The sequence below is a fragment of the Meles meles genome, chromosome 8, assembly GCF_922984935.1.
Source record: "Meles meles chromosome 8, mMelMel3.1 paternal haplotype, whole genome shotgun sequence".
Classification (NCBI taxonomy): Eukaryota; Metazoa; Chordata; class Mammalia; order Carnivora; family Mustelidae; genus Meles; species Meles meles.
Window position 1 is genome coordinate 3633394 of NC_060073.1, and position 69908 is coordinate 3703301.

Sequence of the window (69908 nt, forward strand, 5' to 3'; positions counted from 1 at the left end):
TTCCTGGGATGACAGAGCACGTGTGCTGCAGAGGCCTGCCGGCATGCGGGCCCCCAGCACCCCCCAGCACCCCGGGGCACAGGTGTGCCCTCTGGAGCCAGTGCTGCCTTGGCCGCCGCTGGCAGTGGCCCATGGTGGGACACGGTCCTCCCCTGCAAACTGCAGAGCCAAGATGTGCAGGCAGCGAGGCTTCCAGGAGGCCCCTGGGGCCCCGGGCTCAGCCGAGTTCTGGGAGCCTGATGCCGGGGCTGTGGCCATGGCCCCTCGGAGCCTGGCAGCGCCCACCTCCGCAGACCTGACCCGTCTCCCAGCTCAGTGCTGAGTCCTCACGATGCAGGGGTCCGCCCGCCGCCCCCGGGTCAGGCGGTGCTGCCGCCTTGCAGCTCACAAAGCCGGGCCTAGCCCGTGGGCCCCGGCCTACTGCCCCCTCCACTGGGCTCGCGTTCCCGCCTCCGAGCACCCACCAGGCTGGGAATGGGGCCCGCGGAGAAGGAGTAGCGACACCTGTCCTCAAGCAGTGGGGCACACCCAGGGATCAGGATTCCAGAGCCAGGGGTGGGAGCGCCCCCTCAGGGGAGGCAGGAAGTAGTTCGGAGTGTTTGCAGTCCTGTGGGCGGACCCTGGGGGAACATGAGCAAGGGGGGCGGGATGATGGGTGGGGGATAGAGGGGTGAAGGGGAGAGCTGGTTCAGGTCTCAGGACCTTGGATGGAGCTGGAAGGAGCGAGAGGCCCCTCAGGTGGTTGGGAGGTGGGGCCCAGCGAGGACAGGCCTTTGGGCTTGGGAGAGGGGCAGCAGGGGCGACTTGTCTCAGAGGTCCCTCAAAGGCCATCTGGTATCCCGTACAGATTCGAGGGGCAGCCAGACCTCTCACCAGGGGACAGGGTGGGTGGTTTGCCAGGTAAGGCCAGCAGAGTCCTTTCCTAGGGTCTTCCAAGACCCAAGGTGGGGCATGGGGAACCTCCAGAGCCCTTCTCCCCGCTGCCCTCTGCCCTGCACAGGGCTCCGGCTCCCCCGTCCACGCCTCACTGCCCTTCCACTGAGTCCACGGACCAGCTCTGCAGGCCTGGCTCCCCAACTTGGTCGCCCTCATTTCTGCTTGAACCTGATGCAGTGAGATTGTTACCCCTGCTCCCCCAAAACCACTCCTCAGGATACCCTGGCCTGCCCCTGGGGCTAGAGGCCTCCCCCAGCTCTGACAGCCCCTCCGTGCGCTGTGACGGAGGCCCTTTCGGAGCGCCAAGCATGCACCTGCCGCACGTGCAGCTGCGGTAGGGGAGGTGGCAGTCCCAGTGCCACCAGAGCCCCTGCTCCCAGACGTCCATCTGGAGGCTTCCCACTGGGAGCAGGGTCACCCCGTGGGGCAGGGCTGGTATACAGCAGGAGCCTCATAACACCCACAACGAGCTGACCTGCCAAGGAGGGATATCCTTGGCACATGACCCGGCTTCCCTCCTGAGCACTCACCGCCCAACAGCCCCGGGGGTAGGGGGGTGAGGACGCTCTGGGGACCCCCAGACTCTGGGAAGAGGCCCAGGCCCCACGGAGCCGGCCGTGAGGCCTGCTGCTGCCCCTCCTGTGTGCTCCCCACCTCGGGCTGGAAGTGAGGCCGGCCAAGTGCATCTGAAGCGAGGCAAGCGTCACAGGTGTCCACGAGGCCTCCCAGGTCACGGGTCTGTGTGAAAGGCCACCGGACCGAAGCCCAAACATGCACTTTGCTGTCGTCCCCGAGCTGGGTGGGGGTGCCTTGGGACCTGGACCGGGATTCACCAAGAACAAATAGCAAGTTTACGCCAGAGGAAGGTTAGCGAAAGCTGGCTTGTTTATTTCCCCATCTGCAAATATCCTGGGGGTGGGGGGGTGCTGCTGGGGAGACGTGGGCCGGAGCTGGTCCTGATCAGCAGGCAAGGCCTTGCCACTGGGGTCAGAACTCCACTCAGGTGGTGGGAGCTGCCTTGTAGAGGTGTCCTGACCACTTTCCGGCCCCCTCCCCCAACACGTCCTCCCCGCCAAGAGCATCACGGACTCCCTCTGCATCACCAGACCTCTGGCCGTGTCAGGAGTCATTTTGGGCTGTGACAACCAGAGACTGTCCTGTCGTCTGGCGGGTGGGAGCCAGGGGTGCGGCTAAACACAGCACAGTACACAGGATAGCTCCCCGAAACCCAGGAGGATTTGGCTCCAAACATTGGCAGTGCCTGGGCGGGAACCCCTGCCGGCCTGCCCTCCTCCCAGCCCAGGACCCAGCCCCTCGGACCCTGTTCCTCAGCCCCGTGCCCCTAGCTCCCCACTGGCCCCAGGAAACAGGCAGGCCCCGCATTGGGGTTTTAACCAATTTTATTTCTAGACTTTTCATGTTTGTCTTTTGTTTTCTGCTGGAAACGTGCCGGTTACATGTCTGCGCCACAGTGTGCAAGCCGAGCACCCCCCCAGACCAAAAGTGCCCGCCCACCAGAGACCCTCACAGACTTGCTGGTCACAGGACAGACTCCACTGTGCTCCCCAGACCTGCCGCCAGCCTTTGGCCTTTGAGCGCACATAACGTTCAACCCCTCCCCCCCACCACGAGGACAGACCGTCCCTCAAGGACCCCGTTTGGTTCAGACACAGAGATGCCGCAGCCAGAACGGTTGAGGTAAGCAGAGGCAGTGTTCCTGCAGGGGCGGGGTGGGGCGGGGCCAGGGCCTGCCAATGGCCAGGGAGCACCCAAGGCTGACCCAGCTGGAACAGGGGCCACCCTGGGGTGCAAATCCTTTTGGTTCGGCAGCGTGCTAGGCGACTCCGGCACGCAGCAGGGTCAGCCGGCTTCACTGAGATCTGGAGTCTTTTTGTTTTTAAATCAGCATCATGCTGTAATGCAGAGAACACACAGAACACTGGTACTTAACAGACGCGACACCCGGAACGTTCACCAAGTCCAGAAGCGAGTCCGCTCATCCCGAGTGACCGAGTCGTGTCGCACAACCCCGTGGTGGCACGTGACGGCACTTGTTGCCATAATAATAATAGAATAGTGCGACTTCCGTAGCTTCACGGGAAGAACAGTACGGCTGTAGGGACTCGGGTGGTGGCCCGTCCCAGGCCAGGGGTGGGGACAGCCCAGCATTACAGGCGCAGGGAGAAGGAGGCAGTCGCGGCCCCGAGCCCACCCCCGCCAGGCCCATTTTGGGATCCCGGTCCGCATATCTGCCTGCTGGAGCCGGACCGCCGGGTCTACACATGGCTAAGAGAAGCATGAGGTATCGTGAAACAGGAACCTTTTTGGAATAGAGCAGTAATCACATTAAGTCAAAATTGATCACATAAAAAAAAATCTACAAAAAAAAAAGCATCCTTAATACATTTTTCTATGAGAAAATTAAAACTAGAAAATGGCAGTATATGACATTGTAAAACAGAAACAAAAACTGATCTTCCAATAGCAGCAAAACAATGTGAAAGAGATACAGAGAAGCGATGTGAATGGGTTTCCAAACTGTGCTGGGAAGTCATCGGTAGCAGCGAATCGGGAGACCGAGCTGCCGCCCGGCTGCTGCCCGGTTTCGCCGTCGGCCCTCTGCTCGCCCCCCACCCGTGCCCCCTGCGCCCTCGCCGAGCACCAGCCCTGTGCCCTTGCCGCCTTGGACTCTCCCTACGTAGTCATCACGAAAAGGTACATAGCCAAGATGTGCAAATAGTCTATTGGTTGCTAAACTTCTTGTCAAAAGGAGGGGGACAGGGGACAAGAGTATGTTGGGACTGAACGTGTTTTCAAGTACCCTTGTTTTCTGTGGAAGTCCGAGGCCTCTCCAGTGGGGTTCCCATCTGGGGAACCGCCAGGATAGGCCAAATCAGCCAAATCCATGCTTCTCTGTGTTATTCCTCAGGATCTTTTTCTTCTCTCTCCTACGAGAAAGGACCTAACTTGGACAAACTGTACGAAACCTACAACATCAAAGACGTGCACATGCATGTGTGTGTGTGTGTGTGTGAATCAAAGGGAGATTGCATTACTTTATAAATCATACTGGCCTTACGAACATCCTCTGCAATAAATATTCTTTTTAGCCTTAACTATAAATTACATATTTTAGTGTTTAAAAACCTTCCTAAGCCTTAAACTACACGGTCTCTAGGTCAACCTTGAAAGGCCCTCTATGCTTTCAAACACCAGTTGGCACCAAGGACTCCCGAACTTCCACTGCTCTACAGAGAAAGGAACACGTCACCCTGGCAACGTAAGAATGTACTTCTTGACCGGAAGCTCGCCTTCAAGAACATCCCCTCCCGCTAACTCCATAAGTGACCTCACTTGCCTCGCCACCATCCAGTCCGCACACAAGGACGCGAATATTCCCAAACCATTCCATGAAGAAACCGCGCCCCCCCCCCCCTCCACACACAACAGACACGAGAGATTCCCTACAACCACTGGATTGAAAGTGCTTTGAAATGGAATGGTTCTAGAACATGGAGAAGGAAAGAAAAGGAAAAAAAAAAAAGGGAGCTGTGGGTTTCACCTGGATGTGAGCAGGCTTGTGGTCTGGGGGGGTGAAAAACCAGCATCTCATCAACAGGCAACTACAAAAATAGGACGATTATAAAAATAGAATATTTTACGTCGCTAGGGCGGGATCTCTTCTCAGCAGCGTGGGACCGCTCGCCGCTGGCCCCGGGCCCAGCCACCCGCTCCGGGTCAGGCCAGCACGCGACCTTGCCGAGCTCTACGCTATGCTGAGGTTTCATCAGCCACGAACAGGTGAAGCGTTTACACACCTACCTACGGGATAAAATAAAACACGCGCAAAGGGCTTATAAAGTGACTACATGCACGAGCGGGCGAGGGGCGGGGGACCTAGGACCACCACGAAACCACGCTAAGGGACAACACAGGAACGCGTTTGCTACCTAAAAGCCTCTTCTACTCCAAAAACAGCTGGCTGGCTTTCTTCTAGTTTTTTTTTGAAATGTTTTTATGCTTTTTTGTTTTGTTTTGTTTTAAACACAAAAGAATCAAATCTAGTCCTCCCCCTGCAGACTCGGTCCTTGTGTTAATGCCTATCCTTACGACACAGAGACGCGAACACATCCGTATAAGATCTATAGCCGATTAGGGGTGTGAGAGCCTCTGTTTTGTAGCAAACCTCCCCCCACCCCCCAGCTCAGGGTTATGCAAATACTATATTTTTTTTGCCTCTCTTTTTTTTTCTTTTTCTTTTTTTTTTTAAGACAGTATTTTTGGGGTACTTTTTTTCCTTTTGTTTAAGTCAGAGATGGAAAAGAGAAAAAGAGCAAAGGATTAAAAAAAAAAAAAAAAAACAAACGAAAGGAAAGGAGAAGGAAGCTTTTTCCCTTCTGGTGGTAACCGGTCCTGACACGGAGCACGGTCCTGTCAGGGGAGCACCTGGGGCCGGCCCCTCCCGCGCCGCGCGCCCCCTCAAATGTTCACATCTCGCACGTCGGTGGGCGTGCAGGCCAGGTCGGCCTCCTCCTCTTCCTCCTCTTCCTCCGCCGCCTTGGGGTCCAGGCTCTGCTGCTGGGCCTGGCGCAGGCTGGACTCCAACAGAGCTTCGATCTGCTCCTGGCACGCGCGGAGACAGTCCTGGCCAGACGGGAGACAGGGGTCCTCAGATGGAGGCCTGTGGGCCAGTCCCCTCCCAAACGCCACGACTTTGTCCGTTTTGGGGAAAGCACTGCCTCCCCCAAACTGGGTGAAGGAGAACTTGGGGCCATTGCCCAAACCCCAGAACCGACCAGCATGGGTCCCCCGCTTGGCCACAGCGCCACTGGCCATCTTCTGTGCACGAGAATGCCCTTGTCCACCTGCCTGGCGTCTCCCCGGCCAGGCTAAACCCTGCTTGCTGTTCTGCCGGCCCCGTCGCTGCCCTTGCCTGATTCAATGCTGTTCGATCAGGCTGGAGAGGCCCCCTGAACCCTGCTTTTCCGACTTAACCTCTGCCACATCAGCCCTCGCAGTGAACCCAGCCTTCCGTGATGAATGGCCATCAAAAGCGTTAGGCCGTGCATGACTGAGGATGAACACTGGGTGGCCGGGGGGAGGGGGTGTGCCTGGACCCTTTATCTTCCTCCGTCCTTGCCCCCTTGGCCTGCACCCTGGGAGAACGCACTGGTCTGGCCCAGTGCCCTCCCTGAGGTCTCCACGCCCAGGAGGCTCTCCCAGGAGCTCGGAGGTGCAGGGGGCGGGCTGCCGTCCCAAATCCCGGCATGCCGCACCGGGCTTCTATTCTAGAGCGGGAAGTCTCCAGCCCAGCCCGGAAAACAGACCTGCACCTTTCCCCCAGGAACCGGGGAACCATGGACACGCCTGGGGAAGGCGCTGCTGAGCCCCCAACCAGGTGGGGCTGGAAACAGGTGTTCCCTGCCCAAAAACAGTGGCTCCAGGCCAGCAAGGGTTCTGAGTGAACCCCTGGGGCTCGGCCACGCTCATGGAGCGCCACGCTGTCACACGGGGGCTTTCCTACCCCACTCCGCATTTGTCACGGCGGGTGAACAAGGCAGAGTAGGTGCAAACAGCGTTTCACGGATGAGGATTCGGAGGCCCAGAAGGCCTGGCATGGGACGCAGGACTCCTCATAACTTCCTCGGGCTCCGATCCCCACCCCCAGCACAGCCCCCCAGTCCCAGCACCAAGGCCAGATGGCTCCTACCCGCCCGCCTGCAGTGGCTCTCGGCAGGCGGCTCTTAGGGGCAAGTAAGGGCAATGGGTTTACTTGCCGCCAGGGACTCGGGGGACTGTGTGGCAGAGGGGAAGGCGGGGGGTGCAGGAAGGGACTCCCCTTTGCCACATGGCCCTAACTTCCCCCTGGCAGCCAGAGCCCTGCAGCTTCGGCTGGGAAGAGCCACGCCAGAGACCAGGGGCCAGCTCTGGGGAAGGGCGGACGCAGCTCGCAGCCCGAGGACACGTATGGCTCCGCGGGCCAGGCTTCCCGTGCCTGGGCTCCTCTGCGCTGGTCGCCGGGTAACCAGACTAACGAATTTCAGCTGTGATCGCGGTTCTGATCTGCAGCTGTCTGTGCCCGGACTGTCTGCGGTGTCTCCCTCACCGAGGGTGAGCTGCAGGGTGACGCTGGCCCCCAGCAGCCGGCCAGGACACCCCATCCCTCTAGGAGGCCCAGTAAGCACGGAGACTGAGAGGGGAGCCTCTCCAACCCCTCCAGGAACCACCTGCTCCCAGCAAGGACAGAAGCAAGAATGTGGTCCCCTCCAGGCAGCCGGCAGTGCCAGGCAGGGGACGGGCAGGCTTCTCCCCGCAGCCCGGCTTTCCTTCCCTGAATGGTGCGGTGGGGTGGCGGCTGCTAGGGCCCACAGGGCCTCTGGGGCCCTTAAGGGTGGACCCCCAGAAGGCAGCCCAAGCCCGAGCCAGACCTGGACCGGGGTCAGGGCGGTCACTCGCCCCCACTCGGCAGACCAGCAGAGGCTGAGGGCTGACCCGCCAACCTCGCTGCTCTAATCTAGTAAAGGCCACAAACCCCCGTAACTGGGATCTCCATTCTTTCTCTAAGACAAGAAAGGAACCGGCAGTCAAACAATGGCATCTCGAAGAAGGAAGACACAGTCGGCTCCAGCTCGGGGCTCCAATGGCAGCAGGCACTCAAAGGGGGCCACAGAACACGCGGTTGTCTCCACGGGCCATTGTTGCGCCTGCAGACCGCACAGAAGCCCTTTCAAGCTCCCTTTTACGAGCCATCCGCATTGTGGCTCAGACAAAGCCCCGCTGGGCCCCAGCTTCACATGCCATTAGGACACGGCTCGTTGCCGGCCTGCCTTAGTGGCCCCTCTTCCTGGACGGCTCCCCGGGAGGGATGGATGGCTCCCGCCTGCCCCTGGGAGCACCAGAAGCCCGAGGATCCTCCTGGCCTGCCCGCAAGTTCTGGGAAATGCTTCTCCTTCCAAAGGAGCTGCAGGAGAGCGGGGAGAGGCCTGCAGCCGTCAGCCTCAGGTCAGGTCCCATGCCTCTGAATCCGGCCCCTGTCCCGTCCCACACATGGTCCCCACGCCCATCACTTCTGGGGCCTTGGCGCGAGCACGGCATTTCCCATCAGTGAACTTGCAGCTTTGGGCCCCCTTGTGCTAGAAGTTTCTAGTGCCTGGTGCCGGACGGGCCCTGCCAAGCTGGCGCGGGAGCAGTGCCCTCAGTCACTTACTGCGTCACACTTGATCACTTTGGAGAGGAACCGTGTGAGGCGATGGCAGGACAGGAAGCTGTTGGAACCTCCCAGGTGCAGGCCTTGTACGGCGGCCACCACGCTCCCGGCCGCCACCATGGACGGTGGGTTGGAAATGAACTTCACGTCTGTGGCAGAGAGGGAGAGGCAAGAGGGCTGTGAGCAGGGAACCCTTCACAGGACCCGGTGGTCCCGGCAGTCCCTAGCCCCAGCCCTGCATCACGGTGCGTCCCCGCCGACAGCTGGCCTGGGCTGATTCTGAGCGCACGACCCAGCACCGGACCGCAGAAGCCAGGCCTGGGAGCCACCCAACGAGCTTGTCACGTTCCCTTGAAAACGGAAAAGCAAACCGAGGAAGCCACCATTGGCAGAAGCAAATGGCAAAGCCTCTGGGGAAGGGACAAGGGACATCGCTGTACTTGAGCCTTGAGAACGCGTTGCTCATCCACAAAAATTAAAAACGGTGACAGACTACAAGGGACAAGATGTGCTGCTGGGCCCCAGGCACGGGGGGAGGTGGCTCGTCAGGTCTGCACTCTGGGAGGGGCACACGGGCCTCACCGTCCCCCAGGAGTGTGCAGGGGGCAGCGGTCACCATGGTGGCATGGGGTGCCTGTCCCCACCAGACCTTTGTGGGTGGGGGAAACCCCTGCCTTTGCCCCTAGGCTGAGCCCCAGCACCTCGCACCCTTATCACGAAAAGGTGGGAAAGTGGTAAGGATGTGTAAATGGCCATGCGGGGCCAATGGGCTGCCACTCTGGGGCACCCAGTGAAGAATTTTTGGTGGGAAAGGCCGCCGATTTCTCGATCCCGGGTGGGGGGTGAGGAGACCATCCTGGCGTCTTTGTCAGACCCTTCATCCCCTTTTGCATGCACGGAGCGCCGGGCCTGGTGGCACCGAGGCTCGGGTCCCTCCTCCAGCGAGCAGAGAGCAGGCCTGGCCAAAGGAACGTGGCCAGGTGGGGGGCTGGGGAGCCACCTTGGAGGGGCAAGAGCCCACCACTGGGTACCATGAAAAAGCAATTTCCTAAGAGGCAGCCATCGCCTTCCCGCCTGACGTTGGAGCAGCGCCCCAGCCCGGGGGCCCGGAGCCGCGAATGAAAAGCTTTTCACTGAGGCCCGTCAGGCAGGGACAGCAATTGCCGCGTCCCAACTATTTTGGCTGGACCTTGAGACTCCCGTCCACGAGGGACAGTCAGCTGGGGACGGGCTCGCTTTTGGAGCCCGCCTCCCCACAGAAGGGTGTGCGTGTACGTGTGCACAGCGCAGGGCCTATGTGTGTAGATGAGTGTGTGGATGTGCGTGCGTGAATGGCACGGGGCAGATGTGTGCGCACACGGCGCAGGGCAGATGAGTGTGTGCGTGTGTGTGCACACTGCAGGGCCCACGTGTGTAGCTGAGGAGGAACCCAACTGCGTCCCCAAAGCTCCGACACTTGTCTCCACTCTGCTGGGTCAGAGCAGGGCAGGGGGGCCTGTGGCCAGAGCGACCCCCGGAGGCGTTGCGGACTCTCGCTAAGACCTACTCGTCAGTCCTGACGATTTGCCAGCTCTGGTCGTTTGCTCACCGAACCCACTGCAGCGCCCGGAAAACTCCAGGAGGCACGGATGAATATACACATTCACCAGGTGTGGGGGGCATGTGCACCCGCGTGGGAGCCCAGTCTGCGGGCCCCCAGGGCAAGAACAGAGCCCCTCCCCTCACGGCACCATCAGGCGGGACCCTTGCTCTGTGGAGGACAAAGATCTTCTGGGGCTTTTGCTCAGGCCTCTGTCTCTGCCAACCTGTTTCTGAGCAGCCACTCGGAAGTGAGAGGTGCCCTTGCGACCAAGGGCAAGGCTGCGTCTCCGGTACGTTCGAACCGCACACGCGAGCATCTGCACCCGGAGAATCTTTCCCAGGACGTGGGTGGGCGGGTGACCCTCTCCTTCTGGCCTGCCTGTTCCCCGCCCTGGAGTTAATGCCTGGGAGAAACTGCGTCCCCCCCTCCCCGCTTTCCCTCCGGGGAGGCCCCAGGGCTTTGGGCCCAGGCTGCACCCTCCAGGCCGGGAGTGCTTGTTGGGCCCAGTCTTAGAGGCCGGCCACGCGTGCGCGCACGCCGACCCAGGGCAGCTGGGGAGTTAGCACGGAAGCCCACTTAGCCTCTGTGCCAGGTCAGCTCCCCGCACGGCCAAGCCCGGCACGTGGGCTACACACTCCGCTTCCCCAGGGTTCTGGGAGAGGGGGAGCTCCAGGCTGCCCCTGCCATCCTGGGGGGGGGGGGCAGGGGGAAGGGTGTACAAGAATCGTTCCCTACACTATCTCCAGGAAACTCTGCCGTTTCTCTGAACCACTTTCAGCTCCATAAAAGGCTGCCTGGAGTCTCCAGAGGCCTCTCTCTTCCGAGGCGGCCCAGCCAGAGAACGCCTCCCTGCCTGCTTGCGGGGGCCCCGGAGGCCCAGGGGATGGCCAGTGGGAGGCTCCCTGCCCCTGCCCCAGGGCCAGAGCTGCCACCCCTCAGATCCACCCGGACGACAGTGTCCCCGACCCCTCTCACTTGGAAGGGCTCGGAGAAGGGGGTTCATGCCTTGAGCAGGAGGCGGAGGATGGGAGGCCAGCAGAGTCTTCCCGACTCTTGCATGAGCCAGAAATAGCACCCTGACATCAGGAGGTGCCAGACTAGGGGTTCTGTGGCTCGTGGAGAGGGAGTGATAGACGCCAACTTCCCCCTTGGATGCCCTGTGACCCTCTGGTTGCCCACGGTGACCCCAAACACAGGTGACAGCTGAGGCCTGACCAGGGGCAGAGGCAGCCCACTGCAGAGCGGGCTGGGACGGGGGCCTGGGTCCCCAGGCAGGGTTGCCCACCTCATGGGATCAGAGGGAGAGAGAAAGAGGTCACAAAGAGGGAGAAAGAGGGAGAGAGAAAGGGTGTCAGGGTAAGGGCTAGGGGGAAAGAGAGGCAAGGCGAGCGTGTGGACCTGAGAGTCTGCGCCCAGTGCTGAATCCATCGCTGCCCAGGGGCTGGGGCCAGGGCCGGGTCAGGGAGGGGCCGCCAGGGACCATCCAGAGCCCCGCCAGGGGGAGGGACGACTGGCCCCTGCTGCCAACTGGGGCGGCCCAGCCCCAGGCTGCTCTGAAACCCCTCCCAGCGCTCAGCTGAACTGCACAGGCGGGAGGCACCCCTTGGCGGGGCCTCAGGCGGCCAAGCTGCTTTGCCGGCCGCCCCTGCACAAGGGCCACCGGTAGCACGTGGTTGGTGCAGGCACTGTGGCGGGCTCCCCACCCTGTAGGCGCCCCTGGCAGGTGGCCCAGGAGAGGCCAGAAGGGGGCCCCTTGAGGACACAGGGACGGACTGGTGATGGGGAAGGCAGGCTGGGCAGCCAAGGGAAGCCCTTTTCAGCACGGAGTGACCACAGCCTGGCGGACCACCCAACCCCATCCCCAAGATGCCGCTGGTGGCTGCGGCCAGCCTCAGCTGCCTGACCCAGGAAGGGACCCCTGCCGCCGCCCCACCTAGCCCCAGCACTCGGCCAAGGGAAGAGGAGCACCTCCCGAGAGCGGGAGAGGCCTCGGGACCACCTCTTCAGATGGGGAAACGGAGGCAGAGGGCAAAAAGCTCCTCCAGCAGGGGCGAGGGCCCCCCAGGGAGGCCAGGGAGCAGCGGGACCCCTCGGCCCTACCTGTGGCACAGAGGGCAACGAAGGTCTGCGCGTGCTTGCGAATGATCTGTCGGTTCTCCTCGGCCACGGGCATCTTGGAGAGGAAGTGTTCGATGAAGTCATGCGGGGTCATCGCGGCCAGGTTCCACTTGAGCTTGTTCACCAGGAGCAGCTCCATTTGCTGTGGAAGGGGGGTGAACCGGCATAAAAAGAGGGGCGGGGCCGGGCCACCCCCTCCCCCACTCCGTGGGGCACGGCCCAGGAGCGAAGGCACGGGGCACGCTGGGGGTCCAGGAAGTGGAGGACAGCACGCCACGCCAACAGAGGTCCAAAAAGAGAGGGTGCCCTAGAAAAAGCCAACTGTGCCCAAGTGGGGACAAAAAGAGCCGCACCTGGAACGCAAGCCCTTGTGAGCCGCGCGGGCTGCCCACGCCGCCGTCGCTAGAGGGCGCGCGCCTCCCACTTTTCGGCCGCGCTAGGGGCGCGGCGGAGGTGGGAGTCGGAGCGACCGTGTGCCGCGGGGCGCGCTGGGGATGGGGGCGGCGGGGGGGTCCCGCCCGCTCCTCCCAAGGGCCCCACCGGTGTGGCCGCCAGCCCTCGGGGCGTAGGGTGCGGCAGCGGCCTGCGGGGGGCCTCCCGCCCTCTGCACCTCCCCCACCCGGGGGGTCCTGGGGTTCAAAGGGCGTGGGTGGGCCGCGGGGGTCCCAGGTTACCAGCAGCTCGTCAGGCCGGATGGAGTTGTCAGTGTAGATGCACAGCTTCTCGGCCGTCAGGGGGATGGTCTCCTTCATCTTCGAGGCCACGAACATGCAGGTGGCCCCCAGCAGCTGCAGGCGGCTCTTTTTCACCGGCTCCAGCGACAGGAAGCGGTCCAGGTAGTTCATGGCCAGCGGGAAGACCTCCTCCTCGCACTTCTGCTCCTCGCAGACCTGGGGGGCACGGGCGCCGTGACCGCCGCCGCCGGGCCCCCTCCGCGGGGACCCCGCGCCCCCCACCCCAGCTCGTGGCCGGGCGGCCGGTCCCGTGCGCGCAGCGGGTCGGTCGTGGGGGGGCGGCTGAAGCCGCCGCTGCCGCGCCCCCTCCCCCGCGGGTCCGCAGAGCCCACCCAGCCCGAAACTGAAAGGGAAAGTCCCCAAGAGGCTGGCACGGTGGGGGCGGGAGTGGGCACGGCTGGCGCCGTGCGCCGCGCGCGGGCGGCCCGCCCCGGGGACCCCGGCCCGCGTGGGTGCTCCGGGGCCCGCCGGGCCGGGGTAGCCCCAAATGGGGTGCGGGGCCGCGGGGCGGGCCGCGGGGCTGGGCGCCGCGCTCACAGCGCCTGCGAGACACAAAGGTGGCGTCCCAGGCCGCCGCGCCGCATTTCCCCAGACGTCATCTTTTCAAAAAATATTTAAAAATATAAAAAAAATAACTGGGTACATAAAAAAACCCTGAAAATGACCCTCGGGCGGCCCTTTACCCAGGCCGGGGGTCGAGAGCTCGTTGGAGGCTCCGGGGAGAGCCCCAGGAATTCAAATTCGGGGGCCCCCCTTCCCCCCTGGGCGCGGGCGCCTTTTCCCTCTCGCAAGGGCACCACGCCGCACTTTCAAAAATTATTTTAAAATATTTGCGGGTTCCCCGGGCGCCCGCTGAAGGCCTGAAAGTGTGCCCCGGGCCGCCGGCTCGCTCCAGACCGGTCCCCCAAGCTGAGACCCCTGCAGGCCAGGGTCAATCCCCAGCGTCTTGGGGGCCACGCGACCTTGCAGCTCGGCGTGCTCTCCGGCCCAGGCTGGCCGTGCGGGGCGCCCCGGGACTTGCAGCTTGAACAAAGGGGTCCCTCTTCCCGAGCGGGGTCCCCCCCAAGCTGCCCGCGCTCGGTCCCCCTCCCTCCGGTTCTCGGCGGCCGCGCGGCCCCTCGCGGCGGCCCCAGCGCCTCGCCGGTCGCTCCCCGCCCCCACCCTGCCCCCAATTATTAATAAACACTTTTGCTTTGCAATAAAAGAACAAAGATGGCGCATAATACTGGCACGAGCGGCCCTTGCATACGTGTCCATGGGTATTAATTTAAAAATCCAATCTATGCCCCCTCCCCCTGGAGCAGGCGGCCCGCTGCAGTGTAGCCGCAGAGGAGGCGCAGCGGGGGCTCGGGCGCAGGCGGGGGCCACAAAGGGCGCCCAGGCCGCCGGCCCGCACCCTCGAGTCAATTGGGGTGCCCCCGGCAACTCGTTTTCCCCGAAGGGTCCCCTCCGCGACCGCTCTCCCAGACTACCCCCGCCAGGATAGGGAATTTCAAACGACCCCACCCCCCACCCCATTTTCGTTCAAAAAAATACCCACAATATCTATATATTTTGAAAACGCGATTCCTAGCAAACCCCGGGCAAACTTCAAAGTTGGGGTGGGAGAGAAGGGAGGGAGACGAGCGGCAGAGAAATGTGGGTTTGGGCAACAAGTTGCAGGGAGAGTCCTAAAGAGCCGCCCAAAGCCCCGCACCTCCAGCATCCAGGTGGCCACGATCTTCCGCATGGACGGCAGGATCTCCTTCTGCACACATTTGAAGTAGGACACGGAGGGTGCGCAGGTCTCCTCCGCCTTGAGCATGGCCCGCAGCACCCGGTCGTTGAGAAGGTTGGCATCGGGGTACGCCCGGCGGATGGTCTCCACCTCGCAGCATAAGAGTTGGTGTGCCATGGCTCGGGCTCTACTGGGGGGCCTGGGGACGGCGGTGGGTCCTGGGTCGCTCCGCGCTCGGCTCTGGCTCCAGCTGCCCCGCGCTCCCTCGAGCTCGTCTGCCCCTCGCCGGAGCGCGCGGACGCTGCTGCTCGCTGCTACTGCGCCGACAGCCCTCTGGAGGCTCCAGGACTTTGCAACTTCCAACAAAACTCCCCTGTAGTCCGTGTGACGTTACTGTTGTTAAGCAGAGATCAAAGCCGGGCAGAGAATGGGAGCGGGCGGGGGGGGGGGGGGGGGGGCGGGCGGGCGCAGGGGGAGGGGGCGCGGGCTCCGAGCGCTGGGGAGCGGAGAGGGGCAGAGCCCAAAAGCCATCCCGGAGGCGCCGCGTCTGCCCCGCGGCGGAGTTGCCCCGAAGCCTGGTTTTCATAGAAATGCAAATCGCCCGAGGCTGCCTTTCTCCCCGCCCGGGAAGAGGGGTGCAGGGGTGTCTGCCGTCCCGGAGTGGGTCCCCCGGGATTCGGGAGGTGGGTGGGGGTGGCTCTGCAGGGGGGACAAGTGGGGGGGGCGCAGCCAGGCCACACGCAGCCGGGGGAGACCGCATGGAGGGGGCACTCTGGGGCTCGGAGACACCCTATATCCGAGCCGGGAGAATGGGCGCATTTCCGAAAACGCCACGAGGGCACCCACGGGCGGAGAGGCGGCCAAGGGACCTCAAGTCTACATCTTCTTTCATTTTCATTAACACGTGTAAATTTCAGGAACCACTTAGCACTCAGGGACGTGGAGCAGAGTCCGTGACCCTGCTGGAGGCTTCTTTCCCGCGCCTGATGGGGGGGGGGGGGTCGTTGCAAATGCCGGAGGGGGTATCCTTAAGCCATAAAGGGGTTTCAGCCTAGCATGTGCTCGCTCAAAAAATAAAATAAATAAAATAAATGCCCGAAAATTCCAGCAGCAGCCCAAGATGGTGGCCAGCCTTTCCTTCACCCTGTCCTCCTCGCCTGGGAGATCTGCGGGTCGTCTTCCTACCTTGGCCAATACAACCTTTCAGGGGTCCCCGATCGCCCCCAGCCCTCGACCCCCATCCCGGCAATTTAAGAGCTAGGAAAACGCCTTGAATGGAAGACTGCAAAGTAGTGGTCTCTGTCATGACTTATTTTTTAATTAAAAAAAATAAATTAAATCGCTGGAAATATTAGTCGCTTCTCTCGCCTCTGACAAGACCACCGGAAGCTTCCTAATTGGTTTTGTTGGGGGGTGTGGACATCTCTGCACCTTTACAATTAGCCCGGGGCTGCATTCGTGAGCCTGTGGGGGGAAGGCGGGGCCCGCAAAATTTAGAACAATTTTAAGTTAAAGAAATGGGTGTATTGATCTGGTTTTAAACAAAATCTATATATATTAGTGGTTATAGGAGAGGGAACCCAATGTTATCGCTACCTTAAGAGCCAAATAAAAGAATAGAGAAACCTGGGTTTTTAAAAAATTTTGTTCAGATTTAGTGTCTTTGGTGCCTTTTTTTTTAAAATAAAAGGATATTTTGCCCAATCTTAACTTTTTTTGAGTTTTTACATTGCTCGCCCCCAATTAAGAAGACCATTCATTTACTTCCCTCCAAATACAGTTTAGGGTCATCAAACCGTCGTATCCCCTAACAGTAAAGGCTCAAAGAAAACGCAGGAAAAAGCCCCCTCCTCTTCGCAAGGGTGCGCGCGGCGAGACCAGATACCCCCCTTGCAGGGCTGATTCTTCGCGCTCCCCTCCCCCGCCGGGAATTAGGGTTGCTGAGATTCCGGGTCCAGCAGGGCAATTACCCCCGACTCACGCCTCGGAAGCGGTGGGTGGCCCGAGCAGGAGCGCCCACTGCCGTGTCCCCCTCCCCGGGTACCCACGCGAGTGCCTCGCGGCAGCAGCAGCCCGCGCACGAGGGCGGCCCGGCTGCTTTTTCATTCATAAAATCCCGACCCGGCGGCTGCCCCGATGATTTATGGGACTGCGCGCTGTCGCCGGGCTGCCGCTGCCCCGCGGGGCGAGGGTCCCGAGCCCCGCGGACGCCCCCGGCCCGGCCCGAGGCGGCCGGCGACGGCGAGGGGCGGCGGGTCATAAAGAGGCTCGCCCACTACGGCAGAACGGGCTCCGGGTCCGGGAGGGAGCTCCCCCCTAACCCGGGAGAAACACGGAGGAAACTGGAATTAGCATGAGCCAATGGGGGCGCGGCGCTGTTACTAGGCGGACCGGGCAGATCTCGACTAGGAACTTCGTTGATTTACCCGCTCAGGGACGGGCGCAAAAGTGCAAGCCCGGCGGGCGAGCGTGAAGAGCCGTCCAGGAACCCGCGGGGGAGGCGCAGGAATTTGGGGCCTGGCGGGGAGCGCCAGCGGCCCAGCCCCCACCCCGGGGAGCCCAGATACGAGTCCCTGGAGCTGCAGAGGGAGCCGCCGGCCCTGGGCCCTTGAGGGCGGCTGCTTCTAGGAGAGCCGGGGACGCGTTTTTATTTTATTTTTTTTCCAAAGAGAAAAGCAACTCTTAAACACTTTTCTGCAGCAGTTTTGATTTTGCACTGCCTTTTAAAAACCCACCACGAGGCGGGAACTGCGAGTTCTGGGCTCGTTTAAAGTGCTCCGCGCTTATTTCTCGGTGACTGTTTGGAGACAAAGGGCCAGCGACCCGATCGGGAAGGCACTGCGTTGGTTGGAAAGGAAATCCGAAAGTGACTTAAATCACCTTCCCGCTTTCCTTGCCGCCCACCCGTCCCCAGGGGAGACCGCGGCCGGCCGGGGCGGATCTCCGGCCCCGAGAGGGCGAATTCCGCGGCAGGCGCGTTTGCCACCGTCCCTGGCTGTGGGAACCTTCATTCAGGCGGGGGAAGGGAGCGCGTTCATTCAGGAACCGGCCCGCCGCGGCGCCGACCCCAGCGCTCACTGCGGCTGCGCCCCGCCCCGCGGGGGGCTTTGGGGAGGGGGCGCAGGCCCCAGTGGAGATCTCCTACCGACTTCGACCTCCCGCAGCCGCCCACCCTACACGGGACCGGAGGGGGCGCACCCAGGTGGGGTCACCTGCAGCCGCATACCTGGCGGCGACTTGAAAGGACAGCCTTTAAGTCGCTCAGGAAAACTTCCGAATGGGGGCCGCGGGGTCCCGGGGCGCTGGGGTCCCCTCCCCTTCCCCCACCCTGCTCGCCTCCTGGAGGTGCACGCGCTGAGTATCTCCGCCAGGGCTGCACCGGGCGGGCTTCTGGCGCTCCAAAGCTGCGGGGAGCGCCGGGACGAGCTCTGGGTCCGGCGCCCACCCGGGACAGCCACACGCTGGGAACAGGGGCAGCCGCACCTCCCACGGTCCCAAGCCACGGACTTGTTTCCGCCCCTGATCAGTTAATTTCAGCCACGCATAGACCAACTCCCTACCCGAGCTCCAGTCGTCGGCCTGGGAGGTTGCGGGGACGGGACCCTCCTCCCCGCCCCGAGCTCGGAGTGCCGTGGGCAAGGTGTGCCCGGAGTTAAATAGCAAACCCCAACAGGTGGTGCCGGGGGCGAGGGGGGCGGCGGCTCACAACGCCCTGGTTTCCGTAGAGAGAAGGTGCACTTTTAGGGGTGAAAACATCTAACTCCTTGACCTTCGTCCCTCAAAAAGCATGGCCTGGTGCCCTGAGCAATATGAAACCCCCCAATTCGCTAGGAATTCCTTGGCCTCTTGGCTCAGGCCCCTGGCTCGTCTCTTGCCAAGTGCCGTGGCATGGGCGCCCAGACTGAGCAGATAACCACTCCAACCGAAGCAAAGAAATTGTTTGGGGGGGGGGTGGGCATAATGACCTAGGAGGCCAAGTCCCACCCGTGTCTCCCTGAGCCAAGCTGGGCTGCGGCCTACCGGAGGAGGAGCAGACCCCGCCCCCGGCGAGCGCGCGGAGCACCCCTGCAGAGACACGCGTGGGTCGGGGGGGGGGCTCTGTACCCAGGCCGCTGGCTCGCTGAAGCGGGACTTTCCCCAAGGAGGGCCCGTACTAAGACCCTTTGGGCTCCCGCAATGTTCCCCGCCCCTCTCCGGGTTAGGGCTCGACGCCCCCTCATTCGCCTGGAGGACTGGTCACTCGCTCCCCATCCCCGCGCTTTCCCGGAGGCTGTGTTCGGGATGTGACCACGTCCTCGTGCCTGCTTCTTTGTGCCCTTGGAGTGCCCGAAAGCGAGAGCTTTTCCATCCTTCGCTTTGGCCTTGGGGGTGAGTGGGGGAGATGGCCAGAGGGACGGCCCGTGTCTTTATTATGGGGACCCTCGGAGTTCTGGGGCTCCAGACACTTGCCAAGCGGGAAAAAGGAAAGGGGATTCTTTTCCAGGTGCAGGGAGAGGGGTGGCATACCTAACGCCCAACACCCCTGCTTTTAGGTCCCCTCGCCTCGTGCTGTCTGGATTGGTGGCAGCGGCCGCGGGTTTGGACCCTCTGGGGAGTTCTGGGCGTGCGGAGTCGGAGGAGCCCGATGGGCCGCGCTCGGTCCCCAGACCCCGCCAGGGGGCTTGCTTGCGCGGGGCTCAACCTACTCCCTCGAGTCCCGGGCGACCCAGCAGGGGCTGGGGGTGCGGTCCGATTAGGGAGACGGGAGGCAAGGGCGCGCGCCGCGGGAACCTGGGTCTTGGCTCCCGAGCAGCGCGGGGCCGCGCGGCGCATTCCGCACATTCCCGCCCGGCCTTGGTTCCGCCGCCACGTGGTCGCTCCGCGCGCCGCGTTTACCGTAAGGCTTGGAGAAGGCGCGCACTCGCCGCTCCGGAGCGCCTGAGGACCTCCGTGAGGACACGGAAGCATGGTCCAGCCACCCTGCCCGCGTCCACAGATTTTTTTTTTTTTTAACTCCATAAGGAGAGTTGTGCTGCTGGAGTAATGACATTCATTTATAAAGGCGGACAGGAAGAGTCTCAGGCCCCGATGTTTATTTGTAATTAGGTGGCTCTCCGTCTGAGCAGCCGGAGTGACCATGATGGCTTCCCAGTGGTGACAGAGCTCAGTAGAGGAGCGGCAGGTTCTGTTCATTTTCTTCTCCGTTTCCTTATTATTCAAAAGAAGTGGGTGGCCCAGCCTAGTGCCCTGCACCGTTGGGAAGCCCAATCTGGGAAGAGCTCAGCCCATAGAAAAAGGCCCTATAAACTGACGTTTTGGTAAAGTCCTGAAAGGTCTTTTTCTGAAGACTAGTTCGAGATAAAGAGTCCAGCACGTCCGGGATCCTCAGCAGCTGACCTTAATCAACAGGGTGCCTGCCTCTGCCCCTGGATCCCACTGGCTCTCACAGGACCCCCGCTAGGCCAGGTCCCCCCAGGCTGGGAGGGGCGGGAGGAATTCCAAGAGCTGTCCAGGACATTGCTGCCTCTTCCAAACCCCAAGTAGACAGAAGGCTCACCCCACAGCCACCGAAGCACGGATGGGTCGGGAGGAGGGAGGAAAAGACTGCTGGAAACCCGGCAGCACCAGCCTCCCTGACCAACCCCTCCCCCCCACCCCCCACGGCGAGGCAGGCCCCTGCCCATTTGCTCAGAATCTGGGCTGCTGCAGGGTTTGGAGAGCAAGCATCCGCTCATGGACCCATCCTCATTTCTCACTCCTTCTGCAAGTCACCCCACGCCCAAACTCATCACTGTCATGCATTTAATCTTCTAAACAAACCTCAAGAACACACTGGGTGGGTAGGGAAACTGAGGCACCTTATCTGGGCTCACACTGCTGGCAACCGTGATGTCCACTGTTTAAGCCCCTAGGCTGTACCTCTTTCAGGGTTCAAGGGCACTGTCAGGAGTATCACTTCCAGACCTGCGTCTCCCAGGAGCTCTGTGTTCTGGGGTAGATCTTTGTCTTCATCTGATGGTCTTCATCAAATGGGGTACGACTGCCCTCTTCCCAAGGCCGCAGAGCAGAGTAATGAAGGTAGTACATGCGAAGCAGTTAGTGGGAAGCCCTGGTCAAGTCCGCTCAATGTGTTCATTCATGTATTGGTTCTTGTGCAGAATGAAGGCCATGTGAGGTGCGGTGTGTGTGGAATTGATTAAACATTTTCAGTTTGTTACCAGAAAAAGAATTTTTTATAAAAAACGGCTTTCTAGTTTACAAACTTGCTTTTATTTGCTGGCTTCTCCTGAGCTGTTTGTGGGCGTGAGATTTAAATCATCCAATGTATTCTTAAATTAAAAAGAAAAGTTGAACATTAGGTTTCCCTTCTTTCTTCTCAACCTGGAAAAGGAGTAAAAAGTTTTCTTCTTTTTTTTTTTTTTAAGATTTTATTTACTTATTTGACAGAGAGAGATCACAAGTAGGCAGAGAGTCTGGCAGAGAGAGAGGAGGGAAGCAGGCTCCCTGCTGAGCAGAGAGCCCGATGTGGGCCTCGATCCCAGGACCCTGAGATCATGACCTGAGCTGAAGGCAGAGGCTTAACCCACTGAGCCACCCAAGCCAAAAGGTTTCTTTATAAAGTAAGTGCACTGAGGCACCTGGGGTGGCTCGGTTCGTTGAGCATCAGAGCCTTGATTTGGGCTCAGGTCGTGATCTCAGGGTCGTAAGATCCAGCCCCACCTTGGGCTCCATGTTCAGGCATGGAGTCGGCTCCAGAGTCTCCCTCCCCCTCCGCCCCTCCCCCTGCTCACACACACGTGCACGTGCACTCTCACCAAAAAAAAAAAAAAAAGTAAGGACGTTAATTAAGGGCACAAGTGTCCAGGCAAGGGTGAGGGACAGATGTAAAAGTCGGGGGGTTTTGGCTGGGTCCAAGAGGGCCACTACCCCACGGCGCTGCTCGGGTCTCTGGATGACCAGAACTTGTGCCTGTCATCCCATCGCACAGAAGGAGCCACTCTCTACTCGAGGCGGTGGCGGGGGGGGCGTGATCCCAAGGGAAACTGGCCAGAGGTGTGGGCCAATGACAGGGCTGGAAGCAGAGAGGTACAACTCTCAGGAAGCCTCGAACCTGACCCTGGGAGCCTTGGGGTCTTGCTGGAGTGAGAGGAGGGTGGGGAGGCCGGCTTCAACATTTAGCCCTGGGTGGAGCCTCATGGGGAGAGACGGCTCCAGGACCTGCCATCGTGGAGGTGGTACCCATGGGACGGAAGACCGACTCATGGGGGCACCTGGGCAGCCACATGACTTGGGAGATGGTAGGGAGACCTGGAGAGGCTAGAGGTTCGGGGAAGGGCTCCTAAGCCCTTGGGGTAGGCAACGGGATTAGGACCCGGAGCTGAGTCCGAAGTAAAGAACTCAGGATTACAGCCAGCCCCGACGGCCACTGAAGATTTACCAATACCAGAGAGAAGGAGTGAGGCGGGGTGGGCCAGGCAAGTGCTCACCCTGCACCTGGAGCCTTGACCCCTCCTTAGTCCCGAGGAGACCCCTGTGACAAAGGACCACACATGGAGGATGCTTAAAATGACAGATACTTGTTCCGTCACAGTCTGGAGGTCAGTGTCCAAAATCAAGATGTATGACTGTGCTCCCTCCGGAGGCACCGGGAGAGGGAGAGGGTCCTCCCTGCTCCTCCAGCTTCCGGGCTTTGGGGCTCCCCCGGGCTGGTGGACGCAGCCCTCTGGCCTCTGCCTCTGTCTTCATGTGGCCGCTCCTCTCGGTGTTCTCTTTTCTTCTGTCTCTTATGAGGACACTTGCTGTTGGGTTTAGGGCCCACACGGATGACCCAAGATGATTTCATCTCAAGATCCTTCACTGGATCACATCTGCGAGGACTTTCTTTTTCCCAAATAAGGTCAAATTCACAGGCTCTGGTGGTTAGGAGGCGGACACAGCTTTTTGGAGGACACTGTTCAGCCCACTAGGGCCAGGGAGAGGGGCAAACATGGGGTATGTAAATCCCTGTGTTTGGTTTGAATCAGGCCTTAGGAGCTGTTGAGGGGCAGGGAGACGGGCCCCAAAGATGACTGAGTTATGCTCTCTGTGCTCCAGGGCTTCCCATGGACACCTGAGAAATAATGCATGGAACGCTGTTTACAATGGGAGTTCAAGGCCAAATTGGCAGGTGCCTTCCGTAAGCTACTCTTGTCCTTGTCTTGCTCACTCCCCTCCAGAGGCAGACAGTGGAAGTCCCAGCAGTCTGATGGCCACTAGCATTCTGATGGGGGTGAAGAGACAGGCTTCACCCAGGAATGCAGAAGCGTAGAGAATGAGCAGGCAAAGAGGGAGGAGAGAATGTTCCAGATGTTTGAACAGCCCAAGAGAAAACCCTGAGGGGAGACAGGGCCGGGTCTACACTTCCCTCCATAGCTAAGGGTCTGAGCTCTGCCAGGGTTTCGCTAGCTCGCAGGCAAAGGGGTGTGGAGAGTGTGGGCTCTGGAAACAGCCCTTCCTAGTTCGAGCTCCGCCACGGCCCATGCCTGGAACCTCCCTGCCTTTGAGCCTCTGTTCCCTCACCTGTAAAACACACGGAATGACGGTGCAGACCTGGCAGGGTCTCCGCAGAGATGAAACAAATCGGGGGAGCGGAATCCGGGGCGCCGTCGTCATGAGCAAAGACCCGCCCTGAATCCAGCACCCCAAGGACCCACGCTTGGGAGTGAGGCACACCTCCTTTGTTAGGTCCCAACCAACTCGCCTTCCTATTTATTTTAAAAATCAAAGGCTCGTACAAGCAGGGTTGACATTCTTCCAGCCAAAGGGGAAGCTATATGTGAGGTTTTCCTGTCGTTGTTCCGCGCGGGGCGAGGATCCTCTCCCCTCTACTGTTTTTGGAGTTGTCGGAAAGCGGCAAGTCTCAGATCACCTTGTGGCTTCCCAGGTGAGACTCACAACTGCAACTGTGAGATCCCCCATAGGGGAGTAGGAAGCCCCCAGAAGACAAATCCCCCCTTCCGAGGTCTCACCCACCCACCTTGGGTTCCTGGCCGGTGAGGCCGCCCAGATTCCCCACCCCCAGAGAATTCCCACATGGGTTTCAAGGTCCTAGAAATAGGCTGTTTGGAAAGGAGAGATGAAAGGTGAGGAGGCAGGAGGGTGCGGTGGGCAGGCGGGGGAGGCCAGGAGCTGGGGAAGTGAGGTGCCCCCTCCTGGGAAGCAGCCCCTCTCTTGCCTGGGCTGCACCCAGAACTGGGGAGGGCGGCCGGGACTGGGGACAGAACGGCTGTGACAGCTGCTGACCGAGGGCCCCACCTCACCTTCACAGCCGCTCTGGGGACAGTCCCTTTATCCCCATTTTACAGATGGAGAAATCGAGGCCAGCAGGATCCTGTGGTCACAGTGGGGCTGGGATGCCTGTTGGCTCCGAGTCTAAAATAGGGAGGTGGGGGCAAGAGGTGAATGACAAAGTGCCTGGGGATTGCAAGGTTCACTTTTAAAAACCGGCTTTATTGAGATGAAGTTTACCCATCGAGAGGGGACAAGCCAGTGGTTTTCAGTGTATTCCCAGAGGTGCGCACCCATCGCCCAGATCTACCTGTAGAACGCTTCTGTCACCCCGGAACGAAGCCCTGTGCCCAAGGGCAGTTGGGGGATTTTCCTCCTCCCCCTCCTCTGTGGGAATCACGCTGTTGTGGGCACTCGTGAGCAAGGTTTTGTGCGGATGCTTTCCCACATCCCGTGTAGCCAGGCCCATTCTGAGTGCCTTCACCTGGGGGAAGACCTTGGGACTTTAGCTCTCCAGGACCCAGGAGACCTGGGACAGACCTGGCCGCTTTCGGAGAGGATCTCTCAGCTCTCCCCGCCTCCCGCCTCACCCTTGTCTGTCCTTCGGTCTTCCCTTCTTCTCCTTCAGCAGGGAGCTCACCAAGTCTGGAACCACAGGCATTTATAATGGGAGATTTTTTGCTCCGATGTAGGAGCCTGCGTAGAACAGCATACCGTCCTAAGTCGCCGACTGAAGGTCAATGCTCTGAAGACGGCAGGGAGGGGGGACGCTACCGGCGACCCTGGCTCGGGCGTCTGCGGGGCCTCGGCTCTGACTCCTGCAGACTTAACCCACGCCTTTAGGACCCCAGACATAACCTGGGACTCAGCCTGTAAAAGGAGAAAGTCCTCTTGGCCATGCTTCCAGACTTTTCCCCATCCTCTGTCCCCACAGGAAGCCCAGGGCAGCTGACTGGCCGTGGGACAGAGCACTTGTGGCCGCAGACCCGCTGTGGTTAGGGAGTTGGGGGTGTGTTGGCCCTGTCGGTCCCCTGATGTGTGTTCTCTGTCCCGGCTATGGGCTGCCCCAGAGCAGGTACCACGACATCGGAAAGCCAGGGATGTTCCCACACCTCAGTGGAGATAGGAACCCAATCTCCTCCCTCCCCTCCAGCATCTCTTACCGAATCGGGGACCTGAGTCTCCTCTTTTGTCAAGGAGGGGCAGCTGGAGAAGGTGGTCCCTCTCCAGGCCAACAGAGGATTCAAGTGAACCTGCTGTGTGCCTCTGTCTTCCCCGTTCCTGGGGCTTCTGCCCAGAATAGGCACTGTCCCTGCTCCCAAGGTGCCTGCCTTCTAGTAGGACACATGGACAAGCCCTCCGGTACCCCCGACGGTGAGTCCTGTAGCAGGGCAATGGCTGGTGGCTGGGGAGCAGGAACACCCCCCAACCCTGCCCCAGAACCCACCCTGGGCTGTGGATGGGTGTCTTAGTTCTCTACTGCCGCCGAACAAACGAGTGCAACGGTCAGCATCAAACAAGCGAAGTGACTCTCACGCAGTGTCCGAGGGTCAGCGATCTGGGAGAAGCGTGGTCAAGCCATCCGGGTCTGGGGGCTCAGCGGGGGGTGCGCCTTCACGTGCCTGTGGGACAATCCACCGCAGGTCCTGGTGCTCCTGGAGATGGAGACAGCCCACCTTCTGTGGTGTCCGCATGAGAGTGACATGCTCTCACTCTATTGCATGCTGTGGCTCACACAGACCAATCCTGGAACACTGTGTGTGTGTGTGTGTGTGTGTGTGTGTGTGTGTGCGTGCACGTGCGTGTGGGGACTGCACAAGGACATTAATGACGTAAGAGGCCATCCCCGAGGCTCGTGGACCCGGGTGGGGCTTCCAGGCACAGGTGGGGCCCCAGGCGCAGCGGGAGAGGCAAGCAGGCTCGTTGCTTCACCTCACTTCCAGGGTCACAGTCCACCGGCAGCTGAGTTGTGCCTGCTCTGAGGTAGGGTCAAGGCTTCTTTTTTTCCATGTGAGTATACACTGAAGCCAGCCCCACTTCTAAGAAGCACTATCCTTTCTCTCTAGCTCGATGGTGGTAACTTTGTCCTAAGTGCGGTGAGCGTGCAAGTGTGGGCCTGTTTCTGTCCTGTCCCACTGGGTTAGGGCTTTCCGGCTGAGGTCACAGGGTCCGGTGGCGGGGTCTGGGCGATGTTAGTTATGCTGCAGAGTCCAGGGTGGGGCAGGGCGTGGGGCAATGCGCTCCCATCTGGGGCCGGCTGGGCTGGTGCGGAACAGAGCATCAGTCTGCCCTCGGTGTGGGAGACAGAGCCCTCCGAATTCTCCGAGGATTCGTGCAGCGCTTGGGAGACACGTGTGTTCCCTGATCCCGCCCTTACTGCTGTCAGGACAAATAAGGACGCCTTGACGGGCCGGGCCTAGAGCGTGCCCCAGCCCCGGACAAGAAGCAGCGGCGTCTAGACAGCATCGCGTGGGAGAGGTCCACGGAGAGGAGGTCTTGTGGCAGGTCCCGTGCCGGGTCCTCTGATACTCATTTCCTTCCCGCAGACACAGAATTTTTCAGGGGCGCTCACTACTCAGCCAATGACCACACTTCCCGGCCTCCCCTGCGGCTGGGTGTGGCCCCGTGACCAAGTCCCAGCCGGGGGCTGTGAGTGGAAGGGGTGTGGGAAACATCTGGGTCGTGGCCTTAGAATGCAGGGGCACGTGGCGGAGTTGCAGGCCGTGTGCGAGCTTGACATGTGAAGGTCAGTGGCTTTTCTCTATACCAGCAATGAACAAGTGGAATTTGAAATTAAAAACACAGCGTCCCCCAAAGCGAAACACTTAGGGGTAAGTCTAACAAGACACCTACAAGATCTACAGGGCGAAAAGTACCAAACTCTGATGCGTGGAATGAGAGAACTGAATGAATGAACAAGAGGTTCATGTCCACACATGGGAAGACGCCACGATGGCTCTCCCCGGCGGGGTCTGCACGTTCAGGGCAGTGACAATCCGAGTCCCCGCAAGCTGTTTTGCGGGTGTCGACGGACTGATTCTATAATTTGTGTGGAGCCGAGACCCAGAACAGCCGGCACAGAACCAGAGGAGAACGGAGCTGGAACACCGACATCACTCAACGCCGAGATTGCTCTAGAACCGCCCGGTAGAGTAGAGCCCCCCCCGTGACTCTTAGAGTCACCGAGCTCCGTGCATGTCTGCTGCCTCTCCCCGCCGCCTTGCCTGATGCACTTGAGGACTCTCCCTTACGATGCCAGTCCGTGCTCAGGGGCCCTCAGTGGGTCCCCAAGCCCACCTGCTAGGATCACCAGCCAGCGTTCCCAGACCGCGTGTGCGTCACCTTCTCCCCTCCCTCCCACTCATCCCTGGAGTCCCTCCACTCCCGTCGTTCCACGCCTACCACTCCTCTATTTCTGCCCTTGACCTTCAGCTGCCCTGTGCAAGGTGTCCCCTGCCCCCAAGTGCGTTGCACCTGGGCCTTCCAAGCAAGACGCAACTGCAAGGCAGACTTCGGAAATCCTGCTCCGTGTTCCACTACCCCCAACGACTCTCACGGTGGGCGCCTCTCACTCCGCTGGTTGCCTTGGGTGGGAGTTACATCCTACAGAGTGACCTGTCACCTCCCACCGCCATCCCAGCCTTCCCAGGAGTTCCGGGGCAGGAGAGACCGCACATGGCTGGCCTCCCAGGGAAGACCTCTTTCGGCAGGTTTGGAGTTTGGAAAACCAGCTCTGAGTGCTGATGCAGAGGTGGGCTGTGGGGTGGGGATGGAGGGGGGAATCTGTTTGCAAAGGCAGTTCTTGGAAGTCAGGAAAGCACAGAGGCTCCCCTTGCTGAGGGGCCCCACATCGGAGCTCCGGGGCCACCAGCGAGCCCACTCCGACGTCCCAGGAGGCAGAGCCAGCCTCCAGCCAATGCTCTCAGCGTGGGTGTTTGTTGCTGTAGACTCGGGCTTTCGATGCACAAAACCTCAAAAGACGAGAGAGAGGAAAATTACAGGGAGACTGCTCGGGAACTTTGCAAAATTGGGAAAATGAGCATGCTCCCCGTAGCCGAGCGCGTCGGCCCATCCCCTCGACACTGATTAAGGGGAACTGGTGTTTGCGGGGGCGTTCAGCAAGAGGCCTCTGATGGGGAGACAATTTTGTGGCTTCGGCCTGTAATTTGGATTCGAGGGCTCAGGCACCGTTAATGTGATAAACGTGCAAACCTCCGCCTACAACCAGACGTAGAGCGCAGCCCGCCCAGACAGCCCTCCGTCCCAGCCGGCGGGTCAGACGCTCTGCTCCCGTGTCCGCACACGGCCAGCGGGGCTGGGCCCTTTCCTGGCTGGCTTCGAAAATGTGGAAATAGAAGCCACTGGTCTTGTGTATCACCTAGTTCCAAATGCACACTGCTGTCGGCGTTCGTTTTTGCTATAGACGTTGGTGTCGGAGATTATCTGCGTCCTAGGCAGGACGGGAAGGCTCCCGACCCCACCCTGGAGTCCTGCACGCTGTAGGGCCTTTGCACAGGTATGTTGGGCCAAGGAATGAAGGCATCGGCAGAGAAGAAGAAGAAGGTGTAAAAGGTGAAGGTGAAGAAGGCCTGTTTTTGGCTTGAAGAGAGTGTGGTGGCCACGGGCCAGTCCGGTCTGGACGGTTACCCCAAGAGATCTCCCTGATGGTCAGGGTCATTCGAATGTCACTGGGAACACATGGGCTCTTTCTGGCTAGTGACCCCTTCAATATGTTTCTCTCGCTTCCTAAATCACCAAGGTCAGGCTGCTGAGAGTGGGTGTGTGCCTGCCCGTGTGTGTGCCTGCGCGTGCGCATGTGTGAAATGTTGCAGGGGAATTGAAAGGAGGGAGGAAATGGTTGGGGAGGGAGAGGGTGGGCATGTGGTGAAGGAGTCATCAGTATCTGCTGTGGGTCCCCACCCTCTCCCTGTCCCTGCAGGGTCCCCTGGGCCTGTGTTCACCGCCGTTGCCTTCGAGAACATCTGTCATCGGTTGGCACCTGTTTAGTCTCTGAGGCTCTGGTTTTATTCTTGTGTTTCTCTGGTTCAGCTCCTCCTGCCTTACGATGGGACCCATGTGGGGTGAATTCCCTGCTCCCCTCCACCGGGCTGGGAGAAGGTCAAAAATTTTAAGCAGGAACGCTTCCTAGGAAACAGGAGGCAAACAGCCCAGCAACACAGGCTACTGGAAAAGACATGAATGAGTTTATTTGGCGCAAATTTCTGGTCCCGACTCACAGTCAGATCTAATCAGGGGTCGGCTGGTGAGCTGAGCTGACACCATCTATGGGGAAGCAGGCTCTGCTTCTTCCCCTTCCCAAAGGTTCGCAAAGATAGGCGGGCATCTAGTGCCAAGTATACCTTCCGGGTTGACTTCAGCGGGGCATGTGATTTTTGATAACATCTCTGGTTTTCCCAGTAAAACGGGGATCCTGAGCAATGACGGGGGGGGGGGGGGCGGGGAAACAGGACTCCAGCACGTGGCCACAGCTCTCTCTCCTCCTGTTCAACTCTGTTCAACGACTTCACACAGAAATGGAAAAAGCCTGCTTCGCTGCCTGGCCAGTGTGAGAGCACTCAGCCTCGAGATTCTTACTAAATACAGCTGAATTTGGTAAGCCTTCCTAGGCTGCGGTAACTTCAGGTGGTTTCTTATTCTCTTATGCTTCTCTTACTCTCAGTGATTCCCAGCACCTTGTGCACTGTGAGATGTCAGTAGTTATCCCAAAAGGATTCCGAGGCCAAATCCATTGGCTAAGGGCTACCGGCTCTTGGAGGTTCTTAGTACACATTGCATGTAAAGGCACTGAGAAGTCCTGCACTACAGGGTCATGCTTGCTTGTGACCAGAACACTTTTTTTATGTCACATCTACTGACATCCTGGGGCAGAGTTCCAAAAATTTACAACCTTGGATCATATTTTTGAAAGTCTATAAAAGAGTATAAATAGCTTGTCTCTTCTCCTCTGTAGGACAAAAAGGGCAGTTGGAGGACTTGCCAGACAGAAGCAGATTATGGCAGGCACCGTTGGCGTGTGGAGGGGCACTGCTTTCCCGCCACTCCCTACCCCCTGCCACAGGGTCCCACCACTTTGTTTCTGTGTGGCTGAATCAATAGCCCAAATAATGAGGCTTCCATATTGTTTGGTGTTAATTTCTTTAACGGCTAATGACAAAGCTTCACATTTCCCCCAAGTACCTATTTGTTTTCTGAATTTTCTGGTGTAGACCTTGTATTTTCCTCTTCCTTGATCTCTTGTTAAGTTGAAGCGGGATATTGACCTTGCATTTGTTATGGTGGTCACTCCTTAGTAGACCTGGAGAGTCAACCATCTTTATTTACGTTAATTACTTACTTTCCACACGCTGTTGCTCTTTTCGCATTTTATCACCCATATGATTATGTAAGAAGTTAACTTTTTTTTAACATATTCAAGCCTCTCCATCTTGTCTCCAACGAGACGCTTCCCCCTCCCCCACTGCCTCGTCTTTTTTTGGTCAGAATTCCTCTCCTTTGCATGGCTGGGAAAATGGGAAAATGTTATTCTGTTTTCCTCCAGCTTGTTAAAGCAAATCTAAAAAAAAAAAAAATGTGTTTTCCCAACATGCAAGTAATACATGTTTCTAAGGGAAATAAAAATAAGAAAAAATAAGGAGAACCCCCCCCCCCCCCACCGGCAGTCTTGTCACCCAGATCCATTGGTAATATTTTGTGGCTCTTTCCAGCTTTCCTCGGTGTCTGTATTCACGTTTGCCAACCTTTCAAACTTTAAATTCCTTTTTTTAAAAAAATTTTTAATTTATTTATTTGACAGAGAGAGATCGCAAGTAGGCGGAGAGGCAGGCAGAGAGAGAGGAGGAAGCAGGCTCCCCGCTGAGCAGAGAGCCCGATGCGGGGCTCGATCCCAGGACCCTGAGACCATGACCTGAGCCGAAGGCAGAGGCTTTAACCCACTGAGCCACCCAGGCGCCCCCTCAAACTTTAAATTCTTTAAGCAATCACACGCGTGTGCGTGCACACACCCGGCGCCCTCTGTGGTCCTTTCTTCTGATGGCTTCAAGAGGCATTTCAGGATTTCAAGGGCAGTTTTAGAATCTCACCATGAATTTATCATATTCCTAAAATTACCGGTAAAAAAAAGCCCTGGGCTTCACTCAGTCGGATGGTGTGCAGAGAAAGCGGATTTTAGGGAAGAGAAGCCCCGAATCGTGGCTTCTGCTGATCTCCATGGTGGAGATAACCCCACAGGGCTGAGCTCAGGCTCTGTATGACGTCACCAACGGCTTGTGAAGTTCCTGGATTTGTAGCCATCAGCTCCCACCTATCTGCAAGGAACCCTCATCACCATCCACGTGCTTCTGCTCCCCCATCAGAAGCACCGTAAAATTCTGCTTTTTGTTCTGTTTTCCTCTTATTAGGGTCTTATCTTGGCCTTTGAATAAGCATTTTGTGTTCCCCGAGAAAATGGATACTCAGTTGTTTGACTTTAATCGCTCTTGAAATCTCTTTATGGTGCATACATATTCCAGTTGTGCCGTATTTATGGGAGACAAATTTGATGCACTTTTTTTTTTAATGTACCACTTCTTCCAGAATTAATTTACTAACCCCTCTGATGGCTTTCCTAAGTTTGTACTCATGACTCCAACCAAACCGACATTTTTCTGCTTTCTATTCCTATATTTAAATGTTCTTTCTTCTTCTTGTTAGCTCTAACCCCCCCCTTTCTGGCTTTACATTAAAATGGGATCGGTCCCTGGATGGGGCGCACTGCAGGACAATTTCGGTTTTCAGTGCTAATGAATTATTAATTCAGGAATCCTGCCTTTTGGCTTTGAAATTCACAGTTGTCCTCATGTTCAGAATACGACCGGTCATAGGGATTTTGAAATGGCGACTTTTTTTTTTCAAATGCCCCCTTGACGTCTATTGAGATAATGAAATGACCTTTCACTGCCTCTCATGCTAATATGATAGATGTTCCTGCTTTATTGCCTCTCGGTCTCGAGATAAACCTTGCTTGCTTCCTGGTGACACTTCTCTTTTTTTTAAGTGTGGAGAGTTCCTGCTTGTGTTCGGCATTTTAAAAAATTAATTTTGAGCGGTGGGGGATGGGCAAAAGAACGGCCCCCCGTTTGGGGGACTGAGAGGTACAAACTTCCCATTAAAAAACAAATAAGTCACTGGACTGTAAAGCAGAGCATAGGGAATACAGTTCTGATATCGTCGATAACATATGGCGTCAGACTGTGATCCGACTTACCGTTGGAAACGTCTGGTAAGGCGTTTTACCGTTGAATCACTGTGTTGTACACCGGAAAGCAAATACTATTGTACGTGAGATTCAGTTTAGAAATGAAACAAAATAGGGGCGCCTAGGGGCTCCGTGGGTTTAAGCGTCTGCCTTTGGCTCAAGTCACGATCCCAGGGTCCTGGGATCGAGCCCCACATCAGGCTCTCTGCTTTGCGTGGAGCCTGCTTCTCTCTCTCCCTCTCTCTGTTTTGTCTCTCTCTCTCTCAAATAAATAAATAGTAGATACAATTAAAAAACTAAAATAAAATAAGCATTTTTTAGAGCAATGGCTTTTGAGGGTGTGGCGTTCCCATCCACCCTTCCCGCGGGCTCCCCTCTTGTTAATTTCCTATGCCACCGCGCTGGGCTCAGCAGAGCCGAGACCTGGCGTCCGCAGAGCTCTTGTTCACGAAAGCCCAGGCTGCGTGGGCTCTGGCTGGTTCTCCTGCTTGTGTCGGGATTTCTGAGTCTCTGTTTTGTGATTGCGGCTAGTCAACACGTTTTCACTGTTGTTTTCATTTGATCTGAACCTCTTGCGGGGTCCCCTTACAGCGTGCCCCATTTTCGTGTGTTTTTTACAATCGTTTCTGGAATGGAAGAATTATTCATTCTTGGAAGGATATGATCTTCCCTGATTTGGGCAGGCGGTAAACATAGCTGGAAGGTTAAGGTGTTGTGATAATCTGCGTTCTTGCTGTTCTAGAAGAGTCTAGGACTGAGAGCTGCCTTTCCCTTCCCCGTCTCTCCTTCCAGAGGGCTTGCAAGTCCTAGAGGCAGGGAGGTGGGGGCTTCTCTGTCCCTCCCAGGCCAGGGCTCATTCACTCTGGTGTTAGGGAAGGGTTGGAGTCGCTCAAGAGCAGGTAAGGCTCGGGTTTGTAGGAGGTGGCTGGACCTGGTCGGCAAGACTGGGGCTTTATGTAAAGGGGGGGCATTCTGAGAGTGGGGACGACCCTCACCCTCTCCCCCTACAGCACCCAGGAAAGTGGCAGGCCTCTGACAGGGTGGCACCTGGAGGCCAGTGTCGGGGACGGATGAGGAGTTTGGGGTGGGACTCAGGTCGTCCACACCTGGCACGGCAGGGTGGAGCTCCCCCTCAAATGGGGGAGGGCGGCTCGCAGGTGACCCAGATGGCCCAAAGACCAGCAGCCCCTCCCGCACCCCAGAATCGTGTAACCCGACCTGCGCAGGTGGACCTGTCCAGCCGGGACTTGGCCCGGGACCCCCACATTCATGCATGGTGTAGCCAGTGGATACCTGCCCAGGTTCCCTAGTCCGCGCTGCAGACCTAACATTTCTGAGATGTCTGCAGCGTGTCCAGGCTCCCGACACCACCCCCCACCTCCTCACTGGCAGCCTCCCCACAGGGGCGGGTCCTGGTTCCATCCCTCCGGTTCAAGCAAGAACCTTGCCGTCCACCTTGACCCGTGTTGCACTCACACCCACGTCCAGTCCATCAGCTCTGCTGTCCGAGGATGTCTCGGCCCTGGTGACTCCTCCCACCTCCCTGCTGTTTCCATGCCCGAGCTGCCGTGGTCTCTGGCGTGGATCGTGGCCTCCTGCATGGCCCCCCCATCCCTGGGTCAGGCTGCATCCTGCGGCGGGGACAAAATCACCAGTCTCAGTGTCAGAGACAGGACGGGCTTCTTGTTCATTCTCATCCAGCAGGTCAGCAAGGGGCTTGGCCCCAAGGCAGTCCCCGGGGCCCAGGCATCCCGGTTCCAGGCCAGGTGAGTCATGAGAGGGCACAACGAGGGAACAAGGGGGCACGTACCAGACGAAGCATGCTCTGACTCTGAAAGCGTCCGCTCAGCAAGGATGCTGCCATTCCACTGGCCTTCGGTGGGGAGACGGTGCTGTCCTATCATGTGCCTGGAAGGAGTCAGAGCTGGAACATTTCTGGCTGGTTCCAGTCCCCCTGCAGCCGCCCCAGACAGTTCCCCACGTCACTCAGAGAAAAGCCAAAGTCCGTCCAATGCCCCCAGGTCCTGCCCCATGTCACCTTTCCCACTGGCTCTGTCCTTCCCTGCTGTGATTTCCTGTGGCCCTGCCGGCCTCCTGGCTGGTCCCCCAACACATCAGACGCTCTGGCCGCACGGCCTTTGCACTGGCTGTCCCCCTGATCTGTCTGCACAGCAGGCTCTCTCCCGGGCTCGAACGCTACTGACGCGCTGCTCTCAGTGCAGGCAGCCCTGCCTTGCCACCTGTGCGTCCCCTCCGCTCAGCCTGAGCCACCCTCTGGCCCTTTGTTCTTTTCTAGTATGTATTGCCTTTTTTTTTGTTAAGATTATATTTATTTGTTTGACACACACACACACACACAGCACAAGCGGGGGGAGAGGCAGGCAGAGGGAGAGGGGGAAACAGACTCCTTGCTGAGCAGGGAGCCCGATGTGGGACTTGATCCCAGGACTCCAAGATCATGCCCCGAGCCCAAGGCAGCTGCTTCACCGACTGAGCCTCACGGGCGCCCTTGTGTATTGCCTTTTGACCTGCTCTGCAATTCACTCACTTACCTTATTTGCTTGGGTGTGAGCGCCATCGAGCAGGAGCTGGGTTTGTTCAGGACGGACTTCAGCCACCGCTACCTTCCGGAGGAGTGACTGACTTGGGGGAACCGCTCGTGGCCTGCTTGTTGGGTGGACAGACGCGCTGAGCACTGAGGCATGAGCATTTCACCGTCACATTTTGCATGTGGTTTCAAGAAGGACCCCTGCTGGGAATATTGCTCTCGACACTGAATGTCTGTCTCACCTCTGCAGGTGCAGAGTGAGACCTGATTTGATTTGGGAAGAACACGTGACCCAGGAGGGATGGCCAGGGAGCAGCGGGGCATTTCCAAGGGCCCGGAGTTGGGAGAGGAGGGGAAGCCGGGCGGGACCCACGGAGAGCCCTGGGCTGGGCTTCAATGAGCCTGCCGGTCATCAGGTTGGGGGAGATCTTCAAGTTCCAGAATCTGCCCGCTGGCCACCTTCTTGCCGTGCTCACATGATGGAGAGAGTGAGCGAGCGAGCTCTGGGCTGCCGCTCACGAGGGCGTACATCCCGCCATGGGGCCCACCCTCATGACCTCGTCTGACCCTGAGCGTCTCCCCAAATCTGGCTCCAGATACCACCCATGGGGGGTGGGTTTCAACGCAGGGGCTCCGGTGGGGACACATTCAGTCCACAGCAACCCCCTTGGGCTCACCTGGCTCAGTGGTCCCCAGGATTCCTCCTCACCCTCTGGCCTCCATGCTGGGCCAGGGAGATGGGGAGAGAGGCAGAGGGACCGCTGAGCAATCACAAGGACTGGAGGTAGCCTTAGGTTTTCCATCAATGCCTCCCGGGCCCCTCAGGGGACTTGATTATTATCCAGTAGCTTCTTCAGATTGGCATCAAGCCGTCTTAGAATCGCGGAGCCACCCTCTGGGGAACCGGCCTCTGATCTACATCGGGGAGTGGAGTGTCCCCCAGGCTTATGGCAAAATTATGGTTCAGGAACCGAAAATAATGTGGTTAACAGTAATTTAGAAGGCTTTTTACGGAGCAAGATTTAAAATAAGGGGGCGGGTGGGAAATGAAAAAGAAATAAAGAACAACTTGTAAAAATCCGTTTTTAAAAACTTCTTAGGAGTCATTGCTTTAAAGCACTACCGTTGTTTCTAACTAAATTCAGTAAAAATTTTTATTGACTTAATCATTTTCCCCCAGTCCTGCTTTGGCACTCAATAAAAATATCCAAACAACTTTTTCAAATGGTCCCGAATCAGGCCTTTTATCTGCACGGGGCAAATTCCACCTGCCAACTTGCAAATGGGCTTGTTTTGGTCAACAGATCGAGTTCCGTGCTGGGCAGTTTCCCCCGTGGCTGGTCCGGGCGTGGTCACCAATCCAAATAGGGTTTTGTTTAACTGATCGAGGGTGTGCGTGGTGGGGGGCAGAGGACAGATGCACAAGCTGCTTCTTTGTCCTACTTAGTGGCTTTCCTAGGTTTGGAGGTTTCGAGGGAGGGCGGGCTTGCCTGAGAACGGCAGGTCCAGCCTCGGGGACCCCCTGCTGCTGGGCCCAAGACTTCAGAGGGGCTGGTGTGTCCGCTGCCCTGTCTCGCCTCGCTCCTGGGGCCTCCTGAGACCCCCTGCCCTTCTCCCATCTCTGTGCCTCTGTCTGCCAGCAACCCGGGGACAAGTGCTCACCTGAGAGCTCCTGGACATCTTCTTGCATCCCGTGCGGGGCGAGGTGGGGCGTCCTTCCTTTTCCCGGCCTGGTGCTTCCAGCCCGAGGGGGACAAGCATCTCTACAAACCGTCACAAAACAATAGGCAACGAGGCAGAGGTGGGGGGGGTGCACCGTGGAGAGGGCGGCCGGTTTTGGGGTCTGGATGCGCTGCCGTGTGAGCGCATTTGGAAGCAATAGGGGCAAGGATGGGGGGAATAGGGAGGGCGGAGGAAGTGGGGACGGAGGCGCGACTTCCGGGATGGGCTGGGCCGGAGCAGAGAAGGTGGGGTCCCAGGTCAGGGAGCCTGGGGTTTATTTCAGGGACGCTGAGGTGATGCCCAGGGTTCCCGAGTAGGGCGGACGTCTTATGGGATGGATGAGGCTGAAGACAGGAGATTCTGGAGGTGGGGGGGGGAGGGATTCTGACCCTGTGCCCTGCCCAGGTTGGCTGCCTCTTTGGATCCTCATGGAAGGACCACGCTCCGCAAACAGTAAAACGAGAACCTTCTTAAGAAGGGGAGCCTCTCAGGGCGCCTGGGGGCTCAGTCCGTTAAGTATCTGCCTTCAGCTCCGGTCAGGATCCCGGGGTCAGTGGGGAGCCTGCCTCTCCTTCTCCCTCTGCCCCCTGCTTGTGCTCTCACTCTCTCTATCTCAAATGAATAAATAAAATCTTTTTTTTTTTTTTTTTTAAAGAAAGGGAGCATCTTGGGGCGCCTGGGTTAAGTATCTGCCTTCAGTTCAGGTCATGATCTCAGGGTCCTGGGATCCAGCCCCGCATCGGGCTCTCTGCTCAGTGGGGAGTCTGCGTCTCCCCCTCCTTCTCTCCCTCCTTCTCTCCCTGCTCCTGTTCTCCTGCTCTCTGGCTGTCTATCTCAAACAAATAAAATCTTAAACTAAACAAAACAAAACAAAAAAGGGAGCCTCTCATTCAGTTTTGTGAGCAGTGGATGTCCTGCGTGTGTCAAGCTGCCTCTGTTAGCCACTGTCGATTACGGGGACCTCCATGCCTACGCGTAGTGCCGTCTCATGCTCGAGCTCTGTCCCCGTGCAGGCACCTTCCTCCTCGGGGCATCTTCCCAGGAGCTCATCCTGAGCCCAAAGCACCAGATGAGGGCCATTTGGCGCCCCCACCTGCTAACAGAACAGCATCCCGGCCCTCATCTCCTAGCTCCTGAAGAGCGACACTCCCTTCTGGTCAGGGGTCCCTCACCTGGGGTCTGTGAACTTGGAGGGGACAAAAGTGGTGTCTTTGTTTTCACCCAGCTCTGCACTGGCGCATTTTGAAGGTGGGCAGCGGACCACAGTGGAAACGGAATGAGGGGCTTTCTGCCAATAGAAATCACGGATGTTTTGTGGGGGGCGCCTGGGGGGAGTGCCACTGGTTGAGTGTCCGACTCTTGGTTTCTTGGTTTCGGCCCAAGTCATGATCTCGGAGTCGTGAGATCGAGCCTCATGGTGGGCTCTGTGCTCAGCGGGGAGTCTGCTTGGGATTCTCCCTCCTCCCTCCCCAGCCCCTCCTCCTCCCTAACCCCTCCCCTTCCCCCTCCCCCGCCCCTCTCCCTCTGAGCTCGTGTACATGTCATGTTTTGCATTTATAAAGGTAATTCTGAGATTCCCACAGCATTGTACATTCTGCCCCAAATCCCACGTTACTAAAAAGGCTCAGAGCCCCTGCCCTGGGTGTCTCTTCACTCCCAAGGAGTAAGACGTGCACACCTGAGCTCTGAAATCAGAAGCATTCCAGATGATTCCGTGTGGGTGTCGTGTTTGGAGGACACGGTCACTGGAATGAGCACAATGTTGAAAACTCTCAGGGAGAAATTGTGGACAGTCACGCCTCCAGGATACACCTGACGGGACAGGCCCACTGAGGTCCTCAGCACGACCCCACCATCGCCTGCCGATCCAAATGATGCATGTTCTTCAGAGCCCTGCTGGGCCTCTCCTCCTCCAGGAAGGCTGCCTGGACCCACGGAGGCCATGGGAACCCACCTCGCTTTCAAGTGCCCTGATCTTTTAGGCAGGGCTCCCTGGACTTCGCCGCTGGTTCTGCTGGAGCCCTGAGGCCTGTCCTGGCCAGTGGACCCTGGAGAGGGGGCAGCGTGGAGCAGAAACGAGGCAGGGGATCTGGGGTCCCCGGAGCTGTCTTTGAACTTGAGCCCTGTCCCCTCTACATGGTGCCACCTCTCGGAGCCCCACTTCTTCACCAATGGAAGTGGCCAAAGGCTGGTGACCCGCGGTGTGTGAGCCTCAAGGTCTGGACCTGGGACAGGTGTGTCATGTGAGTGATGGGAGCCCTGCTCTGTGAGAGCTCCCCAGAAGGCTGGTGGCCTGGGAACCGCAGGAGCCTGCCTCTGGGAAAGGCCGAGGACACTGGTGTCAGGAGGGAGAACAGAACCAAGCAGAGCTGTTTTGCTCCCAGAGCGCGGAGAGCCAGCCGGCTCCCCTTGTTCCATTCCCTCTTAGGACGTGGGCAGAGGATTCACAACTTCCCTCCTGCCCCAGATGTCTAAATATGTTTCTTACAGAATGCTCATGTCTAGCAAATTGTACCGTCAAAGAGGACAATCCCAGAGAATGAAGGAGGAGGGGGAGGAGGGAGAAGGAGCTGTGTCTTTACACTCGAGAAAACAACCACTTGCCGAAAGCCCCCTTCCCAGCCACGGAGGCCAGAGCACACTTCTGATGAGCTCGTGTGTGATTTCAGACTCTCGAATTCCCTGATTTAGTGGGCACCTTCCCTTAAACCACCCTGAACCTCCCTGACCCTACCTGAATCATTCTTTAGGTCTCTGGGGCCTGTGTGGGCTGGTGGTCCCCAATTCTCAGAAGAAAATCCGGGGTGTGGTCTAGTGGGCAGTGTTCCTCAGTGTTCTTGTCTGTCACATGGGCAGCGTTTTGTCTGAGATGCTAGTCCCTCATCCTCACTGACACCAAACACCCAGGTGCGCAGCGTTTTGGCCGTCGTCACGGCAGGGCGGGCTCCTCCGAGATGCAGGATGGGAGGGAGCTGGGGAACACTGCACCCCCAGCCTCCCCTGAACCCTCCACCCCAGCGCAAGTGACCTCCTCACTACCCTGGACAGTGGGGAGATGTCCCTTTGCCGACAGATCCCCCAAACCCTCACTCATGGTGCTTGAAACTTGTCCTGGCTGTCACCCCTCCAGACATGGAGGCTGATAAGGCCCGTATCTAGGGTGGGTCCTCAGCAAGGCCCCGGGGAGAGACGTTTCCTGCTCTGGAGGAAGGAGCCTATGCAGGGGGAGCACTGGAGCTATTCAAGAGATGCTCGTGGGATCCAAGAAGGTATTCATGGCAGAAGGTCTAGTTCAGGTCACAGACCCAGACCCCATTAATTAATTAACCAACTGATTAAAAGAGAAGTTGGGCCCCTCGAGGAAGGATCCTATGATGTCAGTGCTGGTTTATACGCAGTCATTTCCCTGACCTTCCCCAAGTGTGACGTGTGGCTGATTGCTGGGGTTTCCGTGCACAGAGGGGAGGAGAATGCTGAGAACTTCTGGGACCGTTGGAGGTAGGGTTTGAAACCAGGAGACCCGAAACTCCATCACTTACAGTGGGGAGCTTGTCAGCTGAGAAATGGGGTTCCCGCCATGTCCATCTCACAGTGGCTCCGAGGACGCAGCCTGTGGGCATTTGCACGGCCAGGTCAGATCCTCCTCATTCCTTCCTGTAGTCTTCCTTCCAACGGGTGCAGCTTCAGCCTGAGGAACGTTCTGGTAGCAAAGATCTACTGGCAATAAATTGTCTCAGGCATTCTCCATCTGAAAATGCCCAATTTCAATTCTCTTATTTAAAAAAAAATCATCATCACTGGATATAACATTCTGAATTGACAAGTCTTTTCTTTCAATACTTGAGGTATCTTTTACGTCTTCTCACTGTCCTCTGAGCTCTACTGTTTCTGATGAGACATCAACCGTCATTTGTCCCCTGTGTGTAATGTGCTTTTTGCCGGCGGCTGCTTTTTAGATTTTCTCTTTATTTTTGGCTTTCAGTGGTTTTACTGTAAGGCACCTAGGTGTGGTTTGTGTGTTTCTTGGTTTTGTAATTATCTTGTTTGGGATAAAAGTGAATTTCTTGGATCTGTAAGTAGCTTTCCCCCTCTATTATATGATGATCATCAATTTGGGGACATTTTTTACTTGATTTCTTCAAACATTTTTCTCTGCCTCCTGTCCAGCCTTTTCTGCCTCCTGTCCAGCCTTTTCTTTCTGGGGCTGGAATTACACATATGCCAGGCCATTTGGTTTTGTTGCATAAGTCTTTGAGTCTCTGCTAATTTTGTTTTAATTTTTTTGATCTGCTTTTTTTCCCCACATTGGGTTTTTTCTATTGATCTGTCTTCGGATCATTCCTTTGGTCATTTCTACTCTTCTTTTAAGTAAATCCATTTACTTTTTCATTTATTATTGTGCTTTTGAGTTCAAGAATTTTACCTTAGTTGTCTTTTTAAGTTCTGATTTCTCTGCTGCAGTTTCCTAGTCATTCCTCATTAGGACCACACTTTGCTCTAAGGCCTTGAACATATTTATAATAATAGCTTTAAAGTCCGTATCAGCTAATTCTAACATGTGGGACATCTCAGGATCACTTTCAGTCGACTGCTTTTGCCTTTGAGTATAAGTCACATTTTCTTGTCGTTTGGCATATCTAGAACTTTTTTTCTGTTACATGGAGCTGCATTTTGTATATGGCATTGCCTATGACACATTGTAGATATTTGAGATTCTTATACTTGCCTCTGAATAGTGCTGGGTTTTGTTGTAGTGGGCGGCCGGATTCTTGGCTGATAGTGTAGACTTGCATGGACTTGGATCTGGTGTTTCCCCTCTAAGTTGAGTTGACTCATCCCCCAGATTCTGCTTTCCAGCCACATGAAAGCCCTTGTTGAGACCTGGTTAAGGCTCTGTTAAAGACTTAGACCAAACCTCACTCTACATTATGGTCTTTACTCCTAAGGCCTGACTTTTCTGACGTCTCTTGTGTCTAGAATATAAAAGAAATCTCTCCTTTCTGGCATGGAACTCCAGTATGTCTCAGTGCTGTTTGGCCTCCCAACCCCAGCACCTGCTCTCATGTAATTCTTGGGTATCTTTCTCTGCATCTGCACAACCCCACCCTTGGCCAAGGACTTGCAGGTAACCACGCAAATGTCTGAGGTACCCCCGTTTGGCACAGCTCCGTCCTCTGGTGTCCTAACCACAGATTCGAGTTATTTTGGCAGCCTCCTCAGCTCAGTAAGATTGCCGTACTCTGCTCCAGCTACCACAGTCAGGAAACTACCCACAATCAGAGGACCAGGGAAATTGGTAGGATCACCTCACGGGTTTTCTCTCTCTCGGGGATCACAATCTTCACTCCCTGTAGTCCAAAGCCCAAACACAACTGTTTCATACCACCCTCCCCCCCATAGTTGTTTGTAGCAGGAAGATTACTCTGGTAGTGACTTTTGGAGTCAGGAATGGAAGTCGGATGAAATGGCTCTGTTGATACAGTGAATGTGTTCTCCTCCATCTCCACCCGTGAGGAGCATAAAAAGCAACTTGTCATTGTATGGGAAGGACAGGAGGACACATTTACTGTCTGACTCCAGATCCAGGAGATTAATCTCCTGTTCTCCAGACAAGATACCTCGCCAGGACCCTAGTCATCTTGATATTCTGCAGCTCATACCACTCTGTTAGGCTGATAACACGTTCTAACCAGAAATGATGGGCAAGGAGCAGCGAGTACCCTACGAGCCTAGTAAGAACCTAGTAAGATCTGCGGGTGCCCAGGATGTGGGAGACAAACTCATGAAGATGTAAGGGCCTGCATATCAATGAAGTGATTAGGGATTCAGGGTCTGGGCATGCTGGGACCACCCCTCCAAGGCAAAGAACATTCTGTTGCCCCTCTCGCATCTCCTACTACTCAGAAAGGAGTACAACACTTAATGTCTTTGGATTTGGGATGGGGTGGACGGTGCAATATCTGTCACACCTCAAAATTCTGTTTTAACCAGTTTCTTTTTCTTTTCTGTCCTCTCACTTGTATCTTTTATTCAGTCTTGCCTTAAGAGACGGCCGATGCCCATTCATAGATGCCGCTGGCCCTTGTTGACGGCTTACTATTGGACGGCATTGCGCTACATGTTTAATCCTCATAAAACTTTATTTTATACTTGGGAAACTGAGGCACAAGGAAGTTAAAAAATGGGTTTGAAGCCACACAGTTACGATGTAAAAAATGGCAACAGGAGGGCGGGAAGTTTGGCTCCCTAGGTGTTCCCTTAACACCACACCACGTGGCCCTTCACCAAGCTGTTTTTTTTTTCTTTTTAATTTAAATTCAGTTAATTAACATATCATGTATTATTAGTCTCATATAGCACCCAGTGCTCATCACATCACATGCCCCCCCTTAATGCCCATCCCCCCGTTACCCCATCCCCCTGCCCCCTTCCCCTCCAGCAACCCTCAGGTTGTTTCCTATGATTAAGAGTCTCGTCTGTTTAACCAGTTTCTTGAGTGGTGTCAAAGGCATCCTGTGGGTCCCGGGGCGATAGAGGTGGACCTGCACCAACCCACCCGCAGCAGGTGTATCCACAGCTGACTGTATCCACGGGTGGAGCGTGCGGAAAGCCTCTGTAAGAGAGTCTCAGGGCGGACCTGCGGAGTTCTGGACCAGATGTGCTTTTTACGACAGAAATGACCTGCCTCTGAAGAAGAGCTTGATGGAGCCCCTGGCCAAGCGAGTGTGCCCCGGAGCTGTCCAGTCCATCACGAACCATTCGCTAAGTGAGAGGTGTGGCCCGTCAGGGACTGGACGGCTCTGGGTACGTCTGGAGGGCAGGAGTAAGTGACACGGACAGGTGCGGAGACTCCCATGTTGCCCGCCCCCGATGCACCTGTATTTCTCCCTCGACCCACACCTGTGATCTTAAGAGGCTGTGCTCTGCAGCAAGCTGGGGGAAGAGGGAAGAACTCGGACCTGGTTCGCAGAAGGGTTGGCCCAATATCTTGGTGCTAGCTGAAAACTGCCTTCTTCTTTTTCTTTTTCTTTTTGAGTTTCTATTTAAATTCCAGTTAGCTAACACAGAGTGTGGTTTTAGTTTCAGGTGTATAGTACAGGGATCCAACACTAGGTCCACTGACTTCTTTTACATTACGTCCGCACTGAGGACTAGCCCGGAAAGAGAGTGGGGGGGAGGGATCTTTAGGCGGCGCTCTTGCCATCCACCCTGCATGAGAGAGAAGTGTCCCGAAGTAAGAGTATGCGTAGACTCCTAGGCACAGGGAGACGGCTTGGCTGACTGGACGGGAGCCAGGAAGGAACGAAACTTGAAATTGATGGACAAGCTGGTCTGGAGAAAAGACATGTAGATAGACCTATGGCAGCAGGCAAATGTGTGTGGATATTGGGTGCCCAGCAGAGAGCTGTCCCACGAAGCCGGGGGATGATGATGATCTCTTGATGACGCTCTTGATGACCAGGTGAGAAGGATGACTTCCTGGGGGATGACAGCCGGTCTTTCCCCAACAACTCCAATGCTCACGCTGAATGTCCTCCCCTTCAGCAGCACAGACAAAGGACAAACCTTCCACAAGTCCCCATTCCTTGAGGGCACCCGCTAACCACCTACTGGCAAGTGGGTTCCACCGGGCCCCTTCGAGTCTGGAGGGGAGAGCTCTCTGTCTCCTCTGGAGTTGGCACTGTTCTAGATATGGATCCGCCTTCTCCGCTCACGCTGCTTCGCCAGCCTCAGAGGCTCACAGAACCTATCACGAGGTGTCACGGCATGCCTTGGACCAAGCACCTGTTTTATAGCTGGGGACGTGCAACATTGAGACATGGTCATGGGATCCGCCGCTCTGATGATGTGTCTCCATCAGCCAGAAGCAGACAGCCTGAGAAGGCTGGAGTGTCCAGTTAAAGACTCAGCTAAGGGGACAACACCCAGGGGCTTCGGGGACCCTGTCTTCCTTCCATTTGCCCTGTGCGGTGAATGCACCTGACCAGTGGCCATGCTATGGGGCTGTGTCCCCCCGAGTTGGAACGCATGGGTTCAAGAGCCAAGGCTAGAGTAGGAGAGTAGACTAGGACTCCGCTCATCATCACAGCCCCCTGTGTATCTTGTTAGACGTACACACGCATGTGCTCCTTGCTTCCTGCCCCCTGGCTTCTCTGCGGAACCCTGTGGGCACGTGGGCACTTGGCTCTCACACAGCACGATCTGGAAGTGCTGGGAAGTCAACATGTTGTGGGCTGACCGTGTCCCGTGGCGGGGGGGGGGGGGGTTGGACTTAGTGTGCTGCTCCTTCTCCAGGTGAAGGTCCCGGAATGCGTTTCACTCGGCCTTGCTGGGAGTGCCTTGGAGTCCGCACCCGGTGGCCACAGCAATACCAGTCCCAGTAGTCTTTGCCTTGGCTCCTCCTCCTTCCCAGGCTTGCTCACCGTCCCCTACATCACGCTCCTCCCTAAGGGACTCACACTTAAGTCTTCTTTGCAATCTCTGCTTTCTGGGGACCTGGAGCTAATCGGGATGGAGATAGCCTCCCGTGCCACTGATGGCGGAGGCCAACCCTCTAACAGTATTTCCTGAGTTCTCACCATGTGCGACGTGGTGTTTTAGGGCTACGGATATGGCAGTGAGTTCGGTAGACGGTTCCCGCGTGCACCCCGTGGACACCGTGCTCTAGGGTGGGAGATGGACAATGATATGTACCAGAACAGATCGTCCTACAGAGGAAATAATGCGGGTGAGAGATTGACAGTAACAGTGGGTGCGGGCGAGGGAGAGGCTGGAAGGGCCGGGGCCATTCGTGTGGAGCTTTGAGTCAGGCAGAGGAGGGGGCCAAGTGACCTCTGGGGGTAAAGTGTCCTCTGCAGGGGAGACAGCAGAAACCCCACCAGGGAGATGAGGGTCACTTTCATTCCAGCCTGTTCGGTGTTGAGAGCTAAAAAATATTCGACTTCACATAATACCCCTGAGAAAGTGGCTTAGCAGGATTCCACAAGCGCCTCGAGTACCGGGGAGCCTGGGAGCTTCCGACCACACATGATCCGCCGTCTGTTTTTCTTGCCAAGTGGACACAACCCGAGCAAGAAAGCCACGTTTCCAAGATGGTGGCTCAGAAGGCCAAAAATAAAAAGTTATGTGCATCCCGAATCCCTTCATGAGAGCCCCAATTTAGTTAAAACCAGTCAAGTCTTTTTCCTTTATTATGGTGCAGAAGAATAAATAGAAGGCGGTGCCCCCTAGACCTCTCCGGGGCTGTCCATTAGGAAAGACCGTTGTGTTTTCGAGCAGTGTAGGCCAAGTGTCCCGAAGTCGTCACGGAGCGATGCTCTCGGGGATGGAGAAATGGACGCGAGTCCGCAGGACACAGCCAAGATACGGTTTTTCCTTCACAGCAGCGATGCCGTGAAGGCGTGTGTTCAGACCAAGTGACTGTCGTCTTGGAGCGTGGTGAGTGGCCTGTGGGAATCAAAGGGCTTTGCGAGGGCTCAAAACCAGGTGTGGCAGAGAGAGGGACCCAGTAGGGAGCCCCGTGGCCGGAAGGGACAAAGTTCAGATAACGCCCACAGCATTTTACTGCAGAAAAGAAGGCATCCGATTGGGTCCCTTAATAACACTCTGCGTTTGTGGTCTGTTTTCATCTGAGGATCTCAAAACATTTTGAGGCATTAATTAAGCTTCACAACAATCCGAGACAGTGGGTATAATTAGACCCATTTCTTAGCCGGGTCATCGGAGGCCCATTAAGAGGAGCTGACTCGTTTAGGGCCTCAGGGGCTGACCGGCCTGTGTTCAGCTCCAGCTTGCCTCGTGTGTCTGAATGTCTCCAAATCAGGGAGGGACGTAGACATTTAAACAACTCTTCCTGGAAACCAGCTGCTGGACAGATTCTCGGGCGAGGCCTCAGTGGGCGTGCGTGGCCGCCGAGCCACCACGGTCTTTCATCACTGCCCGTTACGTGAGGTTCGCGTCCTTCGGAAAAGCCATTGTATGGAGATGCTGGGAAGCAGGAGGCTGGTCCCCAGGAGCCGTGCAAAGTGCCCCTTTCCCAGGGCCTGACACGGGCTCCCTCCCGGCAGGTATACTGCTGGTTCCCCATCATTCTAGGGTGAGGCTATAAAATGTCTTTTCATCTTGAGTTACATATGTGTCCAACACATAAGAAGACTGTTATTACAAAGGCAACCACACAGGGGGAAGAAAAGGTTTCCTTTATTCTGCAAATCTGCCCCGAACACTTTTCAGATGCCTTTGAAGGGACAGACTCCTCTGAGTACTGAGAAGAAGAAGAAGGCACAAAAGTCCTTTTAAAAAAAATGCAACCTGGCCCTGGCTGATGTTGGGTCTGGTGACAAATGCATTGTCCGTCGGGCAGGAGCTGGGCGGTCATAATCCATCCTATGGTGTTTGCAGTTGCTTCCCCTTCTGGCCAATGGGCGGCTTATGCAAAGCAGCTCGCTGCTCTCCTGGAGGCTGGGGGCAGGGACGCGGTCTTGTCCCATGACTTCAGAAACTCACTCCTGGCAATGGAACGCATTCGCAGGAAACAGGTCATGCTCTGGATGCTTTCTCCTCCAGGAACACACAGGGCTAGTCTCTCTGACAGGGAGACTGAGAGGTAACCGAAGGAAGTGTGTGGTAGCAGAGCGAATTCTCTCTTGTTAATGCTCCCCGTCACCACGGGCCTCTTCCCCCCCGAGGTGCCCCGCCGCACTCCCGTCTCTTCACGTTCTTTCCTCTTGACTGACTCTCAAAAGATCCATTTCAACGAGGAAGAAAACCCCCAGCATCTTGGATGATGGTCGCGGATTCTGACACGGAGATACGTTGTCTGTTAAATAGATAGCTTTGGCCCGGCCGTATGGGACCGCTGACCTTGGGGGCGAGCGGACGCGGGGACGTGCAGCCTCACTCCCGAAGAGGGGATCTGGGGCGGTGGGGAGCCAGCCCCTAGATGGGGAACCCCCCCAGGGTAACGGGTCCAGATGGATTCAGGTGCTCGGTTTTGTCTGTAATCTTTCGGGTGACGTGTGTTCTGCCAGCGACTTCTTAGCAAGCCTTGAGCTGCGTGGAAAGAGATGTAAGTTCCCAGTCTCTGTCCCCAGGGCCACGCGGATGGAGCCGGTGCCGGACAGCCGGCCGCGTTCCCGCTGGGGGGCTGAGCCAGGCTGTGACACCATCTATACCATCTGTCGGGGAGGAGGAGGCAGGTGGCCTGCCCGGGGAGTCGAGGAATTCAGTGCGGGCCAGGTTTTCGCTTGACAAGCAGAGGCTGAGAGTTTACTGGGTCCCGTGGGGAATGCAGTGGTGAATACATTTTCAAAAGACAGACTCTCTGCTGGGAGGGATGGGAACGCTTGTGACTAACGCCAGGCAACGTAACAGACACATATATTAAGAGAGGCGCAGGAACGTTCCAGATCAATGATTCTGTCTTGGAGAACCCAGAACGATGAACTGCCTGGATTATGAAGGAGACGGTCGACATCGGGGAGGGGAAGGCTGGATGAGTTTTGCTCGGGCTGTTGTCACAAAGTGCCCCAGAATGGGGGCTTTAACATCTCTGTTTCCCAGGCCCGGAGGAGGGAAATCAAGCAAGACAGGGTCCTCCAGAGGCCTCTTTCCTTGTGTGGACGTCCATCGCCCATCCACGGAGTCATCTCTGTGTGTGTTCATGTCCTGATCCCTTCTTCTTAGAGGTTATGTGGGATTAACCCCCACCTTAATGACTTCCTTGTACCTTAATTAGCTCTGTAAAGGCCCAGCTCCAAAGAAGTTCACATTCTGAGGCACTGAGACTTAGAATTTTAACATATGAATATTTAGGGGACACAACTTAGCCCATAACAAGGGAGAAGGAGCTCTTTCCACTGAGGACATAGATACAAAAGGGCAGGGTCTTGGGTCAGGTTTCCTGGACACAGAGCCTGAGGCAAGGGTTGGGATCCATATGATTTATTGAGGGAGTGCTTTCAAGAGAAAGGAAGTGAAGGAAGCAGGAAGGGGCAGGAGAGGAAGTTCAGCAAGACGGTGGTCCTGGTTGGAGACTGTCCTTGGCCTGATCCCTCAGGGGGCTCTGGAGTAACCACTGCCCCATAGACTTGGTCTCACCTTAAGGGCCACCAAGGGAGTCTTTTGTACCCCTGGGTGAGTCAGACATTGGGCTGTGGCTCTCCCAGGGTGACCACTGTGTGATATTGAGGGAGCTCTCTGAATAAGGAGGTGCCCATGAGTCCTCAGTGGCCCACATCTGAGGCTGGCAGTGCTCCTGGTGGCCAGCCTGTAGGGAGAAGTGGGCCAGCACCACGGCTTCCAGAAACACAGTGAGCTTGTGGGTGAGAGAGTGGCTGCTCTCGTGGGTTGACCACAGTGGCCTGACGTGGCAGAGTCCCACTCCGTACAGTGGATCTGCACAGACTTGACCTGTAGGAGGGGCGTTCCCGTCTGACCTGTGTCAGCCATCCTGCGTCTGGTGTCCCTTCCAGAAATACACCGACCTGCCCACGCAGCCGAGTCAGGAACGAGAAGAGGCAGGCCCCCACTTCAGGCTTTCCCCTGGCCAGGCTGGCCTGGGAAACAGCAGACGGAGCAACACTGTCCCCTGCGGTCTTTCTACCTTGCCACCCTCGCCCAGTGGCTGGACGCATGGCAGGGACCCTGCAAGGGGTGTTGAGAGAAAGCACGTGTGGACCAGCCGCGGACCAGCCTCTGCATCCGGAGGGCCATTTCCACCCTCACTCTTTGGGCTCTTATCAAAAAGAGGCGATTTAAATCTGATGCATAAATCAAAATGGACTGAATAAATAAACGGACCCGAGCGTTTCTGCGGAGGAACCGGCTGCCCAGCAGAGAGGCAGCGGAGGACAGCCACCGCCCTGGGGGAGGGCTGATTCCGAGCCAAAAGCTGGCACCGGTCCCCTGCTCCTAAGAGACACGGAGGGCAGGACATTGTATTTAGAGTGAGAAGCGGTGACTACTACGGTCAGGTTGTTTCCTTCTCCGCTTCTCCAGCTGGTCCTGTCTACACCCGCGCGGTCAGCTCCGTTGCTGCTGGCTTGAGCAAACCCTTCCTGGTTTCATTTCCATCGTCAATTCTACTGGAGAACGACGATGCACCGGAATTTCCCGAGGGCACAGGCGGCTCGCCAGGTCTGGTTTAGCACTGGCTGCAGGCTGGCAGGGTTCAGATGCCGAAGCCGTGTTAGAGAGCGTCCACTCTGGCGTGGACGTGATGTAACGCTTCGTGCACGCCGCACGTGAGTGCGGGGCGGCGAGCCTGCCCACCAGCGCCTCTCCCCGCCGTGGACACTGGCCTGGGAAACTTTTCAGGACACCAAATGGCTGAACGAGGGTGTTAGAGAAGGAAACCAGACTCTTCAGCTCATCACCCCGTTGAATCTGTCCAGGGCCTGGGGATGGAGAGCGCTCCGAGGGTGTGGACTCTCTCCAACGGGACCCCGGTTCGGACTCTGTTTCTTTGAGGGAGGGTACTGGGAAAGGCACATAGGTCAGCTTAGGGGGACCGTCGCGTTTTGCTCATGTTGGGCAGTTCCTTTGGGACACGGAGTTGCACGTTCTAGAAAGGAATAGTTTCCTTAGAGAGAAAGTTGTTCTAGAGACTTTGTATTCAGTTCCTTACAGAAATAGTGTCTCCCTTTCCCCTTCCCTCACGGCCCTGACCACCAGACGGAGAAGCCGGCGCATCTCAGATGCAAGGCGGACTCCACTTTGAGCTCGACCTGGGCGAGTGGGAGCTTGGTGGCCGTGGTGTCCCACGAGGGGCTGCTGAATGGCAAACATTCTGGTCTATTCATTTTTATAAAACGATGGTGCTCATTTTTAAAACCGAAGGGCATAGAGACAGACAAAGAAGGAAAGGGAGAGATGCTAATTTAACCCGAGCTGACTGTTTTGTTTTTTTTTTTTAAGCTGACTTTAAGGCACGGCAGAAGTCTGGAAAAGATAAAGCCCCAAGTTCAAATGTATAGAGCTTACTTTTCGTTCGCATCAAAGCAAACCAAACATTGAGAAGGTCTAGATGCAGAGCTCACATACTCAACTGATCCTTTTTTCCCCCCGACCGACTGCTGGGGACCACGGATGCCTCGGCCTCTTAAGCAGAGCTCGGAACAGCGGGCCGATTGTGCGGTGGGGCCAACGCGGCCCCGGGTAGCCGATAACTTCCCGTGTTGAAATGATGACTTGGAGATTTCATCATGATATCCCTGCACAGCAGGAAGTATCATCTTACCGATCTGCCATTTCTTAAAGTAATCGGCGAGAACACCATTAAAGTCCGTGTCTTAATTAAGCCGAGCATTAGCCAAGGAATTGCAGGCATCCGAGGGCTTAGCCGTCCTGCGGGGTCTGGTTTCACGGGGCGGCCGCGTGCGCAGGGCTGGGAGCTTCAAGGGGGACATCCGCCGGTGCGAGCGGCTTAGTAGTCTGTGGGAGGTGCAGGGTGAGCTGGAACCCAAAATCCTCCGCCCTTTAATCCGGTTCTCGGCGGTCAGTCAGCGGCCTTTGTGCCCTGCACAGATGCATGGAGCCCGGCTGCGGGGTGGGTGCTGCCTCCGACTGACCAGGTTCCTCTGTCGGGGACGCTGCATAGAGGGAAACTGAGGCCAAACAGAGGCTGCTGTAGCCCTGTAGAGCTGGGGAGCCGGGTGTCAGGGATCACGGGCCGCCCTGCCTCCACCCACCTGGCTGCCCTGCCAGTAAACCAAGACGACCAGGAACATCCGGAGAGTCCCCCACCCTGTTCTCCCCACCCCGGAGCAAGCCGGCTTCCACCTCCTGTTTTTAGGCATTTAGTTGAACTGCTTCTGTCCTCAGTTTTCAATTCTGGAAAATGGGTGCATTCTCGGTGCCCCTGTGGAGCGAGCCTGCGTGTCGGTAATAAACGGCTATACAGTGTGACTTTGGTGTATGAGACATGGTGCTGGGCCGGCACCCAAGAGCCCATTGTCTGTGCCTCGGGATGGCGCAGTCCTTCTGGAGAGGGCAGGAGCCCAGAGGAAAGGGTGGGCAGGCTTTCTGGACAACCGAATCTCTGTGCACATGCAAATGATGGTGGTTTTTTTTTTATTTTGTTTTTTAAAGAGGCAGGCAGAGAGAGAGAGGAAGGGAAGCAGGCTCCCTGCCGAGCAGAGAGCCCGATGCGGAGCTCGATCCCAGGACCCTGAGATCATGACCTGAGCTGAAGGCAGAGGCTTAACCCACTGAGCCACCCAGGCGCCCCTGATGGTCGTTTTTAAAACAAGGTCACCTGCGCGGTCCACTAGCGCCACCGCAAAATGCCGCAGGATTTAGGTTCTGACGGCCTGGAGGCTGGCAGGTTTGGTTTCTGGTAAGGACCTGCTTCCTGGCTGCAGACGATGCCTTCCCACTGTGTTCTCGGGGAGGAGAGGAGGAGGGACGGGGGCGAGGTCTCTGTCCCGTCCGATCAGGACCCCACACTTATGACCCCACAGAACCACCGTCCTGAAGCCCCAGCTCCAAATTCAGCCCCGCCCAGGTGAGCACTTCAACCTCTGAGTTTTGCGAGGACACGACGCAGACAGCTGGCCTGACTTCTGTGAGGCAAGAACCAGCTGGGGCCCCCTTCGGCCTCACAGTAAAGTGACCTGTGTGCAGCTGCCGGCTGGCCTTCCTCTTCCCAGCCACCTCCTTGTGCTTCCTGCCCGGCTCTCTCATCGTCAGGGAGGGGGCAGCGTGGGTGAGGCGTGAGGCTGTTGGCCCCCGGGACCCTGGGGGCTGCCTGGGCCCGGAGCTGCCTCCCCAAATGTGTGTGGGAAGAACACACCTGCTCGCAACCCCGCAGACGGGGCAGGGAGTGGGAGTGGACGCTGGGAGTCCTCGCAGCCCCCCGCGTCCACCCCGTCTTATGAGGGTGAGCCCGAGGCTTGGAAACTGTGGGGGGGGGGCAGGGAGGGAGCGGGACCCCCCGCTCTCTGGGTCATCCTGCGGCACCTCCGTGGGGACGCCCGGGACACTTCACGGACTCGGTCTCTTCTCCAACCCCTTCGCACTGTGCGGCTGCCTTTCCTGGGGCTTCGGTCACAAACCACCACGAAATCAGGGCCTTGAGACAACAGTCATGGATTGTCCCGCAGCTGTGGAGGCCAGAGGTCCGACCTCAGCATCACTGGGGCCCCATCAGGCAGTCGTCGGGGCTGCCCACCTTCCAGAGGTTCTCAGAACCCGTTCCTACCTCTTCTGCTCCTGGCGGCCGCCCGCGTCCCTTGGCTTGTGGCTGTGTCACTCCCCACTCTGCCTTTGCGGCCTCGCACCCCTCCTCGTCTGGGCATCCCCTCTCAAGAGGACCCGCGTGGTTGCATGTGGGGTCCGCATAACCCAGGATCATCTTCCCACATCAAGAGCCTCCACAAAGTCTTGTTTTCCTTATAAGGTGAAATGTCTAGGCTCCAGGAGCCAGGACCTGAAATCTGCAGGTCGCCACCATTCACCCTCCACCTGCCCACCTGCCCACGGGCGGTGCTGGCTCAGGGCTCCGTGTGAGAGGAGGCCACCAGCAGAGACGCCGCTGTGAAGACTGCTGCCTTGGTCCCTTCCCACGTCACCTCCCTCTGCTGTCTCCCGCCCTGTTCATCCTTCCTGGGCACCGTCACCTGCTGGGACGGGCCCTCAGGCAGCCCCCATTTCCGCCACTGCTGCCCACGCGAAGGGCTTCTGCTGGTCAGCCTCGCCCATGCAGCAGGCCGCGGAGAGGTGCCCAGACGTTCCCGAAGCTGCTCCCTGCCTGGCCCGCAGCTACTCTGCCCTGCGTCGGCTCTGGTGCCGGACCCCTGACTTAAGCTGCTGATTCACGCTGCCTGCTCGTGGCTGGGACCCCGGCTGGGCCCCTGAACTTGCCGTAGCCCTTCCCACCTCGATACGCCACCCCCTAACTCTGACCTTGGGAACTGGCAGCCGTGCGTACTTGTCCTCGGCTGCATAGCAAATTGCCCGCCAGCTTAGTGCTCCGGCGTAAGCGTCCGTGATCGCCCTGCGTGAGGAATCTGGGAAGAGCTCGGGATGAGGGGTCCTGGCTCAGGGCCTCTCCCGAGCTCGCAGGCGAGGTGTTGGCCGAGGCTGCCTAAAGGCTGGACGGCGGCTGGGGGCGCACCTGCCAGATGGCGCCCTCCGCGCCTCGCCGCACGGACCTCTCCACGGGCCGCTCTCTTGCGTCCTCACAGCAAGGCGGCCAGCTGCCCCAGAGCCCTGGTCTGAGAGAGCCGGCCCCAAGTCACACACCAGCATCGCCGCACTCCTGACCAGCGTGAGAGCGACCTGCGAAGGACGAGGGACAAGGGGGTGCACTGGGGCCACCTTGGGGGCTGGCTGTCACCCTGCGTCCCCACCACACCAAGGCTGCCTTCTTTTCTCAGGTGAGGGGAGAGCAGCTCCGTCGTCCTTTTCCTGCTTAGGGGGAACCCGGTAGCCCCGTGTTTGGTGCAGCGGGTCACCCGCGTGCTTTAACCCGGTGGGGACGGGTGTCTTCCTTACACCGCACCTGTATGACCTGCATTTCCTCCTCTCGCCTCCATGGGACAGGGCTGAACCAGGGGGACAAATGTCCCCTGTGAACACCTCCCTGGCTACCAGTGGCTTCTGGGAGAATGACTCCTCCTGAGCGTCCCAGGATCAAGGTTGGGGCCCCGGGCTGGAGCGCCGCCCCCTCCGCCCTCTAGTGCAGGAGCAGGGAGGCGGACACAGTCCCACTCCCCGAAGCTGCTCATCGGGTAAGCAGTGGAAGGGAACTGTTGTGGCCACGGGACTCGCAAGGCGTGGGCGAAGGAAGTGCTTCCGTCTCCCCAGACACGCTCCTGGCAAGGTCCACGTCCTCCTGGTGACACAAGGACTCGGAGGGTGTGTGTGGTGCGTCAGAAGCTCACACCTGTGGGACACCATACTCACACCAGACCTCGGTGACCGTGGGAGCTTGTGGCCATTTTTTCGTCCTAAATGAAACCAGGACTGCGTCAGGAATAACAGTAATGACCTTATCCACACTCCTTTTACAAGGCCGCCGTGATGATGTCAGCTTCTCGTACCTGGCACCCTGCTGGGTCTGCTTGGAGCCACTAACAGATGGATTCAATCCAGTTTGCTCCCCCAAACGTGCAGAACTCAGTGTGGAAGGGAGCCGGGTCCCGATGGGACTCCTCTGGGCCCGGAGGGAAGGACGAGTAGCATCCTTCTCTCGTATCCTACGCCGCAGCTTGGATTGGGCACCCCACACATTGGAGCCCTATCCCAGTACGGGTGAGTGCGACCTTATTTGGAGATAAGGTCCTCGCGAATGATCAGGTTAAGATGAGGTCATCAGGGTGGGCCCTAACTCAGCAGGGCATGGACACACACAGAGGGGCGAGCCTGTGAGGGTCCAGGGAGAGCACGGCTGCTGTCCACATACGAGGGGAGAGACCCCAGAGGACCCCACCCTGCGTGTGCCTGCATCTCAGTCTTCGGCCTCCAGGATGGGGGACAGTGAGTACCTGTTTTCTAAGCCCCATCTGTGGCACTGATAAGTCCTGTGAGTCAGCCCTCCCAGGCGCTCAGAGGCTGGGGCTGCTGGGGCACCCACTGGCTCCTTCCCAGGCAGGCTCGCGACGTGCCTTTGGTTTCCATGTGGGGAAAACGCAAACCAGGCGAGGCTTGGGGTCCCAAGCAGGAGTCTGTGGCTGGGCCAGGTGGCCCAGAGCTGAATCCAAGGCAACAACAGAAATCGGGGTGATTGTGGACGACCTGCACTTGTCACCCCCTCCCCCATCAACACCGTCCCTGGGAAGGCCTGGCAGGCCTTCCCGGACCCTCAGCTTCTTCCTATAGTGAGCCCAGAGGTGAGGACCTGAATGCCCGACCACTGGACGGAGTCTCTTGGGAGAACAGAGAGAGCAGAGGGAGCTGGAGAGGGCCTGGCTGTCTCACGGTGTCATGAGCCCCCGGCCCTGAGTTGGGCGTTGCTGGACGGGGGTGCGGGTCACCATCTGACCGCTCCATGCCTAGCACCCTGCTCTGCCGCCCCGGAGTCCCGGGTCTGGACGCCCCAGACGTTGCTGAAAGAGAACATCTCCGACGGAGCTGATTGAGACCCGAGTCTGCAGTCCCCAGAGCCCTGCGTGGTGGCAGAACGTGGGGATGACTGCTGGGGTCCTGAATTTCAGGTGGGAAGGGGGCAGTTGTGGCCCTGGTGGCTGGGACTTTGCATGAGCCGTCCCAAGGACAGAGGGGCCGGGTGGTTCTGGGCAGGGGTCTGACGACTAGGAAGACCCTCACTGCCCTTCAGGAGCTCAAGCCTGGAGATGCTGCCCTCCTGCTTGAGGAGGGGGATGTGGGGCTCACGGGTGTAAGCTGGCGTTGTCCATGCGGTGACCATCTTCCGCGGGGGCAGAGACATGGTGGCAAGGATGGCCACGGTGAGACCCAAGTTGGCCCTGCTGGTGCCCAGCCATGGAATCTTCCAGAATGAGGCAACTGTGTGTGTGTGTGTGTGTGTGTGTGTGTGAGTGCATGTGTGTGTGCATGGATGTGTGTGTGTGTGTGTGTACCAGAGAGGCTTCCAGGGACAAGCGACGCCCTGTGTCTCACAGGAGGAGGCGGAGGAGACAGGGTCTGAGGGACGGGGACAGTGCAGGAAGAGGACAGAGGCTCGGAGATGAGAAATGGGGCCTGTGGCCGCCGCACCTCCTTGCTCCCTCCAGGAGGACCAAGGAAGTGGGGACAGGGACGTCCCGTTGACAAAGACCCGGTGAAGGGAAGACCTTGGCTTCTGCGGACGGCAGAGTATCTGAGACCGACCACACGTGTTCTCAGGAGCTGGACAGTCTCAGCACGGCTTTGATGACAGAAGTCGCTGGTGGACGTGCAGGGTTTACTGAGCCCTGCGCTGGGCTTTGCATACGTCCCTGCTTTGCTCCCTCATGACCATCTGCTGCTGGTGTCACCCTCCCTTCTCTGCCTTTGTGACTCCAAAGTGTCCAGAGCCGGCAGAGCCCTGTGTCCTAAGCCGGCCCTGGAAACTGCGTCCCTGTGCGGTCCCCTGGCGCAGCCCTGGGACGGCCCCGAGGAGGGCCAATGGCTTGGAGACCCAGTCCCTGCCTTTGGGAGTGGTATATCCTCACAGGCTTGCAGGCCGAGCCAGGAAAAGAAGCTTAAAGGGGGTGTCTGGTGCCTTCTGTAGGGCCTGGGGGGTGAGCTGCCTTGGGGGGGACCCCAGCAGCACGAGGGAGGCTTCCATTCCCCTCCTGGCAGCCTCGTGTAGGAGCCCCGGGTGAGGTCAAGGCTGGGGGAGAACGGGAAGAGGCTGCTTTGGAGGCCACTGCCTTTCCCGAGGTCACCCCCCTCACTCCATGGGTCTGTGTGCTGCCCGTCCACGTGTCCATCGCATGCAGAGTGTGGGCAGCCCTGACCTGGCCCCCCGGTAGGCACCCCCGGGGCCGCTCAGGAGGAGGATGGGAGGCCGCTCGCTGCTCTGCGGGCTGCAGGCCTCTGGGTTTGTCTGAAGCTTCCATGTGGTCCTAAGACGGGGCCGTGTTTGCAAAGCACCGGGCCAGGCAGCAGGTAGCATGTCTTAAACCAGGCTCCTGGACAGCGCGTGCCGAACGTGGCCGGGTGTGTCCTCAGAGTGAGGGTCCAAGGTCCCGGCTTGAGTCTAAGCTAGACGAGGGGATGGCATACCGGGAGGCTGGGGAAGCCAGCTGAGCCCCTCCAGCATGCGGGGTGGGAGCGGGCAGGGTTGCCGCAGCCCCCCAGCACCACGAGTCTCAGTGTGTGATGGGAGGGGAAGTTGTTTCGCCAAATTTAGCACTTGCCCGGATTCTGAGCGTCTGACAGTGGAATGGAGCGGGATGGGGATCGTCTGAATTCATTTAGAGCTGCCAGCACGTGATTCAAAGCAAAAATGGCTTCAATGGGTCTATAAAAAGAACACCCAAATCCTCTTAGACAGACAAAAACGCATTTTGATGATTTCAGTAAAAATGAATCTGGAACATAAGGATTAAATTTCTCTGAAAATCCTCGAGAATCTAAGATGGTGCGAGGGAGGACCACGATGGTGAAGAACACGACGGTTTTGGAGAATTTTTCAGGGACGGTGTGGCTGGTTACCGAGCCCTGAAGCAGGTCCTTTTGCTTCCCAGTGTCCGGGGTAACAAGAAGGTGGTTTGGAGGAAGGTCTTCCTTCTCTTGTAGATCAGGGCTGTGCCCGTGACCCCATTTTACCTTGATCTCCTCTTCCCAGACCTAACTACTGCTACATTTTGGGGGCCCTGGGCGTCAGGACCTCAAAAATGAACCTTGGGGGGTGCCTGCAGCCTGTGAAAGCTGCCATCTGGGTATTTGCTGGGGTCATCCCGGATGACCACCAGTGTTTCTTCTAGCTCAACGATCTCAAGAGCATGTCACGATCTTACGACAATCAGTGGTTTAATTAAACACGTATCTCAGAGAGGAAAGGACATGCTGATGTTACTGCATGGGGACGGGTGGAGGGACATGGGCAGGGACTCTGTGCCCACCCGTCAGAGCAAGAAGTGACATCGAGACCTGATGGCAACATGGCATGTCTCCCCACTCATTGTTTTGTGAGATGTTTACCTTCACATCGTACATTTTATGGGGTGGGGTTTTGTTTATCCTTTTTATATTTTCAGTCATTTTATATTTTCAGTCATACTGCAAAGACCTTCCCCTCGTGTGGCTAGAGAAGATCTCTTCCCCGTTTCCCTCCAGTCTTTCATGATTTCTTTCTTTTCTTTTCTCATCTGGCCCTTTGGTTCACCTGGGGTTTGTGGCGGTATAGGCGCTGAGCTCTCGGACCACCGTCTGCGGGCCATGTTCTCCCCATTGACTGTGCTCTGCATCCACCTGGGCCTCCTGGACTGTGTCTCTGGTCAGCCTGTGTATCTGCTCATGGCCCCACACCGTTTTAGTGACCGATGCTTTGTGATCTCTTTTACTACCGGCCAGGATAATGCCTCTCTTTGTCCCTCTTCTTTTTCATGGTTCTCCTGGCTGCGTTACCCATTTTTCTGCGTGGAGCTTAGCACTGCCTTGTGTGGTCAGAGAAAAGGAGCTGCTCGTGTTTGTTTGCACTGCAGTGAAGAGGACTTCATAAATCAGCTTAGGGCGAGTGACTTCTGGAAGCTGGCCTGCCTCTCCGATTATCTTCTGTCCCTCCATAGTTTTCTAAATGATTTTTCCAGTAGGTCTAAAAAATTCGTGTTATGCTGATTCCTACTGTTTTATCTTTTTAAAAAATTAGCCAAAAATCAAGTGTTCTCTTGCAGTGTAGCTCTGGGGTGTGTGTGTGTGTGTGTGTGTGTGTGTGTGTGTGTGTGTAACTATTTTTTTCTAAACGTAGTTGCTCCCTTGCTCATTTATTTTATTGCGTAGAATAGCTTTTCCATGGATTTTCTAGGGGCAAAAAAGCATATCATCTGCAAAGAGTAAGGCTTTGTCTCCTTTTTGATCTATGCTTCTAATATCTTTTAAAATTGTGTTTGCCAGTAATTCTGGAACAATGCTGGGGATAGCCTTAGAGTTCCCCTGTTGAGAACGAGGCTGGCGGGGATGGATCTATTTTGTCATATTAGAGACACCATCCATTCTTCCTTTGTTGAGGGAGTTATCAGGATATTGTCACATGCTTTTCCAACTGTGGAAACAGTCATTTGATTTCTCCCACGAGGTCAATTAATATGATCAATTATATCAACGTATTTCCTAGTATTGTACCAGCCTTGGTCCTTTAATGTGCTTCTAAATTCTGTTTATATTTTATTTTGGATTTTCTCCATGATATTTGTAAAAGATATTTATCTAACCCTTCATCAAGTTTTGGTATCACTGTTACACTGGCTTTGTGAAAACAATTCGAAAGTTTTCTTTCTTGTTCTTTGCTCCACAGAATTTTAAATGGCATTGGGACCAGAGGTTTAGAAGGAGTGTTCCCTGTGAGAGCACTTGGGTTGGGTGTTTTTCTTTGGGCGGAGGAGTTTATATAATTTGCTTTTAAAAATAATGCCTTAGGGGCACCTGGGTGGCTCAGTAGGCTAAGCCTCTCTCTTCAGCTCAGGTCATGATCTCAGGGTCCTGGGATCGAGCCCCGCAGAGGCTCTCTGCTCAGTGCGGAGCCTGCTTCCTTCTCTCTCTGCCTGCCTCACTGCCTACTTGTGATCTCTCTCTCTGTCAAATAAGTAAATAAAATCTTTAAAAAAAATAATGCCTTAGTGAAAATCCTTTTATATCTGTCCTTATACACTTAACAGAAGTCCTTAGGTTTTAATTCCTCAATGTATAATTGGTATCAAAAAGGATCCAGCTTAGTTTGATTAATATAACCACACAGACACCCCCCCCCCACCATGTAGGCTGGAAGGGTTGATGCTTCCACCAACAAACAGTGACACCAGCTTCTGCCAATCTCTTTTGTGTTCGTCAATTTGCACTTGATCTTAGTCAAAAGGCCGAGAAGCAATGCCAATTTGAGAGACAAAACAAAAACATGAGCCCTTATATTATTTCATTTTTTCTTGCTGTAACTAATAATAAGGTTGGGTGCCTTTTCGTATTTTTACTGGTAATTAGAGGGTTTTTTGTGTGTGTGTGTGAATTGTCTGCTCATGTCTTTTCTACATTTTCCCATAAGCATTCCCTCTTTTCTTATTGATTTTTAAGAGCTCTTTATATATTAGGGATTCTTAATCATCCTATGAAATATATTATCCTAGGTCATCCTGAGTCCTCCTCGTGAATGGATTCTGTTGTAAAAATTGTGTAGTGTGTCTGTGGTATCTAAGTTTACTCTACTGGGCAGTGGCCAAAGTGTGGGTGAGTCAGCCTTGGGTCATGCAGAGAGCTTGAACTAGTCGATTGAACATTCAGAACTAACTTGAGGAACTTGACTCAACTCTTCTGTGTCCAGTTCCAACAAGCTCTTACAGTGCTGGAAAAACAAACAAACAAACCCCAAAACAAACATGCTGGCAGCTGGAGAACTCCCATTTGATTGGAAACATACCACAGATACGTGCAATTCTGGTTACCAAAATGCATTTCCTGAAGGAGTGTAGAAGCGTGAATCTGTGCTTGGATCCTTGCTCTAAGAAGGGAAAGGAGCCATATGCAAGTTTTAAATGTCAACATTCATCCAGGTTTTCTATGAGGTCGTGTTTACTGATGTGCTATGGATTTCTGGAGAAAACCATAAAGACAGGGTTGAGATGCAAGAGAAGTTTCATGGCATTTGCTGTTGGCTTTCACCCCAGGGTGTGGCCAGGAATCCTGATGGCTTCCAGCTCCTGGCTGATAACCTCACGCGGCAGGTGTGGAGGGAGAGCCATCTGATAAGGGATCCACCATTAACAGCTTTCAAAAACGAAGCAAAGGGGCCCTGACTCTTTCAGACCCCTCCCTTAGGAAGCTACATCTCTTGCCTCAGACTTCAGTCCCCATATATCCCAGCAGGAAGGAACGCAGTGATGAGCCAAGAGGGCAGGTGACAAATGTCAGGTAACCTGATGTGGGGGGAGCACGGCTGCGTCCCCCGCTTTGACAGACAATCTTTTATGCTTCAGGCATTGACCACGTGTCAGGCACCGTCTGTGGCCCAGGGAAGACACAGGTTTGAAGGGTAACCAACCACAGTGACAACAAAAGCGAGCATCCCTTTCCTGGTACTGGCTCTGCGGGGAAGTACATTGTAAACACTCTCATTTGGTCTGAAGAAGGAGGCAGGTGCTACAGATACCCCAATCTGTAGATGAGCGAAGGAGGCACAGAAAGGTCAAGCCCACACCCAAGTTCCACACCACACCACCTCCCAAGACAACCAGTCTGTGGCCATCTCCTCCCAAGTGTGAGTGCAGTGACGCTGTGGAGAATGGGAATCAGTGGCTCAGGGCCCCTGCCATGATGGAGGACAGACAGTGAGACATGGGAGGAGGACTGGCTGAGCCTGCCTGGGGACATCAGAGAAGACTCTCGGTCCCAAAGGACAAGATAGATTTTAGCAGGAAGAGGAGGAAGGGGTAAAAAGAGGGTGGGCCTTCCAGTGTATGGGCCAGCCTGTGGGAAAGAGCAGAGCCATCAAAAGGACAAAAGACATCCAGGGCCAGTGAGGAGGGCCAATGAAGCTGACCTCAGAGGAGAGTCTGCAGAGGCTGAGGGCCACTCTGTGAAGGGTCTCTTAGGGCTACCCTGTGGGGTTTGGCCTTGGTGTCCTAGCAGCGGGGCACACAGCAGTCACTTGAGCAGAGGGAGGCTTGATTAGATTCATGATTTAGAAAGCCCATGATGACCACAGGCAGGAAGAAAAGCCAGGGAGCACTCAATGTTTGCCACAGAGCTCACCACCTAGGACCCCATTTGGAAAAGTCTGGGACTGGTGGAGTTATCGGTGCAAGGTGACACCCTGACTAGCCCAAGGGGGTACACGTTTGCTGCATGAATAAGGCTTCGAGGCGGAATTGTCACACTGGCTGCAGATGTATGGCCGACATGGGCTCCTGTGAACAATAAGAAAGGTTGACTGTTAGACAGCTATGTAGCCCAGCTTCTGTCAACAAGAAATTCTACCAGGGTCTCATCTGCCTTGTGACATTGGACTTTTATATATGAACATGATTTTTAAGATTAAAATCTATTGTCATGATTATCAGAGTATTTGCTAGTACATCTCCCTGACTGCTGCCAGGGGAGGTTTATCACCGTTAGGCTGAGAACTGCTGCTGTTCTATGTGTCTAGGCAAAACCATCTGCCATGAGCTTTGGTTCATGTCTCCTTTTTGCCTCGTTTGCCACCATCATTTTGTGTCTGTAGGTTTATGGTAAAATTACAAGGTGCTTCATGTGCGACTCAGAAGACCCAAACTTTACATGGGATGTGACAGCATGAGTTGATGGGGAGTGAGTTAGCTAACTGGGACACGTAACAACCAGAGCTAATTCTCTTCCCACTTCTAGTGAAATGCCCCCAGGGACACTGAAAACATGAAAATGTATGACACCACAGAAAGCTACGAGAGGTGGCCGAAAATCAAAACCAGGGAAAAACAGACAAAAATGCACTCCAGCAGAATGGAGATTAGGATTCTAGGTAAAGGTCTGCCTAAGGAAACTGGGGATCAGATTGGAATTGAGCACTTAGCTCGCTTTCCTGCTGGGATCTCAGAAAGGAAACCCAACCAGCATGACTGATTTGGCCAATTATTTAAAAACATGGCACCTGAACAAATCAGGGATTTAAAAAGCAAGCAAACAAACGCAAAATAGAACAAACTCACTGATGTGGGACAAGACAGGAGAAGTGGGGTAGTATCCAGAAGATGAAGTCTTCTGAAAATGATCTACTACAGAATCCAGAGGGGAGAAAAGTCAGGAAACTGATCGGCATTGACAAAGCAGCAGGATGTAATGGCCAGCTATCAGAATGAACTCTATATAGTTTCCATATTTGTAAGTCCCAAACTGCTGACTTCAGGCAGTTTCATAGGATTCAACCTGGTATAGATTCTACACACCAAGACAGAGACACAACAAATGACAAGAGGCATACATACGCAATAGGAGACAGGTAGCACTGAGTATCTTGCCTATTACAATAAACATGAACGGAATAGATTCTTTTGTTACGAAGACTCTAAAACCAAACTAAGGAATTCAAGTGTCAGATATGTGCCATTTCTTTTCAAAAGGTAAAGAGTAACAAATGAATAGGTGCATATATCCTAAGAAAATGCAAACAAAAATAAAGTAGGAGTCACAATAATAATATCACCTCAGGTAAAATTCAACAGCAGAGGTACCAACAGAACAAAGAAGGCAGTTTTATTTTGATAATAGTACAAATCACAATAAGGACATACTGACTCGAGCCTTTTGGCAATAGATAATTATGCCCTAAAATATATAATGCAAAATATATAATGTGAGCGCAGAAACCCACCAGGGCTCAGCATCTCTTTCCCATATTTGGAACCCCCAAAGCTCTGAAAGGCAAAAGAGTTCATCAGCCTAATGCCTATTAGGCAGCAAAGTGGACCTGAATTTCTGGAAGGGGATTACAGTCCTATGTCACTTAGTGCTAATATTTGTGCATTTCTCTGAAAAAAGAGCAATGTTCTGTGGGAGTTCTATGTAAAATTTCAAATGTTGCCTTTCAAAAAACTACAAAATTCTGAATTCTGAATCATAGTCTACTACTAGTGGATACGGTTTGTGGGCCCGTCATACGGAAATCTATGAAACAGGCAAAAAATAGAGCATGCAATGTAATTATAATTAATAAACATTGTTTAGATATGTGTGAGTCTGCAGACAGAGCCACAAGCAAATTCTATATCCTACAAATAGAGAATGAACATTTTCTGGCTCCTGTCGTATGTACACACGTCACATGCCATGATTACAAGGCAATACAACCGGAAATTTATGATCCAACCATGTGGTCTTAAAAACACACTTCTAATTTTACTCGCCAAAAGAATTAAAAAATGAAAATGAAAACACTCTTCTAAATTAGGCCAAAGCAGAAGTAAAAACTGAAATTACAGACATATTGACATTTGTGGGATGAGGTCAAGGCTGCCTTCCGAGATGGATTAAATGCTTTCATTATCAAGGTATAAAGAGGGGAAACAACCAAGGATGGGCGTGGCAGGTGGCCACAGAGCCCGTGATCCTTCGCACAGTTCTCCCAAAGGCTGTGTAGGACTCACTGCTGAGAAGTCGCTTGTGCTCTCCGCGTCTTGTGAGAGGCCTGCTGCCGCCTAGAAAAACGGAAATGACCCAGTGCTAGTCCTCTGCCCCGCAACCACGGCCACACAGGTCACAACAGCCAGCTCAGCCTCCCAGGGATGGACGGAGTTACTGTTCAGGATCGTCTTCCAAGAAGACCTGCGTCGCTTTCCAGGGTCTCAGTGAGCTTCAGTACAGTGAATTCTACAGTCCCATTCATGGCGACCCCAGCTTTTACAACCTGCCAATTTTAGGAGTGCTTCTTACCTTTAATTCTCTACTTACACCCCAAAACGTGAAAAAATAATGAAAACGGAAGACATTTTGTAACAAAGCTTTGTGTCACTTCGCTGTAGGTGCCTCTGTGAAACACGGCTACCCCACATGGTTAAGCCACCTGGATCTAACGATGCCTGAAGTCTGCTTTTCTGGGCGGAGAAACAAACGGAGTGCTGCGTAACTGAGTGAAGGAGTGAACTATTTCGAGGGGACATTTGACTGTGTCCCCGTTACCCCCTATTTCCCCCAGATTCACATTCACGTTGTTCGAAACATCGTAGCCACGTGCTGAGGTGTCCCGGGACACGAGCCAGCGGGAAGGTACTCACAGTCCTGGAGAGGAGAAGTCTGAAATCCAGGTGTGGGCAGGGCTAGTTCTTTCTGGAGGCTCTGGGGAGGGTCCTTCTAGTCTCTTCCGGCCTCTGGGGCTCTAGGGGCTCGTGGACTGTGGCTGCGCCCCTCCCCCACCTCTGCCTCTGTCTCCATGGCCTGTTCACTTCTCTTAAGGACACCAGAAATCAGTTCAGGACCCATCAGACTCCCGCACAGCCTCGTTTTAACCTGTTACATCTGCACAGAGCCCGTTTCCAAATAAGGTCCCCTTCCCAAGCGATTAGAACTTGATCTTTTTGTGGGCGCCGTTCAGCTCACAACTCCGTCTAAACAACAAACGACCTGCTTGCTTGCTTTCTTCACATCTCGGAAGTTTGGTTATTGTCGTCTGAGGGGCTGCAGGTCGTTACCGAAGGCACAGCCTTCCTCGGAGAGGCCTGAACAGAAGGGATGGTTTTGGAGGGTCTCTAGCCGTCCTGCGATTTGCTGACTGTGAAGATGGACATCTGGTGGTCAGGCAGCAGGAGGCCCAGGACAGTGGTTCCAAGGAGCAGTGGCACCCATTCCTTCCTTGTCCCCGAGAAGGAACCGTGGAGAGGCTGCCTGGGGCTGGGCCTACGCTCAGTGAAGAGTGGCCCAGAGGTCGTGCTGGGATCCTGGCCAGGGCCGAAGGCACGCGTTATTAATACAAGGCCTGGAAGCTGGGTCTGAGCATCTGAGCTGCGGTCAGAGAGGCCTCCCGTGGTGGCCATTGTACCCAAGACGCAGGGACAGGGGGCAAGTTAAAATCCAGGGCTGAGAAGGGCAACCAGTGACACTTCCATAGGGCATCTCACACCCTGGGAAAGTTTCATAGGATATCCACCTGGTTAGAAGGGATCGTTAGCATATCATTAGCATGCCATCAGCATGTCATTAGCATATCATCAGAAGCCACATGATTGGACTGTATTAGATAGTATAACTATAGACTAACATGATTTAAAACAAAAATAAAACAAGGGTCACGATTTCTTCGGCCAAATGAACCTTTGCAAGTTCCTTCCTTTATTCCATGAGACAATTAGTTATTCCACGGATCTGATGATCCCAAATGGACGACGGTGGTCTCTGTTTCCCCCAAGGGAAGACTAACGGACAGTTAACTTTTGGCAATCTTGCCTCTGTTAGCTTCTGGAGATAGAGGTGGAATTTAAAATACCTCTCGATTTTATTATTGATCTCGCTGCCTATACACCAGCGCACACAGACCCGGATTTAAAAATGCCCGTGATGCAGAAATACATTACTCTCTGTTAGTCTCAATCTCATGACTTGTTTCGTTACAACTCGTCCCATGTTTTCCAGAGCGTGTCTCTCCCTCCCCCACCCATCTGGATGGGTGGTTCCCGCTGACCACTAAAGGGGTCATTCACCCCAAGGGAGGACAGGAGCTTCCTCACCACATTTGTGAGGCTAGAGCATGAGGCCAGTCCCCAGGGGGGCGGAGGGGGTTCTTGCCTTCCCTTGATGGCAGCTGTCATAGGCGTGGAGGGTCACCGGAGACTGGAGTTGTGTTTGCCGGCACAGCTCTTCAGAGAGGAAAGAAGTATTTTGACTGCATGTCATAAAAAGTCCAAAGTAAGTGTCTTAGGAAGCATAGAAGTTTGTTTCTCTCCTCCTAAAAGAAGCCTGGAGGTAAGCAGGCCCTTAGGAAGCATAGAAGTTTGTTTCTCTCCTCCTAAAAGAAGCCTGGAGGTAAGCAGGCCGTGGCCGCCACAGGCTTCATCAGAAACCCCGTTCCTTCTTTAGTCCATCTGCTCTACCAGCCTAATGCACAGTCTCCCGGCCTCGGAGGCACCTCAGGGTCCAGAATGGCTGCAGAAGCTCAGCCATCGCATGCGAGTTCTAGGCCACAGAGAGAGGAACGGCGGAGGGTGGGAAGAGCGCACCTCCCAACGGAGCCAGCTCCCATCCAGGAGTGTCCCTGGGATCCCATCCCGCCCTTCTTAGTGATTCTTCCCGAAGAATTAGCACGTGATAGGACCTGGGTAGGCAACTGAGATGCTCCCGTATTTCTTCAGACTCTGGTGCTTGGCTAAGTTAATAACGACACTTGAACCTCACCGAAGAGGACGTGTGGATGGCACGTGCACGTGCGAAAAGTCATCAGGGAATCGCAGACTAAAACAGGAGACACGCTGCATACCCGTTAGAACGGTCCAGATCCAAACCCTGCCAACGCCCGACGGCGAGGATGCGCAGGCCGGGGAACTCTCGCTCACCGCGGGCGAGAAGACAGGGCGGTGCGGCCCGCTTGGACGACGGTTTGGCAGTTTCTTACAAAACGAAGCATGCTGTGACCAGACCATCCAGCCACCGTGCTCGCTGACCTTCCCCCAAAGGCGATGAGAGCGTGTGTTCACGCACAACCTGCGTACAGATGTTTGTAGCAGCTTTCCTCGGGGCTGCCCGGACCTGGGAGCAGCCGAGCTGTCCCTCAGCGGGCGGGTGGACAAGGCTGTGGTCCATCCAGACAAGGGGTGGAGCTCAGTGCTAGAGAAAATGAGCTCTCGAGCTACGAAAAGACATGGGGGGACTTAAAATGTGTCTTTCTCAGGGAGAGAAGCCGGTCGGAAGGTGTACGTGCGGAGCAACTTCCACCAGACGCGGATGGGGTCCTTCCCCAGGGACTGGCCCAGGGTGACGCGTCCAGGAGAGGCAGCCGGCTCAGCCTGTCCTCCGGGACCAGTCACTGTCCCCCCGGCGCCTCCCACGCAGGCCCGGGGCCGCCCGCTGAGGCAGAACTATGCTGCTATGTGCAAAGGAAGTGGCCTTTCCTGCCTCCTGGGTGCCTGCAGCCCAGGACTGAGGGCCTGGCGCCCCGTGGGTCGGCATCTCCTGCCCGCTAAGGCCTAGGGCGCTCTCAGAAATTCCTTCCTCCTCCCCCTGGCCCGAGACCCCTCCGGGCGGGGCTGGAGTCCATCCCGTATACCTCGGAGACCTTCCAGCAGCGAGGCGATGAGTACAGAGCAGAGGCCGGCTGGAGAGGGAGAGAGACAGAGAGGGACAGGGAGACACGCAGAGACAGAGAGACAGAAGGAGAGATGGAGAGACAGAGAGAGTGAGAGAAGAGCGAAGTTTTAGGACTTTGGAGGAGAAAACACCGAACCCCGGGCCCCACCACTGTCCCCTTGTCCCACTCTCCAGGGGATACAGACACACAAGCTCTGTCCCCTGATCTCACCCGGCTCTCCCTCTGGCTGAGGTCACTCAAGGATGCGCAGAGCGATGAACAGACGATGCCACCCACCGCCCCTCGTGGCGATGCCCCCCCACCCCCCCAGGACCACAGCAAAGGCCCTGGGGGAACCGGGAGACCCCGGGCTGGCGGAGGAGGCCCTGAGCACATGCGCTTCGACCTGCAGTCAAGGTCAGCGAGCACGTCCCACCATGTCCGCCCACAGCTCCAGTCTTTGCATTTCCCAGAGACGTTGCTTCCTTCTGAAAGCCACTAAGTGCATGCGCCTTGCTCCCGGCACCCCCGTGCTCCCCAGGACGCCCTGAGAATGTCTCACCAATCACACCCACAGGGCTCCTGGGAGGGCCCATCCCTCGAACTCAGCCGGCCAGCAGCCCCCACCGGACAGGTGACACTGCGTTCCCGAGCTGACAGAAAACAGCTGGGTCGCTTTCTCTTCCTCCAAGTGGGAATGCCAGCACAGTCAGGACCCAGAACCTTGCAGCCCGGAGCTGGCTCCTGGCCGGGTGAAGACAGAGCATTCGAAGGAAAACGGACAGGATGCGAACCGTTGTTTGATGTCAGTGCTGTCTGGTGGGACAGCTCGGTGGCCTAAAGCAGAAGAAAACACGGGGTTTGCCACAAAGGTCCCTCCTGGTTGGAGATGCTAGGGAACAAATTGAACACCTAGGCCTCCCTCCGAATTAATCAGTCTTTGTACACAAGAGGGTAGAGCCCATAAAGGCCCCATGAGAGCCCTGCCTTGGGATGGGGATGGAAAGAATAAGAAAACAGAGTCCAAACGGAGGATGCCCCGCATCCTGGGTCACCTGTGAAAGCTACAGGGGTGGTGATGGGCAAGTCCATGAAACAATTAGGCTGAAGAACAGACTGCGTAGTTGATGTACCCACATCAGCTCCTTGAGCTAAAACTCAGACCCCAAAGCCTCACCCCGTCCCCGCCTCCACCCTGAGCTCTAGCTCCAGCACTTTCTGGGTCCCTAGATAAGCAAGACCTCCTTGCTTCCTTGTCTCTGTTTTCTCTCTTGAATCCCATTGCTCCCCTTCATGACTGGACTGACTTCTGCTCTCCGCATCTCCTGAACTGTCACTCCTCCAGGAAGCTCTCCCGGATCCACTCCAAGTGTGGTCCAGTCCACCGCTGGTGGGAACGTGGCTGATCCCACCCTACCTAGGAAGTTATGTGCCCCCCACCCCCCAGGGAGCAGCCCACACCAATGACTGACAGGGGTCCAAAAGTCTGCCTCGGTCTCAGAAAGGCACAACTCAAAGGTGTGGTTTGTGCCAGGCATCCCTGTTCCACGTCCTCCCTCCCCTTTCTTCCCTCACAGGCTTCTTCCTCGATAAACCAGAACCCTTGCCTCAAGCTCTGCATCCAGAGAACTGGCCTTGCATGGACTAGAGAGCCCAAAGGATAGAAACCCCCATGGGGCTTTTGCCAGCCAGATGCCAGCCTCCCCTGTGGACGCGTCCTCAGGATATGGAGTCTGTGTCATCCCAAGAGTGATTTCACGAACTGGAAACAGTGTAACGTGGCCATCAGCTGGTGACTGGGTTGGACAAGGTGCCGCATGTCTGTCGGCAGCAAGAAGGCACAAGTTGTCCCGTGGGACAACACGGGAGAAGCTCGGAAACACCACTGAGGAAGAGAAGCCCCTCCCGAGAGACCACGCGCTGTGTGATTCCTTCGTACAAAACGTCCAGAAAGGGGAACCGATAGAGGCGGAACATGGATTAACCACGACTTCAGAGGTGGCAGGGGTCGGGTTTGAGGGAACGAGCCGTGAGTGGGCGTGAGATGTTTGTGGGATGATGGAAATGGTGCAAGCTGGTAAGTTCACGAAAACATGATCAAATTGTATTTTGATACGGGTGAATTACATAATTGTAAAATTTACCCCAGAAAAGTTATTTACGGCCTCCCCGCTGGACGCAGGACCTTCTGGATGTGAGTCTGTGGGTGAGACCACCGATCTTCCCGTTTTCTAAATTTTCCTCAGTGAGTCAGGTAAAATCCTTGCCGTCAAATATCAGTTTACAAAATCATTATGAGGTTTTGGGAATTAATTAGGCAAAAGAGAAGGTACTGATTATTTGTCTCTTCCTGGGCTCAGACCCGTGGCCTACGCTCTGGACGCAACCAAGGAGTCGTCCCCGTCACCCATGAGCACGCATCCTGGTGGGGACATGGTTTGTTTGTTTGTTTGTGTTTTAAAGGTGGTCACAGGGAGAAGTTCCCAGGCTGTTTTTCTCTGGAGC

General features: G+C 56.1%; 1 protein-coding gene across 1 annotated transcript; it reads right to left on the reverse strand.

The window, feature by feature from the left end:
* Window positions 1–2318: 2318 nt before the first annotated feature.
* On the reverse strand, window positions 2319–14667 carry CCND1 (cyclin D1). Its single transcript, XM_046014964.1, has 5 exons — window positions 14274–14667; window positions 12518–12733; window positions 11826–11985; window positions 8144–8292; window positions 2319–5580 (listed from the first exon to the last, which is right to left on the reverse strand). The coding sequence occupies exons 1-5, from the start codon at window positions 14469–14471 to the stop codon at window positions 5416–5418; spliced, it is 888 nt and encodes a 295-aa protein (XP_045870920.1). The 5' UTR covers window positions 14472–14667; the 3' UTR covers window positions 2319–5415.
* Window positions 14668–69908: the final 55241 nt, after the last annotated feature.

Coding starts and splice junctions, on each gene's coding strand:
- CCND1 (XM_046014964.1), bottom strand. CDS start 14,471: ATGGCACACCAACTCTTATGCTGCGAGGTGGAGACCATCCGCCGGGCG. Junction 12,734..14,273: donor TGGCCACCTGGATGCTGGAG/GTGCGGGGCTTT, acceptor CGTGCCCCCCAG/GTCTGCGAGGAGCAGAAGTG. Junction 11,986..12,517: donor TCCGGCCTGACGAGCTGCTG/GTAACCTGGGAC, acceptor CCCCTTCCACAG/CAAATGGAGCTGCTCCTGGT.